The sequence below is a fragment of the Nannobrachium achirus genome (genome assembly GCF_963921795.1).
Source record: "Nannobrachium achirus genome assembly, chromosome: 22".
NCBI classification, from domain to species: Eukaryota; Metazoa; Chordata; class Actinopteri; order Myctophiformes; family Myctophidae; genus Nannobrachium; species Nannobrachium achirus.
In genome coordinates this window covers 55,129,696-55,201,784 of record NC_137829.1, presented here as the reverse complement: position 1 = coordinate 55,201,784, position 72,089 = coordinate 55,129,696, and the positions used below count along the sequence as shown (strand labels likewise).

The following is a 72,089-nucleotide window of genomic DNA, read 5'->3' as shown; positions in this document are numbered from 1 at the left end:
TGTGTGTGTGTGTGCGTTCGCGCGTGTGCGTGTTTTTTTTCATTAGCCTGGTTCAGGGGTGCCGGAGCCTGTTTAAAAAAAGTACAAAGTGTCCCCCCACTTTTGGGTGTCCCCCCACATGTGCAAACATGGGCCTATATCTGCAAAGTAACTAGTAACGTTTTCCAATAAATGCAGTGGAGTAAAACTTATATATTTGGATCCGACATGTAGTGGAGTAGAAGTAAAAAGTATAATTTGGAAAATTAGGGGGTGGGGGTGGGTTTAACAAATAACCAATCCGTGCCGTCAAAGTCCCTCCCCTCCAGAAATCTCTCAAACAGGGCACAATGTCAGACTCAAGCTTCAGCTGAGTCTGAAATCAGGCTAGTTTTCACGGCCATTCATTAATGACGATTCAGTCTGCCAAAAGAAAAAAAAAGGGAAAACAGCTTACAGCACCTGGTATTCCCAGGCGGTCTCCCATCCAAGTACTAACCATTGCCCGACCCTGCTTAGCTTCCGAGATCGGACGAGATCGGGCGTGTTCAGGGTGGTATGGCCGTAAGCGACAGTGAACCGCAGCCGCTAGGCCTTAATGGGCCAGCAGAGGCCCTTGCTATCGTGTGTGCTTCTGTCACGGCCACTCATAAACGACGGTTGCTCCTTCAGTCTGGCAAAATGAAAAAAGCTTACAGCACCTGGTATTCCCAGGCGGTCTCCCATCCAAGTACTAACCAGGCCCAACCGTGCTTAGCTTCCGAGATCGGACAAGATCGGGCGTGTTCAGGGTGGTATGGCCGTAAGCAACTGAGGCCGCAGCCGCTAGGCCTCATATGCCAGTGCCACGCTAACGCGGAGGGGACTGGCGGGTGTCAGACCGGATGAGAAAAGCATCAGCAGAGGCTGCGGTCGTTCAGGCAGTCAGTTAAGGGGTTATCGCTTCTCGGCCTTTTGGCTAAGATCAAGAGGTTGAGGGGTGGATGTACAGTATTGAGGTGCGGACTGGGTGGAGAATTTGAAAAGAAAGATGGCGTATGACGAAGTGAAGAACACGTTACGTTTCAGATGGAGGAAGAAGGATGTTCCACTAATGGAGAGGAAAATCTTCACAAAGAGTTTTTTGATGGAGATTCTGAAGATCAAGGTAGAGGAGATTTTTTGCCTGCAAGATAACCCTCGTGAGAGAGGGTACGATGTAACCTTCTTCACTGAGCAAACTACGCAAGATGTGTTTGTCCGCTGGTGGAAGGGGCAAGATAAGGAGGCTGTTAAGGACTTTGATGTGTTTTATATGAGTTCCAAGAATGACAAACAGGTCATCGTGCACATGTATGATCCACATGTGACCATGGAAGAAATTGTGGATTTCTTGCAGAGATACGCCAACACAGTTGGAACAACAAAGAGAAAGATAATGGATGACATGGGGATATGGACAGGAAAAATAGACTTTTTGCGAGTGACATTGAAAAGAGACCCGGAAGGTTTCGAAGGATTTGCACATCCCCCTGCCTTCTTCAACATCGGGAAGGTGAGAGGTCACCTGTTTTATCGCGGGCAGCCTCCCTTCTGCAAGAAGTGCAGGGGGAGCGGGCACAGTGCGGGGGAATGTAAGAACGGGCCTGCACCAAAAGCCTGTCATTCTTGTCGGTCCACGGACCACCTGTTGAAGAACTGTCCTGAGAGGGGTAGGGCAGGTGGTGGTGGGCCAGGGCGAGGAGCGGCAGGGGCTGGTGCTCCCGGGCCTGGAGGAGGTCAGAACGTCCCAGAGAAAAGTGGGGGAAAGGAGGCCAAACCGAAGGCCACGACAGTGAAGGATGGACTAAAGGGAGGAGCAAGGACGGGCTCTCAGGCTTTCAATGGGGCTGGAGTCTCATTACCGTCAGCTGGGAAAAAGGTCCGGACAAAGGAGAATACAGAGGAAGAAATGGACTCTCTGGCAAGTGGAGAGGAGAGGACTGTTGGAGGAGTGGAGGGGGGGAGGGTGGAGGTTTTGGGCTATGATACAGGCCAACCTGCTTGCCTTTTCTCCCCCCCATCGCCGGCTCCTAGTGGGGAGATGTCGCCTGCAAGGGTGGAGGAGGGAAGGAGGGGAAAACCCCCAGAAGAAGACTTATATGGATGAATGTGATTGTTTTTTTTAAATGGACTTTATGATGTATGAATTATGAATTTGAGTTTGGATTTGAAAATAGATGATGTTTTTGTTTGTTTATGAGGCATTTGTTTGTAATGATGTATGTCAGATTGTTTAATAATAAAAAAAAAAAAAAAAAAAATCTGTTCTTATCAGTTTAATATCTGATACGTCCCCTATACGGGGACTACATATTAAACGGATTTTTGGACTCGGGAGTTGAAACAGGGGCTTGCTCCGTTCACTCCACGCATCGACCCGGCATTGCAGTGCCGCTGGGAACGGTGCGCCTCCTTCTGCTTTGTGGAAAGAAACTGGGATACACAAGGGCACCTTTTCGTGCTGAACGGCGTGCCCGGTGGTTTACGCCCCGCCCCCTAGGCCGTGCCCCCCATTTGTGTTAGCCACGCCCCCAAAGCCAAAGTGGTTGGGGGCTGGGGCGATGGGAGGAGTAGATGAATTCCGGGGTACAAGTGAAAAATCTTCAAAGTGTGGCCTGCTGAAAAAAAACCTGCGTGTGCCGTTTTGCCCGGCTCTCCGCGGGGCCCCGGGGAGCCTTGTCACCCAGCCGGGGTGCCCGCCCACAACCCAGTCAAACTCACAACCCGGCTCTCCAGCCGAACCCAGGTACCCACTATTAAGCCACCCTCCCGGAACCTTTACCAATAGCTGCGGGCGCACTGAGGCCGGGGACCTGGTGGTACGAATTCAGCTTTTTGGCAAAGCACTGTGGCCGTTTTGGGGAGCTCCCCACGCCAAAACGGGGCAACCTAAGGGGACTCCAGTCCGCCAGTTGGAGCCAAAGTAAAGTCTAGGTCTGTGTCCTGCTGCCCAACGGGGCTTTCTGCGCTGTGGGCGCCCCCTGGTGCTTCTCTAAATTGTCCAATATTTCACTTTGACAACAGTCTGCCAAAAGGAAAAAAGAAGAATAATTAAAAAAAAAAGAAGCTTACAGAACCTGGTATTCCCAGGCGGCCTCCCATCCAAGTACTAACCAGGCCTGACCTTGCTTAGCTTCCGAGATCGGACGAGATCGGACGTGTTCAGGGTGGTATGGCTGTAAGCGACAAGGCACTGCAGCCGCTAGGCCTATAGGCCAAGAGAGGCCGTTACCATCGTGTGTGTGTGTGTGTGTGTGTGTGTGTGTGTGTGTGTGTGTGTGTGTGTGTGTGTGTGTGCGTTCGCGCGTGTGCGTGGTTTTTTTCATTAGCCTGGTTCAGGGGTGCCGGAGCCTGTTTAAAAAAAGTACAAAGTGTCCCCCCACTTTTGGGTGTCCCCCCACATGTGCAAATATGGGCCTATATCTGCAAAGTAACTAGTAACGTTTTCCAATAAATGCAGTGGAGTAAAACTTATATATTTGGATCCGACATGTAGTGGAGTAGAAGTAAAAAGTATAATTTGGAAAATTAGGGGGTGGGGGTGGGTTTAACAAATAACCAATCCGTGCCGTCAAAGTCCCTCCCCTCCAGAAATCTCTCAAACAGGGCACAATGTCAGACTCAAGCTTCAGCTGAGTCTGAAATCAGGCTAGTTTTCACGGCCATTCATTAATGACGATTCAGTCTGCCAAAAGAAAAAAAAAGGGAAAACAGCTTACAGCACCTGGTATTCCCAGGCGGTCTCCCATCCAAGTACTAACCATTGCCCGACCCTGCTTAGCTTCCGAGATCGGACAAGATCGGGCGTGTTCAGGGTGGTATGGCCGTAAGCGACAGTGAACCGCAGCCGCTAGGCCTTAATGGGCCAGCAGAGGCCCTTGCTATCGTGTGTGCTTCTGTCACGGCCACTCATAAACGACGGTTGCTCCTTCAGTCTGGCAAAATGAAAAAAGCTTACAGCACCTGGTATTCCCAGGCGGTCTCCCATCCAAGTACTAACCAGGCCCGACCGTGCTTAGCTTCCGAGATCGGACGAGATCAGGCGTGTTCAGGGTGGTATGGCCGTAAGCAACTGAGGCCGCAGCCGCTAGGCCTCATATGCCAGTGTCACGCTAACGCGGAGGGGACTGGCGGGTGTCAGACCGGATGAGAAAAGCATCAGCAGAGGCTGCGGTCGTTCAGGCAGTCAGTTAAGGGGTTATCGCTTCTCGGCCTTTTGGCTAAGATCAAGTGTAGTATCTGTTCTTATCAGTTTAATATCTGATACGTCCCCTATACGGGGACTACATATTAAACGGATTTTTGGACTCGGGAGTTGAAACAGGGGCTTGCTCCGTTCACTCCACGCATCGACCCGGCATTGCAGTGCCGCTGGGAACGGTGCGCCTCCTTCTGCTTTGTGGAAAGAAACTGGGATACACAAGGGCACCTTTTCGTGCTGAACGGCGTGCCCGGTGGTTTACGCCCCGCCCCCTAGGCCGTGCCCCCCATTTGTGTTAGCCACGCCCCCAAAGCCAAAGTGGTTGGGGGCTGGGGCGATGGGAGGAGTAGATGAATTCCGGGGTACAAGTGAAAAATCTTCAAAGTGTGGGCTGCTGAAAAAAAACCTGCGTGTGCCGTTTTGCCCGGCTCTCCGCGGGGCCCCGGGGAGCCTTGTCACCCAGCCGGGGTGCCCGCCCACAACCCAGTCAAACTCACAACCCGGCTCTCCAGCCGAACCCGGGTACCCACTATTAAGCCACCCTCCCGGAACCTTTACCAATAGCTGCGGGCGCACTGAGGCCGGGGACCTGGTGGTACGAATCCAGCTTTTTGGCAAAGCACTGTGGCCGTTTTGGGGAGCTCCCCACGCCAAAACGGGGCAACCTAAGGGGACTCCAGTCCGCCAGTTGGAGCCAAAGTAAAGTCTAGGTCTGTGTCCTGCTGCCCAACGGGGCTTTCTGCGCTGTGGGCGCCCCCTGGTGCTTCTCTAAATTGTCCAATATTTCACTTTGACAACAGTCTGCCAAAAGGAAAAAAGAATAATAATTAAAAAAAAAGAAGCTTACAGAACCTGGTATTCCCAGGCGGTCTCCCATCCAAGTACTAACCAGGCCTGACCTTGCTTAGCTTCCGAGATCGGACGAGATCGGGCATGTTCAGGGTGGTATGGCTGTAAGCGACAAGGCACTGCAGCCGCTACGCCTATAGGCCAAGAGAGGCTGTTGCCATCGTGTGTGTGTGTGTGTGTGTGTGTGTGTGTGTGTGTGTGTGTGTGTGTGTGTGTGTGTGTGTGTGTGTGTGTGTGTGTGTGTGTGTGCGTTCGCGCGTGTGCGTGTTTTTTTTCATTAGCCTGGTTCAGGGGTGCCGGAGCCTGTTTAAAAAAAGTACAAAGTGTCCCCACACTTTTGGGTGTCCCCCCACATGTGCAAATATGGGCCTATATCTGCAAAGTAACTAGTGACGTTTTCCAATAAATGCAGTGGAGTAAAACTTATATATTTGGATCCGACATGTAGTGGAGTAGAAGTAAAAAGTATAATTTGGAAAATTAGGGGGTGGGGGTGGGTTTAACAAATAACCAATCCGTGCCGTCAAAGTCCCTCCCCTCCAGAAATCTCTCAAACAGGGCACAATGTCAGACTCAAGCTTCAGCTGAGTCTGAAATCAGGCTAGTTTTCACGGCCATTCATTAATGACGATTCAGTCTGCCAAAAGAAAAAAAAAGGGAAAACAGCTTACAGCACCTGGTATTCCCAGGCGGTCTCCCATCCAAGTACTAACCATTGCCCAACCCTGCTTAGCTTCCGAGATCGGGCGTGTTCAGGGTGGTATGGCCGTAAGCGACAGTGAACCGCAGCCGCTAGGCCTTAATGGGCCAGCAGAGGCCCTTGCTATCGTGTGTGCTTCTGTCACGGCCACTCATAAACGACGGTTGCTCCTTCAGTCTGGCAAAATGAAAAAAGCTTACAGCACCTGGTATTCCCAGGCGGTCTCCCATCCAAGTACTAACCAGGCCCGACCGTGCTTAGCTTCCGAGATCGGACGAGATCGGGCGTGTTCAGGGTGGTATGGCCGTAAGCAACTGAGGCCGCAGCCGCTAGGCCTCATATGCCAGTGTCACGCTAACGCGGAGGGGACTGGCGGGTGTCAGACCGGATGAGAAAAGCATCAGCAGAGGCTGCGGTCGTTCAGGCAGTCAGTTAAGGGGTTATCGCTTCTCGGCCTTTTGGCTAAGATCAAGTGGTCGAGTGGTGGATGTGACCGAGCAGAGTTTTTTGGACCAAAGAAAAGAAGTTGCACAGAGAAGATGGCAGAAGGATATCTAATTGGACCAAAGGACACAATGCGTTTCCAGTGGGAGTTGGAGAAGTATCCAGTTATGGCAAGGGACAACTTTGCAAAAGACTATCTAATGGATTCTCTTGGTTTGAAGCATGAGGATGTGCTTTGCCTCCAGGATAATCCCAAAGCGAAAGGGTATGATGTGACTTTTTCTGATCAAAGAACATTTTTGAGAATGTGGGAGTTTTTGAGGAAGAACCGTCATAACGAGGCCATCTTTCTGCCGGGTGTGTTTGTCAGCCCGATGAACGGTATGGGTTTCAGGGTGGTGACTGTGCACATGTTTAACCCGCATGTTGCTGAGAAGGATATAAGGGCTCTGCTGCTTCAGTTTGGGCGTATGGACCCAGGAGTGAAGGTGATGGACAGAACGGGGTTCTGGACGGGGAAATGGACATTTAAAATGTTTTTGAATGCAGACCCAAATGGATGTGATGGATGGGCCCACCCCCCTGCCTTCTTTGCAATAGGAGCAGATAGGGGCTATATGTCGTACTATCGGCAGCCTCCTTTTTGCAAGAAGTGCAGGAAGAGCGGCCACAATGAGAAGAAATGTGCAGAGGGAGCAAAATGTAGATTTTGTTCTTCTGAAGAACATCTGACGAAAGACTGCAAGAGGCTCAAAGACTGTCATGCATGTGGGTCCACGGACCACCTGCTAAAAGACTGCCCTCGAAGGGGCGGGGCAGGTGGTGGTGGGCCTGGGAGAGGAGCAATGAGTGAGAAGACAAGTGAAGCTGGGCCTTCCGCTCCGGTGGGGGTGGGAGGTCAGAAGGGCCCACAGACAAGTGGGAGAAAGGAAGCCCCTTTGAAGCCTGCTGCAGCCCTTGGAGCAGCAAAAGAAGGGGCAAGGACAGGCTCCTGTGCCCTTGAAGGTGCTGGGGTTGCTGTTGAGACTGTTGGTGGAAAGAAGCTGAGGCTGGAAGGGCAGACAGAGGAGGAGATGGATTCTATGGAGAATGAGGAGGGAATGACTGGTGGGGGTATGGATGGGGGGGCAGTGATGCTTCTGGGGTTTGACTCTGGACAGCCTGCCTGCCTATTTGGCCCTGCATCACCGCAAGGAGACCCCCCAGAGGAGGGGCAAAGATTTGTGTGACAATTTGGTCTGTAATGGACGAATAAGTTTTGTTTTTGAGAGTTTTTGATGATTGAAATGGACTTATTTTCATGTTGAAAATGTATCATAATGACTTTGTTTGATTTTGGTTTTGAGGCATTTGTTGAAGATGTTTTTTGGATTGATGGTGATTATTATTGTATGTTCGAAGTTTATAATAAAAAAAAAAAAAAAAAAAAATCTGTTCTTATCAGTTTAATATCTGATACGTCCCCTATACGGGGACTACATATTAAACAGATTTTTGGACTCGGGAGTTGAAACAGGGGCTTGCTCCGTTCACTCCACGCATCGACCCGGCATTGCAGTGCCGCTGGGAACGGTGCGCCTCCTTCTGCTTTGTGGAAAGAAACTGGGATACACAAGGGCACCTTTTCGTGCTGAACGGCGTGCCCGGTGGTTTACGCCCCGCCCCCTAGGCCGTGCCCCCCATTTGTGTTAGCCACGCCCCCAAAGCCAAAGTGGTTGGGGGCTGGGGCGATGGGAGGAGTAGATGAATTCCGGGGTACAAGTGAAAAATCTTCAAAGTGTGGGCTGCTGAAAAAAAACCTGCGTGTGCCGTTTTGCCCGGCTCTCCGCGGAGCCCCGGGGAGCCTTGTCACCCAGCCGGGGTGCCCGCCCACAACCCAGTCAAACTCACAACCCGGCTCTCCAGCCGAACCCGGGTACCCACTATTAAGCCACCCTCCCGGAACCTTTACCAATAGCTGCGGGCGCACTGAGGCCGGGGACCTGGTGGTACGAATCCAGCTTTTTGGCAAAGCACTGTGGCCGTTTTGGGGAGCTCCCCACGCCAAAACGGGGCAACCTAAGGGGACTCCAGTCCGCCAGTTGGAGCCAAAGTAAAGTCTAGGTCTGTGTCCTGCTGCCCAACGGGGCTTTCTGCGCTGTGGGCGCCCCCTGGTGCTTCTCTAAATTGTCCAATATTTCACTTTGACAACAGTCTGCCAAAAGGAAAAAAGAAGAATAATAAAAAAAAAGAAGCTTACAGAACCTGGTATTCCCAGGCAGTCTCCCATCCAAGTACTAACCAGGCCTGACCTTGCTTAGCTTCCGAGATCGGACGAGATCGGGCGTGTTCAGGGTGGTATGGCTGTAAGCGACAAGGCACTGCAGCCGCTACGCCTATAGGCCAAGAGAGGCTGTTGCCATCGTGTGTGTGTGTGTGTGTGTGTGTGTGTGTGTGTGTGTGTGTGTGTCTGTGTGTGTGTGTGTGTGTGTGTGTGTGTGTGTGTGTGTGTGTGTGTGTGTGTGTGTGTGTGTGTGTGTGCGTTCGCGCGTGTGCGTGTTTTTTTTCATTAGCCTGGTTCAGGGGTGCCGGAGCCTGTTTAAAAAAAGTACAAAGTGTCCCCCCACTTTTGGGTGTCCCCCCACATGTGCAAATATGGGCCTATATCTGCAAAGTAACTAGTAACGTTTTCCAATAAATGCAGTGGAGTAAAACTTATATATTTGGATCCGACATGTAGTGGAGTAGAAGTAAAAAGTATAATTTGGAAAATTAGGGGGTGGGGGTGGGTTTAACAAATAACCAATCCGTGCCGTCAAAGTCCCTCCCCTCCAGAAATCTCTCAAACAGGGCACAATGTCAGACTCAAGCTTCAGCTGAGTCTGAAATCAGGCTAGTTTTCACGGCCATTCATTAATGACGATTCAGTCTGCCAAAAGAAAAAAAAAGGGAAAACAGCTTACAGCACCTGGTATTCCCAGGCGGTCTCCCATCCAAGTACTAACCATTGCCCAACCCTGCTTAGCTTCCGAGATCGGACGAGATCGGGCGTGTTCAGGGTGGTATGGCCGTAAGCGACAGTGAACCGCAGCCGCTAGGCCTTAATGGGCCAGCAGAGGCCCTTGCTATCGTGTGTGCTTCTGTCACGGCCACTCATAAACGACGGTTGCTCCTTCAGTCTGGCAAAATGAAAAAAGCTTACAGCACCTGGTATTCCCAGGCGGTCTCCCATCCAAGTACTAACCAGGCCCGACCGTGCTTAGCTTCCGAGATCGGACGAGATCGGGCGTGTTCAGGGTGGTATGGCCGTAAGCAACTGAGGCCGCAGCCGCTAGGCCTCATATGCCAGTGTCACGCTAACGCGGAGGGGACTGGCGGGTGTCAGACCGGATGAGAAAAGCATCAGCAGAGGCTGCGGTCGTTCAGGCAGTCAGTTAAGGGGTTATCGCTTCTCGGCCTTTTGGCTAAGATCAAGTGTAGTATCTGTTCTTATCAGTTTAATATCTGATACGTCCCCTATACGGGGACTACATATTAAACGGATTTTTGGACTCGGGAGTTGAAACAGGGGCTTGCTCCGTTCACTCCACGCATCGACCCGGCATTGCAGTGCCGCTGGGAACGGTGCGCCTCCTTCTGCTTTGTGGAAAGAAACTGGGATACACAAGGGCACCTTTTCGTGCTGAACGGCGTGCCCGGTGGTTTACGCCCCGCCCCCTAGGCCGTGCCCCCCATTTGTGTTAGCCACGCCCCCAAAGCCAAAGTGGTTGGGGGCTGGGGCGATGGGAGGAGTAGATGAATTCCGGGGTACAAGTGAAAAATCTTCAAAGTGTGGGCTGCTGAAAAAAAACCTGCGTGTGCCGTTTTGCCCGGCTCTCCGCGGGGCCCCGGGGAGCCTTGTCACCCAGCCGGGGTGCCCGCCCACAACCCAGTCAAACTCACAACCCGGCTCTCCAGCCGAACCCGGGCACCCACTATTAAGCCACCCTCCCGGAACCTTTACCAATAGCTGCGGGCGCACTGAGGCCGGGGACCTGGTGGTACGAATCCAGCTTTTTGGCAAAGCACTGTGGCCGTTTTGGGGAGCTCCCCACGCCAAAACGGGGCAACCTAAGGGGACTCCAGTCCGCCAGTTGGAGCCAAAGTAAAGTCTAGGTCTGTGTCCTGCTGCCCAACGGGGCTTTCTGCGCTGTGGGCACCCCCTGGTGCTTCTCTAAATTGTCCAATATTTCACTTTGACAACAGTCTGCCAAAAGGAAAAAAGAATAATAATAAAAAAAAAAGAAGCTTACAGAACCTGGTATTCCCAGGCGGTCTCCCATCCAAGTACTAACCAGGCCTGACCTTGCTTAGCTTCCGAGATCGGACGAGATCGGGCGTGTTCAGGGTGGTATGGCTGTAAGCGACAAGGCACTGTAGCCGCTACGCCTATAGGCCAAGAGAGGCTGTTGCCATCGTGTGTGTGTGTGTGTGTGTGTGTGCGCGTGTGTGTGTGTGTGTGTGTGTGTGTGTGTGTGTGTGTGTGTGTGTGCACACTGTAGGAAGAGTCCTTCAAGGCGTGTTAAAGAGGACTACGCAAATCACTGCCTTGTTTCCATACCTGGCCGATCCCTAGGGCAGTTTGGGCTATGTAAGTACATAATACAAGTCTAACTTCTTTACTCCTCACTCCTGGAATTGCTCGAAAAGACAAGAGTGAGATTACAACTAAATTTTAAAAAAAAATCTATATGCTGACCCTTTCTCCTAACCCCAACAAGTTGATCCCCACAGATGTCAGACCTGTTGACCTTGATTTTAGCAATTCTCCAGACAAGGGCATGTGTTTAGTTTTTTAAGGAGAAAAAAATAAAACACATTCTTGTTTTTTAGGAGCATCCAGTACTGTAGATGGGAGTGGGTTTCTTGCATGGAGAGTGAAAACACTTCAAAACGAAGTCTCAGAGGGACAAAAGAAGAGAAGAAACACTCAGCCACTGACAGGTATGTGATTTTGATTATAGTTAGAATTTCACATGTTAAATTATTTTTTAATGTGCATAGGCCTATAGTGCATTTTTGCTACTGTGGTGGGCATCGCAAGGGGGTCCAGTAAAAAGACAAGTGGCCCTCTGGTGTAAGGGGTAAAAACTGTCTCAACGTTTTTGAGAAACTAAACCCAACATCACATTGTAGCAAATCGCGTGGGTGCCCACTAGGCCACTTGTTCCCAAGCAGTGGGTCGGGATCCATATGTGGGTCGCATGACACATTTTTTAACGTCCCTTATATTTGTATAAAAAAGTAGTTAGTGAAAATGGCCTAAACTAGTGATAACAGCAGATCTACAAGCTCACAATGCGTCGCACCGCATTGTGAGCTTGTAGATCTGCTGTTTTCACTAGCTTGGGTCCTGGGCAAATGTCTACTTTCTCTTGAGCTAATAGTTTGGGAACCACTGCTCTAAACCATGGCCCATTGGTCAGAACTAGTCCCAAGTCCCAAGTACCTTTCTCCTAACCCCTACAAGTATACCTTTCTCCTAACCCCAACAAGTTGATCGCCACAGATATCAGACCTGTTGACCTTGATTTTAGCAATTCTCCAGACAAGGGCATGTGTTTAGTTTTTTAAGGAGAAAAAATAAAACACGTTCTTGTTTTTTAGGAGCAGTATTACAATCCAGTAGATGGGAGTGGGTTTCTTCAGCTAACGACAGAAACCCAGTGTCTTGAGGGCATCGCACTGATGATGGTCAAGGAGAAGATGAAACAGACCTTCACCCATCGCCAAACAATGGTTCATGACCCAGTGAAGTCCTCTGAAATATTCACCACCTTAACAAGATTTCTTGACATTGGAGGAATGGTATGATGAACTGTCTTGCCTTAAAGTCAAACAGAAATGAAAAATGACTTTAAACAGATCACATCCCTGGTCATAGGGTGAACCCATTAAAATGTATGCCATGTCGTCTGTATTCCATCCTGTCTGCAGATACAGGATTTCAGTCTGATGTTTGGTGATGACATCGCTGCAGAAGTGGCCTACTTACTCACTACATGCAGTAAGTCCTTGAACAAAGCTGTGGACTCACCCAGACAGGCGACCATGTAGATCTGCTTCATAACGCTGAATCCACAACAGAAGAACTGGAAAATGGTACGCTGGAATTAAAGGAATAATACTAATGGAAGAGGGGATGGTTTTGAAACCAAAATGTAAACAGATTTTAGTAAAAATGTCTTTGTTTCCCCCCACCCTTGTATTTTCAGGATGGGACAGTGAGATGTCCTCCATCTTGCCTTATCCACCATATGCCACCCTCACCTCAAGGCCGCAACAAGAGACCAGGAAAGCTCTCAGCCCGACAAGCCATTGACCACCTTTTGAAGTTTATCTAGGTAAGGTTACAGTTCAATTAAAGTTCAAGATGGCTCACTGTACTGTCCCTAATATTCACCCTTAAAACTATACTTTTGTGAAATTATGCGATGACCATGTTCATCTGTAATCAGTGACTGCCCTGTGATATGTGTCTGCTTCTAAATCTAAATACTGAATGAAGAAATTCAAAAACTGTCCTGGGTGTTCCCAAAAACCTGATTAGATGCTTAAATGACAAAAAGTAATTTGAAATTGGAATATCTCTTTAAGTTACTCTAGACCCCCGGTGAAATATCCCCTACCCTGGCTGGGTCACCCACCATTCACAAAACATGAAGCATAGTGTTGCAGTTGTCAATTATGTCAGCTCATTTCTTTGTCTCACTTGAAACGTTACATTTTCTGTTTACTGGAGAGATGGGGAGAGAAGGTTGACGTTGAACATGACAATCCCTGCTACTGAGAAAATAAATATTCCATAGCAATGGCATAGCAATGACTGTTATCAGAATATAGCGCTATTTAACACTTATTTGTTGTTACTCAACCTTTGAATATGTTGGGATTGTCATAATATTTGTTCCTCTTCATTCCAGGCATTGAACACCTGCAAGCTCTACAGGGACTTGTTGAGATGGTTGGGGACATGGAGATGGCAGATCCAATGTGAAAAGTTTAGGTGTTGGCCATTGAGGTGCAAGAGCTATATCCAGGTATGTATAAATGTATTATGGATTTTACATTTTTGATGGTACGATTATAGTACAGGTAAAAATTTGGGAGGTAGACGAACATGTTCAATATACATTTCACACTACAGTGAGAAGATTAACTATCTTAACTATATCCCATACTACGCTTTGTGATCTGTTAGAGCTAGAACGTGAAGTTTCCTTTAGGCCTGCTTTACACTGGCAGTCAAATCCAGCCTAAATCAGATCTGAGTCACATTCAGATTGGAATCCGATTGGCTTAAATGGTCACATGGAACCAATCAGATTCCAACCCGGATGTGACACAGATCTGATTCAGGCTGGGTTTGGCTGCCAGTGTAAACCAGGCCTAATTAGATCTCACAATGGTCTGTTTCCATGGTCCACTTGAAGAGCAGAAACTTTGTGAAATGTGTTAATCATGGAATCTCTGTTCACTGGCTGTGGACTCTGTGTTCTCGTTGGAACAGGCAGCCATTCACCACAGTGCTAAGAAGGACTGCAGTCACCTGTTTCACCAGCTGTTTGACAAATTCTTCACAACTGAAGAACTGGAAGGATGCAGTTGTCACAGGGAGGCATGGTGTTGTTCCAGAGCTCGAGGGCAAACATGCTGGACCCCACCAAAGTGGAAAAGATTCAAAGTAAGTTTATCTTACACTTGTGGGTTTTGTGAAGTATATTCAGATATACAGTATGATGACACCATTGCATTGGTTATGTGGGAAATATGTGTCTGATACATTGTGCAGTAGTTAGTAAAGAAATGCAGCCCAGCTTCAATATGATGTTGCAGTGGTGAGAGTCTCTCCCAGTCTAGTCAAATACTTTTTAATGTAATATTGTAACATCCCCCACTGACTGAGCAAAGGACCGAACTTGGGGAAAACATATAGAACCTCACCCTCCGCTGCATACCGTTGTGCTCCTCGAGATGAGGTCCTACCCTGGGCTGCAGTAGAATGCCTCCACGCCGAGGTAGAGGTTCTATCCAAAAAGTAAAGGTAGTTCCGGAGTATGATTTTCCATCCCGCGGTGCATAACAGTATGCAGCAGAGGTTCTATATGGGCTAGGGGAAAACATGTTTAATGTGCTATTATAGCTAATTTCATCTTCTCTGTCTCCAATCTTACGGTATAGCGCCGAAGCTGGATGGAAGGCAGTATCGGTGGAAACATCAAGACTGGTTGGACAACGCTGAGGTGATTCACCGCAAGGGGAAGAGCAGGCTGTTCTTCCTGAGAAGACTGGGATCGTTTATTCACCAAACTGTTATGGCAGTTTTTTTTTTTATTAATGTGGAATAACGTGCTGGGGAGGAACTGAGCGAGTGACACCTTCAACTCAACAGACTGGTGAGGAAGGCGGGCTGCGTTGTTGGGTTCTCCTTGTAGGGGGTGGAGGATTGGCCAGGGTGCAGATGGCTAGGAAGCTCCCACCCCCTCCACCTTCCTTGGATAGACAGAGGATCCGATAGATTCATCTACCCAGGACGGAGATGTGAGAGACTGGGAAAGTCCTTTGTGAATGTTATACAATGAGAGACACAGCGGTCGTTTGGACAACTGTAACTTAACTGGAATAATTGTTACTGACTGTTCCTGTGCTGCTTTGCTGGGAGTCCAGCCCATGTCACTTCTGCTTTTTTGCACTGACCAATAGATATTTTGCATTCTCTGTAAGTATGTGCCTGTATGTTAATTACTGCCCACACAAAAGGCTACACACACACACACACACACACACACACACACACACACACACACACACACACACACACACACACACACACACACACACAATGTGTGGCCATTAATGTGCCAGGCTACAGCAGTCGATATGTCGTCAGTTCAGTTTTCAAATGGAACATACAGTATGCAGTGTCAGTTGAGTTCTCTTGTATGTGAATAAATGCTAATAATTACTTCAAGATTGTGTGTTTTATTTTGTATTCCTGTAGGTATATAGAGAGTGTGGTATGTGTATCATTTAACACATATATGTACATATATGTTGTGCATATATGTGCATATATTCTACATATATATGTGTACATACCAGTCAAAGGTTTGGACACAGCTTCTCAAACACACATTGAATAGAAGCTGTTTCCAAACCTTTGACTGGTAGGCTATGTGCATATAGCTTGCGACCATATATAAACATGTGTGCATATATACATATATGTACATATATGTTTATATGCACACATATATGACATATATGACATATAGGCGGCCATTTTTTATATGTGGAATATATGTCAAACATATATGCATGCATATATAAAAAACATATATGTTCATATATGTTTCTTCCGTGTGGGACATTTCTGGGGGCGTTATTTTGTCTTTCTCTGGTGTTATTGGTGTTACCTCCATGATGTTTTCAAATGTTTTCTTAAACCATACACCCATAACAATAATAGGCCGCTCGAATGACTTTGTCTGAGCTATTGTGTTTCTGTTATGTTTCCAATGGGACTACAGTTCAGTGCAGCAGTGGCTACTTCCGATACTCGCCGTTCGGGAGCTGCCGTTCCAGACTCTATATAGCATTCAGAGATTGTGGAATAGTTGTCTGGCTACGCGAGACTATACAGTATGTGATACAAACAGAGGATGATGACATAGGCCTACAGTATATGTGTTGTACAGTACGTGATACAAACAGAGGATGATGTCATAGGCCTAACAGTATATGTGCTGTACAGTATGTGATACAAACAGAGGATGATAACATAGGCCTACAGTATATGTGTTGTACAGTATGTGATACAGAGGATGATGGCATAGGCCTACAGTATATGTGTTGTACAGTATGTGATACAGAGGATGATAACATAGGCCTACAGTATATGTGTTGTACAGTATGTGATACAGAGGATGATGACATAGGCCTACAGTATATGTGTTGTACAGTATGTGATACAAACAGAGGATGATAACATAGGCCTACAGTATATGTGTTGTACAGTATGTGATACAGAGGATGATAACATAGGCCTACAGTATATGTGTTGTACAGTATGTGATACAGAGGATGATAACATAGGCCTACAGTATATGTGTTGTACAGTATGTGATACAGAGGATGATGACATAGGCCTACAGTATATGTGTTGTACAGTATGTGATACAGAGGATGATAACATAGGCCTACAGTATATGTGTAGTAGTAGTAAATCTTTATTTCGGTCCATTAAAACAATACAATTATTTAGGTAAATCCACTAGTACATAGTGGCACCGAAAAGGAAATGGGCTGAAGCCAAAGGCTTATAACGCCTACCCTTTGTGAAGAGTAAAATTAAAATATATAGAATCTAAAAACATAGGATTACAGTTTCCAAGATTGGTTTAACAAAACAGAAAAAAAAAAGAATCTTCTGACAAGTTGCAAAAGGTAAGTAAACAAACTTGTGGAAAAAAAGGTAATAACAATTATATTGATAATAACAACATAGTTAAGTCTGTTTTGCTTTAGTAAACACAATTTGGAAGTTTCAAAACAAAAAAATGACAACAGTTGATATAAAGAAGGTCAAAACAGGAGACTCTAATGTAAAGACATTTGAACAGATCAGTTATTTAGTGTGGCGATCTGCGCCTTTAAGACTGCCTCTGCTGTCCCGTGCACACGGCTATACAGGAACTTCCCCGGCGGCGCGCACTTCGAGCTGGCGCTGGTGTGAAACGGTGTGTTTGCGGTGCGTTGTGAGCTTGTGTCCCGGTCCCTATGTAAACGTTACGTTAGCAGCCTACCCCTGGCTTGTGAGACTAGTTCGTGTGTAGCCTACGGAGTGATGCACTCGGCGGATCCTTCCCACGAGACCACAACCAGCCCTATACTGGAGTTGTATGTTTTCCCTGTCTGACGGAGGAGCCTCGGGGCGGCCGCTGGAGCGGACGCTTGCCGATGCTGCGGTGGATGCGGCTTTGCGGAGACGTGCCTGCCCTGCAGTAGCCCGAGTATAAGGTGCCCTGACCGTGAGTGACTTGACGTTGACGTGTGACAGACTGGGGGGGTTGTTCTACGGAGACGTGAACGTTTAAAGGACCGGACTGTACATTTCGCTTTGCGATTGCTGCCTCGGACTGAACCTCGAACTGTGCGTGCTGTTTAGGGGTTTTGGAGTGACATGTGGGAAACGGGAACTTATTGTGAACACTGTGGGGCCTGAGGGGAAAAAAGGACATTCAATACACTGCTGAAAACTGTGCTCTGTGTGTGCGTGTATTCTCTTTATGATTTATACTGGTTTTGTGTGTGTTTACTGTTTGTATTAGGGGTTGACCTAACGTTAGTCAATCCTGTGTGCGGTTATTGTTGGGTTACATATTTACCCTATTTTTGTCAGACTGGGTCTCTGACTGGCACCCCGACGCTACACCCAACAAAACCGCTACATAAAAAGTGGCACCCCAGTGTTCCAACACTGGAAAAGGAACAAACGTAACGCATGCATACAAAAACCAAAGAACCCTCACCCTGGCTAGGTATTAAAGGAGAACGCACACTGGAGGAAAACACAGTTTATTCAACAAACAAACAAATAAAAACAAAAGCTCTGGGAAACAAACAAACAAACAATCAAACAAAAGCTCTGGGAAACAAACAAATAAACAACCAAACAAACAAAAACAAAAGTCCTGGGACACAAACAAAGAAAAAATCAATCAATCAAAAACGGGAGTTTTGGGAGACAAACAAACAAACAAACAAACAAAGGAGAACTCTGGGACACAAACTGCTCATTTTGATCGCAAAACAGAGCTCAGTTGGCACAATAGCACACAAGATGGAGAAGTTGGTGCAGCGATTGCTTGGTTCTCTGGATAACAGTGGACATGTAGCACAGGAGGACTCGGAGGAGCAAAGTGCATCCAGAGTGGAGTCAGATCCTGGACAGCAGCCGGCTCCTGTGGAAGCTGAGATAGAAGTACCGGAACCACTGGATATTTCAACCCGGGATATTGTTGTTCCGGGAGACAAGGCTTCAACCTTTGTTACAAACAGTTCACTGTTGGATATGGATCTGATTGAAGGGGAAAATGACACGGCTCAACCAATAACGCAATACGACCAGCTCCTACAATATTTCAGCAGGCTGGAAACAGGTCAAAATAAAATCAATGAAAACGTGTTGGCTATAAAAGAGGAGTTGATGGTGAGACAGGAACGAGGAGATCAGCAAATACTGAATCAAGTAAAACAGTATGCGGAGTATCTCAGGACACAGGTGGCAGAGACCATCAAGTGGAGGCTGCACCATCATCATGTGGAGATGCTTAAGGACATCAGCAGGGTCATGACTCCAATGGCGGACATTGTTGGTCACCTACAACAGGAGGTGATAACATGTCATGAGTTGTTGAACAGTATGGTGGAGGAAGTTAACACCATTAAGGAGCACACCCTTCATGGTCCACAACCTGTTTTACCATCACCAGCAGGGCAAAGCACTGCTATTCCATCTATACATCCATCTGCTTCCCTATCTGCAGCGGGCCCGGCGGAAGATGTCCGGCTGCGAATGCACTCCACCATGCATGCTGCTCATGGGTCTGAGTCAGTCCCAGCTCACATGGGCTCGCCTATTCAGGGGGCCCTGGGGTCAAGAGTGGGGAAAAGCCCAATCAAGTTACAATTCCCTTGTTTTGGTAGGTTGGGAGACGACGGTGATCCTCTCACCTACCTGGGACAGTGTCGGGATTATCTGGCCTTGAACGCATTGTCTGATGAGGAGCTGCTGGCCAGGCTGCGCAATGTCCTGTTCGGCACAGCCCGGGACTGGTGGGATGTGGTCAGGTTGGAGACCTCCACATGGAGGGAGTTTGAACACAAATTCCTGTCAGCATTTCTATCTGAGGATTATATGGACGAGCTGGAGGAACGGATCAGGACACGAGTACAGAAAGAAGGGGAAGGCATCCGAGACTTTGCGTATATGTACCGAGCACTCTGCCGTCGGTGGAGAGCGGATATCACGGAGGCAAAGGTGATACAGCTGATGCTGAAGAACATACACCCACATCTGGCAAGTCAGCTGAGGAGCAGTGGTGTCAATACGGTGGATGCTCTGGTGAGGTTGGGTCAGCAACTGGAGAAGGACCTGGAGAAGCAGTGGCAGCAAGAGGCGGCCAGGAAAGGGACCCATACCAGACCCCAAGGTACTGGGACAGCTACCACCACCATCCCACAGACATCTGGCACTATGGCATCTGAAAAATGTGCTCCGCCATATTGTTGGCGCTGTAAGGGGTCCCATTCACCCCACAACTGCCCCAATTTTGTGTCCATGAAAGGGAAAAATCAGAAGTCCACTTACCAACCTCAATCTTCTTCTGAATCATCCACCAGCAATAATTCCATAATGCATGCAGTATCACATCCTCCGCCGGAGAAGACTATTTTCCCCTTTAACTCCAGACCTCTCCCTCGCCAGCTGGCTGTCCCCATTACCATCAGCGCCGTAAGGGTTAGAGCTATGGTGGATTCTGGTTCCTCGTACACTCTCCTGAACGAGGAGTTGTGGTGGGCCGTTAAAGAGAAGGTAAAGGAATTACACCCCTGGGATGGGAAGCCCCTATATTTGGCTGATGGAGGAGAAAGATGGCCATTGGGATGGCAACATGTGGTATTGACCTTACACAATCATTCCTGCGCTCTCCCAGTCGTGGTGCTTCCATCGCAAAGCCTGGCCTTCCCTGCAGTTCTCGGTCTGGACTTTCTGAGCGTCAGTGGCCTGCAGATGGATGTAGGCCAGAACACGTACTGGTTCAGGAGTAAGGTGGAGGAAAAACATCATTTTGAAAGGGAAATGGAGAACCTCACGGAGGTGAAGGGGAAGAGTCTGCTGACCTTCTACTCGGCCATTAATCCCTGCAGGACCGTGGCGGTTACTCCTTCCTCCCGGGACGCAGTGCTGTGGGAGAAGGCAGTGGATAAAGCCAAATTGGATGGTAATGGGAAGAAGCGGCTACTGGAGCTATTGCAGAGCAATGGGGATGTATGCACCTCTACGTTGGGCCAAACGAATGTGCTCAAACACAAAATATTCCTTACCCAGGAAATGCCCATAAAGCAGAAATCTTACCGGGTCTCCCCGGCAAAAATGAGGGTGATGAAGGAGCTGGTTGAGGAAATGCTAGCTGCCGACGTCATTGAACCCTCCTCTTCAGCTTGGGCGTCTCCGGTGGTTCTCATCCCTAAAAAAGATGGGAAAATCAGATTTTGTGTAAACTACATCAAGCTGAATGCTGTGTCACACACTGATGCGTACCCTATCCCCACCATACAGGAGATCTTGGACTCACTGGCCGGCTCTGTAGTTTTCTCCACCATCGACCTGCAAAGTGGCTACTGGCAGTGCCTGATGGACGAAAACAGCAAGGATAAAACCGCCTTCACCTGTCCCTTTGGCCTGTACAATTTTAAAGTGATGCCCTTCGGTCTCAAAAACGCACCAGCGACCTTTCAGAGGCTGATGGAACTAACTTTGGGAGAGTTGAAAGGGGAAAAGTGCTTTGTCTATTTGGATGACATAATTGTCTATTCCTCGTCTTGGGAACAGCACTTCAGGGATCTCCAGTTGGTGTTCCAGAAGCTCAGGGAGGCTAAGTTGACCGTCAGCATGAAGAAATGCAATTTCTTCCAAGCTTCCCTTAAGTTCCTGGGTCACATGGTGTCGGCGGCAGGCATTCAGGTGGATCCAGAGAAAACAAGGGCTGTGGATGAGTTCCCTGTGCCAAAGAACGTCAAGGGAGTTCAGCGGTTCTTGGGGATGTCGGGCTGGTACCATCGCTATGTCCCAAACTTCTCTCAGCTGGCGGAACCTCTGAATGCGTTAAAGCGCAAAGGAGTGAAGTTCAAGTGGACACCTGAGTGCCAAGCGGCTTTTGACCTCCTGCGGAAGTGTCTGGTCTCCCCACCCATATTAGGGCATCCCGACTTTAAACTCCCTTTTGTTGTTTACACCGATGCCAGTGACGTCGGCCTTGGAGCGGTGCTGGTTCAGAGAAATGGGCTGGGCTCCGAAGAGGTCCTGGCATACGGCAGCAGGAGCCTTAACAGTGCGGAGCGCAACTACTCAGCAACGGAAAAGGAGTGCTTGGCGGTGGTGTGGGCTCTGGAAAGGTGGCGTTACTACCTGGATGGAAGGTCCTTCACGGTGGTCACCGATCATGCGTCGCTGCTGTGGGTGTTGAAGAGCCAAAGGCCCAATGCACGTCTTAGCCGGTGGGCCCTCCGGTTGCAGGAGTTCATTTTCACTGTGGAGTACAGGAAAGGAAAGTACAACATCGTACCGGATGCCTTATCCAGAGCCCCATACGACTTCACCACCGCCACATGCTTGCCACCAGCCTGCGCCACCCTGCTGTCAGTGAAAGCGGAGGGGGGAAAGGATCTGCCCATCTCAGATGAACAAATATGGAGAGCTCAACAAGAAGATGCAGACTGCCAGCGGCTGTATCAGGCGGTGATGGACGAAGGAGAAGTCCCGTTATCAGAGAACGCAAAGTACACCATCTTGGAGGACAAAGTGTACAGAGTGCTACAACTGCCTCATAAAGTCACCTATCAGGTACTCATACCGGACAGTCTGCGGCCACAGCTGTTGCAGTTGATCCACGAAGACCCACTGGCGGGACACCTGGGCAGGTACAAAACCTACAAGAGGTTGCATGCTCTTGTCTATTGGCCACGAATGAGCGTGGATGTCAAGAGCTACATTCAAAACTGTCAAGTGTGTCAACGTTACAAACCAGAGAGCCGCCAGATCGCTGGGAAGCTGCAGCAGACGATCGTGAACCACCCTTGGGAGATGCTGGGTGTGGACTTGATGGGGCCCTTCCCACGGAGTTCCAAGGGTAATGTCTACCTGTTGGTATTCGTGGACTATTACACCCGCTGGGTGGAGTTATTTCCCCTTCGCAAAGCCACTGCAGAGAGCGTATCCCGAATACTCACCCAGGAAATCCTCACCAGATGGGGTGTCCCCAATTTCATATTGTCCGACCAGGGTTGCCAGTTCGTCTCCTCACTGTTCAACACCACCTGTGACAAATGGAGCCTGAAACACAAACGAACTTCGGCCTACCATCCACAAACCAATATGACAGAGAGGGTGAACCGGACCTTGAAAACTATGATCGCCTCCTATGTAGGAGAGAATCATAAGCTCTGGGACAAATACCTCCCTGAATTCCGGTTTGCTCTCAACTCAGCGGTACATGAATCGACAGGAGTCACCCCGGCAGAGCTCAACCTGGGACGAGCCCTCCGAGGACCAGCCGAGGCCCTACTCCAACCTAGGGAGGCCACACCTGACTCCTCCACCTACAAAACAATAACCAAGCTTCAGGATCTCAATTCTTTTGCCCAGGAAAACTTGGTAAAAAGCAGAGTCCGACAAAAACGCAACTATGATAAAACTCACCGTGATCAGCAGTTCCAGGAAGGGGACAGGGTATGGCTTCGATCCCACCCGCTCTCCAAGGCCGAGAAGTCCTTTGCGGCAAAGCTGGCTCCCAAGTGGCTAGGACCCTACCGTGTTGTGGCCCAGGTGGGCCCTGTCAACTTTGATGTCGTCTTGGAAGATAGCGGGGAAAACAGGAAAGTGGTGCATGTAGCACGCTTGAAACCCTGTTACCCCACTGCCCAGGAACTGGATAAGTTGGAGAGGGAACGAGTCCTGGCCATCTTTGAGGAAGAGAGTGATGACGAGGAGTTTCACGGCTTTCCGGCCAGCACCCCTACCTCTCCCAAACCACAGGTCTCTGCTCCACCATCTACTGTCCAAGAACGTGCCAAATTGGAGAGGGATCGGGTCTTGGCCATATTTGAAGAGGAAACGGATGAGGAAGAGTTCCTTGGCTTCCCCACAAGCTCACCTGCTTCGGGGCAAGTGCTGTCCCCTCGTGAAAGTTCTGACAGCGCGGATGAAGAATGCAGAGGAGGAAATCAGCGTCAGATGGTTTGCCGCTTTTCTCCAAGGGGGGGGAAGTGTGGCGATCTGCGCCTTTAAGACTGCCTCTGCTGTCCCGTGCACACGGCTATACAGGAACTTCCCCGGCGGCGCGCACTTCGAGCTGGCGCTGGTGTGAAACGGTGTGTTTGCGGTGCGTTGTGAGCTTGTGTCCCGGTCCCTATGTAAACGTTACGTTAGCAGCCTACCCCTGGCTTGTGAGACTAGTTCGTGTGTAGCCTACGGAGTGATGCACTCGGCGGATCCTTCCCACGAGACCACAACCAGCCCTATACTGGAGTTGTATGTTTTCCCTGTCTGACGGAGGAGCCTCGGGGCGGCCGCTGGAGCGGACGCTTGCCGATGCTGCGGTGGATGCGGCTTTGCGGAGACGTGCCTGCCCTGCAGTAGCCCGAGTATAAGGTGCCCTGACCGTGAGTGACTTGACGTTGACGTGTGACAGACTGGGGGGGTTGTTCTACGGAGACGTGAATGTTTAAAGGACCGGACTGTACATTTCGCTTTGCGATTGCTGCCTCGGACTGAACCTCGAACTGTGCGTGCTGTTTAGGGGTTTTGGAGTGACATGTGGGAAACGGGAACTTATTGTGAACACTGTGGGGCCTGAGGGGAAAAAAGGACATTCAATACACTGCTGAAAACTGTGCTCTGTGTGTGCGTGTATTCTCTTTATGATTTATACTGGTTTTGTGTGTGTTTACTGTTTGTATTAGGGGTTGACCTAACGTTAGTCAATCCTGTGTGCGGTTATTGTTGGGTTACATATTTACCCTATTTTTGTCAGACTGGGTCTCTGACTGGCACCCCGACGCTACACCCAACAAAACCGCTACATTAGTACCTCCTATTATGTGGCTAATCAACCACAGCTTCCCCTAGTTCTGAGGCTGATTTGCCGCAGAACATGGTTTTAGCTCTTATATCTAAATACAAATCATGTATTTTTTACATACCTACTTGGTTACAATATTGTTCTATATTTATTTAGCACCTTATTTTTGAACATTTTTTTAAATTTGATGTTTGTACACATTTTTAATTCATCGTCAAGGTTATTCCAGAGGTTAACACCCATCACAGAGATACACTTGCCTTTCATATTGGTGTTGGCACTGCCTTTCTTAAATATGTGTGTCCCCCTAAGTGGATATTGGGATTTCCTTTTTTCAAACAGCTCCTGCATGCAGGGTGGCAGACTACTGTTATGAGCTTTAAACATAATTATAGCTGTATGTAGTTCTACTAGATCTTCTAGTTTTAGGGTTTTTGTTCTAATGAATAATGGATTGGTGGCTGACAAGTACTCACTTTGGTTCACAATTCTTATTGCTTTTTTCTGTAACAAATATATTGGTTTAATAATTTGTGTTGTACAGTATGTGATACAGAGGATGATGACATAGGCCTACAGTATATGTGTTGTACAGTATGTCATACAAACAGAGGATGATAACATAGGCCTACAGTATATGTGTTGTACAGTATGTGAGAATGATGTCATAGGCCTACAGTATATGTGTTGTACAGTATGTGATACAGAGGATGATGTCATAGGCCTACAGTATATGTGTTGTACAGTATGTGATACAGAGGATGATAACATAGGCCTACAGTATATGTGTTGTACAGTATGTGATACAGAGGATGATAACATAGGCCTACAGTATGTGTGTTGTAGTATGTGATACAGAGGATGATAACATAGGCCTACAGTATGTGTGTTGTAGTATGTGATACAGAGGATGATAACATAGGCCTACAGTATATGTGTTGTAGTATGTGATACAGAGGATGATAACATAGGCCTACAGTATATGTGTTGTAGTATGTGATACAGAGGATGATGTCATAGGCCTACAGTATATGTGTTGTACAGTATGTGATACAAACAGAGGATGATGTCATAGGCCTACAGTATGTGTTGTACAGTCAGTGCCGGCCTTTGGTACAGGTGAGATAGTCTCGCCTAGGGTGCCAGGTCGGATAGGGGCACCGCTATGTAGCCCTAAAAATTAAATAAAATCGCTTTCGGGCACCCAGGCGCCCAGGTGCCCAGGCACCCAGGCGCCCAGGCGCCCAGGCACCCAGGCGCCCAGGCGCCCAGGCACCCAGGTGCTCAGGCACCCAGGCACCCAGGCACCCAGGCGCCCCTCCCAATTGAACAAATAAATAAGAATAAATACACTTTTCAGCCCTCTTCTGTTCCTCATCTGCTACACTTGAACAACATGCTGCGTCTGGCTGGTGCCTAAAACGGGGGATGTACGCACGCAGCACTTAACAGGCAACCCAAAAAGTGGTTGCCTGCTGATACGAACAACTGGGTGAGGATTGTTGGTAAATAAACATTACACACTCTGTGACAGTGGTGTAAAGTAACTAAGTACATTTACTCAAGTATTGCACTTAAGTACACCTTTGAGGTATTTGTACTTTACTTGAGTGTTTCCGATTTCCAATACTTTTACTTCTACTCCACTACATCTCAGATCCAAATATTGTACTTTTACTCCACTACATTTATTTGAAAACTTTAGTTACTAGTTACTTTGCCAATTTAAATTACTAGAAGCTCGGCCGCCCTTCGGGCGGCTGAGCGTCTAGTCGGCGCCCTGGCCAACTCGGGAACAATGTAAATAGGGAATGAATGCCCCGCCCTTTAATGCAAACCCCATTATACCTGTTGTCATATGATCTGTTTTAACCATCTGTTTGCGTGTGTCCATTTATGCCCATATATGGAGATATCTGTCTGTCCATGTCCATTTTATGCCCATATATGGAGATCTCTGTATCTGTTTGTCTGTGTCCCTTTATGCCCATTATGGAGATCTCTGTATCTGTCTGTGCCTCCGACTGTGTTGCAGACACAGTGCTGGTTCCCCCTTTAATGCAAACCCCATTATACCTGTTGTCATAGGACACGTTTTGACCATCTGTTTGCCTGTGTCCATTTATGCCCATTGACTCATGTGGTGTACATAGGGGTGTAACAATATAGTAACTGTATCGAAATATCGTTTTTAACTTAAAAAATCGAAGTAGATCGAAATGAAAACAGCTAAAATCGAATCGAATCGTTTTATTTTGAATCGTATCGAATCGGCAGTGCAAAGAATCGATTGTATCGATACTACCTACATGTGCATTGTATTGAGCATTTTTAAGAAGAAAAAAATAAAAGGAGGGGTTTAATTACTTTTCCTTTCCATATAGCTACACTGGTCTATCGATAAATGTGAGTAATCTCTGGGTTCATGTCAAGGTGCAGGTTTGTCAATATACAATGACCATGTATTTGGCAGATAATCACTGTGTTTACTTATTTATATCCATAATAATACACGTTTCCCTTAAAAACCTGCACTATCCACACCTTTCACACAGATTTAATTTCTTTGCTAAATAGTTACTGATAAGATAAGAATTATGATACATAATTCATGGTTTGTGTATGAGGCTCATATGACCATATAATATATATAATATGAACTGAACTTACAGTATAGAGACCACATTTTGGTCGGATACTGTGGGTTCAGGCTAAATAGATTACAGGTCATAGTAACTTTGGTTGCCCTGACTACGTAATCATGATATACTGTATAAGTCACTAGTGGAAAATTACAAGCACTACGTGGCATTACTTCCTTGTTATGATCTGGGAACCAATCAATAAGTCCCACGATCTTATACTGTCATAACTGTACTCTTTATATACATGTTAAACTTCCATTTTGGGAGAGAGAGAATTAGAAAGCTGCCGCTATGGTACGCTCACTGTTTGTCTCCTCTGTCTGACTCCTCTCAAAATACAACAATCTATGGACTGTCCTTTGGCTCGTGTCTCTTATTTTGGTTATGGATTTTATCCATAATCCATTTTTATTTAACATTAATAACTTACATTTCAATGGTCCATCGAGCGAGGATACTGTTTGTAACATTGGCCGACTGAGAGACGGAGTGTTCAGGCTGTTTAGCCATGGTTCACTCTCTCCCCCGGTGGAACAATGTTGCAACACGTATGAAAAAGTACCAGGAAAATCTCTACATTGCTGTATTTTCAGACAAGGTTTTTATTGGACAACAGTGTTATCTGAGTTTTGGATTAATGTGGACCCGCGTGGACATCCATCAGCACCGGACCGTGTGACGAAGGGTTGGATATCTCCACCGATGTTCTCCGTGTGCGGTGCTATGGGATCTCCACGCCTGGCAAATTCCTAAGATGATTAAGATAAGTACATATTTACTTAGTCCCCGTAACGTGTCGTGTCTTTGAATTTTGAATTAACGATGTTAATGTAATGATAATTGATATGATTTGTGAAATATGTTCTCCCTCCGTCGGAGGAATGTTTTGGTTTGACACGCGTCGTAAATTAATCCTTATCTACTAGATATAGAATGGTCGTAAAACTCTTTGTTTCATCTTTGTTTCAGGGTGTATGTACAACACCTTTAATCTATTTTTAACTATCTCTGGTTCGTGCTCTCGCTCTCTCATTGTGATGAGGAAGTAGAGACAAATATTTTCATACTTTAACTTTTTCGGTACAGTCGTCGTCTTCCACAAGTTTTGTCATTATTTGTTTTGTCTGGATGAATGGTCATTATTTGTTTGCTTTAGCCTAGGGCGAGGCTTATAACCTAGGGCGAGTACTTCTAGTCGGCCTGAATTTAACATGTACTTCTAGTCAGTTGTGGTTATAGCTTGTTTGTACTTCTAGTCAGCCTGAATTAACGTGTACTTCTAGTCAGTTGTGGTTATAGCTTGTTATTGTTTGTCAGTATTTGTACTGTTATGTCTGGACCCTATGAATGGTCAGTATTTGTCAGTTTAGTACTGTTATGTTCACTGTACCGATAATACTGTGTTTACTCAACGCCTCTCACTCCCTTGCTTGCCCTCGCGAAGCAGAGTGGGGGAGTCAGAAGCAATATGTTTATCTTTAAGACCGTTTTTATGGACCAGTTCTGTTTTCTGTAATATTAAGTACTTTTAAGACGTTTTAAAATGTCTCTGAGAAATTAAAGTTAAGATTTAAGATTAAGAATAACTAACTCAAATTATTGATGTCTAAATTAATTTAAACTATTGTAACGTTAAGTTTTAAAACCTCCTGGAGGCTTCTGGGTGTATCTGAGAATGGATTCTGTGAGAATGAATTTACTCTACTGTATGTGTGAGGGCGTGCACGAGTTTTGGGGAAGTGCGTGTGCGTGGTGTTCTGAGAGAGTGTGAGGGTGTGCATGCCAGCGCCGCCCCCCCCCAAACTCTGTGTCTCTGACCCGGTATATGAGCGTGTGCGTGCGTGCGTGCGTGCACTTGTGTATGTGTGCACTTCTTCTGAGTGCAGCGTGTGTTTGACTGTCTGCTAGAATAACACCTGCCTGCCAAGGTCAGATTGTTTTTGTGTGTCTGCTATCTGTTATGGGAACATGAACTCCTTTCTCCTATTTTTCGTAAACATTCTGATTGTTTACTGTCTTAAGTATTTTGTTGATGTTCTGTCTGTCTTGTTATGAATACATTTTAGAAAAGACTTCATTACCCATAAATCTCTGTTGGGAACGTCATGTTCCCTGGTTACCATAACAACCAAATTAGACCCCATTGTTGAGAAGAACACAAGGTCGCTTCTCGCCCCTGAGGCGTATTACTTATCACTGACAGTTTCAACTGTCCCTCTCCCCTGTGCCCACTGCTACTGTACTGTACTGTAGTGTATGATTTAAAGCTCTTTTCATTGATTTAAATAATTTAAATTATTTTATTTAACTTTTACAACTATGGTTGTAAAAAAGGGGGGAGTAAGGAGTAATATATTTTAATTTTGATTTGTTTTCATTCATTTAATTTGGTTTTTCATTGATTTAAGATTTATTTGAAACTTAATTGGAAATATTTCTGTTTCATGGGCTGGACGGAGAGATGGAGAGAGGAATGCAGAGTGTGGGGAAGGAATCGGGTCACCGGAAACCACCACGACTGAGGCGGGGTGCAGACGAACCACCACCTGGACAGGCCAGGACAGTGCATGCCATTCCACCGCAGAGGCACGAGTGATCGTGCCTGGTCGGTGAGTTTCTGTTGCACTGTTGCCATGTAGTACAAACGCTACCTGAAGTTCTGAATTAAGTTGTCTTGAACAAATAAACTGGCCAAAGGTTCTCTGCTCCGTAGGAAACACCTGAAAGAAGAGACCCAGAAGAACCCACAGCATCTGCATGTCCTCACCGCCGTCTCTCCATGCCCCACCATCATCATCATCGTCACCACCGTCATCATCATCATCATCATCATCATCATCATCATCATCATCGTCACCACCGTCATCATCGCCATCGTCATCCGATCACTGGACTTATGGACTTTTTTTAATTCATCTTTTATTACAGGTTTTCATTTTTCATTCTTTATTTTTATCTGTTTATTCAATTTTAATTCTGTCTCCATCTGTAAAAAACGATGAAATATTTTTATTTGGTGTCACATTTCTTTAACTTTAAGGATTTATTACAGTCCTTTTTGAAAATTTGAATTTCTAAATATTATTAAAGTCTTCATATTATTATTATTATTATTACCCTGATAAAATGTTTAATGTGGAGGTCATATGAACCTCATACAAAAATTAAAAGGGTAGATTGATAAGATAAGAATTATGATACATAATTCATGGTTTGTGTATGAGGCTCATATGACCATATAATATATATAATATGAACTGAACTTACAGTATAGAGACCACATTTTGGTCGGATACTGTGGGTTCAGGCTAAATAGATTACAGGTCATAGTAACTTTGGTTGCCCTGACTACGTAATCATGATATACACTACGTGGCATTACTTCCTTGTTATGATCTGGGAACCAATCAATAAGTCCCACGATCTTATACTGTCATAACTGTACTCTTTATATACATGTTAAACTTCCATTTTGGGAGAGAGAGATTTAGAAAGCTGCCACCCGGATGGTAGCTCACTGTCTGTCTTCCTTGTCTGCTCTCTCAAAATACAGCAATCTATGGACTGTCCTTTGGCTCGTGTCTCTTATTTTGGTTATGGATTTTATCCATAATCCATATTTATTTAATAATTAATAATTAATAATTAAATCGAATCGTATCGTATCGCCATTAATGAACCAATATCGTCCATGTATCGCATCGTCAACCATGTATCGTGATATGTATCGAATCGCTCTTAAAATGTATCGTTACACCCCTAGGTGTACATGATGTCAGAGCCTTTTATGAAGTGTTTGCCTGTGTCCATGTATGCCCATATATGGAGTTATCTGTCTGTCTGTGTCCATTTTATGCCCATATATTGAGATCTCTTTATGCCCATTGACTCATGTGGCGTACGTGATGTCAGAGCCTTTTATGAAGTGATGTCAGAATGAGTCAGCGCTTGCGCCGATTTCCTCCGGAACAGCCTGATGTCAACAATCAGCTCCGCATAAAGAGATTCCGAACGTTTTGCGACGGTTTCGGAAAACCGCACGTCGGGTCGGGTCGAGGCCCGGCACTGCACTCCGCGCCGCGGCGGGGAACGCGCGTGCCGAATCTGAAGCCGGTGGGACGAACGGTTCTCGAGATACGCGGGGCACATACTCACAGAGATTTGTCGCATTTATAGATAGATAATATTATAAAAAATACATAAACCAATTTAGCCCTATTTTATACCTTGGCTGTTTGAAAATAGCCGATCTACAAGCTCATAAATCTGCTATTTTCAAACCTTTTGTACTTTTACTTTTGGTACTTTAAGTACATTTGGATTGGCAAACTTTCATAATTTTACTCATGTACATTTTGAATTCCAGACTTTTGCTTCTAACGTATTTCTATTTTGCAGTATTGATACATTTACTTGAGTAAAGAATCTGAGTACTTTTTCCACCACTGTCTGTGACGATATGGACAGTGTCCGTTTTATTATTGTTTTGCAACAATTGTTTGAAACTTAAAGTCTAAATGTCTAAAAATACACAATTAACATCCAACAGATAGTGGTGGTCCCTGATTCATATCTCTCAGCTAAGGGGTCCCTGCTTCATCTCTCTCTCAGCTAAGGGGTCCCTGCTTCATCTCTCTCTCAGCTAAGGGGTCCCTGCTTCATATCTCTCAGCTAAGGGGTCCCTGCTTCATCTCTCTCAGCTAAGGGGTCCCTGCTTCATCTCTCTCTCAGCTAAGGGGTCCCTGCTTCATCTCTCTCTCAGCTAAGGGGTCCCTGCTTCATATCTCTCAGCTAAGGGGTCCCTGCTTCATCTCTCTCAGCTAAGGGGTCCCTGCTTCATCTCTCTCTCAGCTAAGGGGTCCCTGCTTCATATCTCTCAGCTAAGGGGTCCCTGCTTCATCTCTCTCTCAGCTAAGGGGTCCCTGCTTCATATTTCTCAGCTAAGGGGTCCCTGCTTCATCTCTCTCTCAGCTAAGGGGTCCCTGCTTCATCTCTCTCTCAGCTAAGGGGTCCCTGCTTCATATCTCTCAGCTAAGGGGTCCCTGCTTCATCCCTCTCTGCTAAGGGGTCCCTGATTCATCTCTCTCTCAGCTAAGGGGTCCCTGCTTCATCTCTCTCTCAGCTAAGGGGTCCCTGCTTCATCTCTCTCTCAGCTAAGGGGTCCCTGCTTCATATCTCTCAGCTAAGGGGTCCCTGCTTCATCTCTCTCAGCTAAGGGGTCCCTGCTTCATCTCTCTCTCAGCTAAGGGGTCCCTGCTTCATATCTCTCAGCTAAGGGGTCCCTGCTTCATCTCTCTCTCAGCTAAGGGGTCCCTGCTTCATATCTCTCAGCTAAGGGGTCCCTACTTCATCTCTCTCTCAGCTAAGGGGTCCCTGCTTTATCTCTCTCTCAGCTGAGGGGTCCCTGTTTCATCTCTCTCAGCTAAGGGGTCCCTGCATCATCTCTCTCAGCTAAGGGGTCCCTGCATCATATCTCTCAGCTAAGGGGTCCCTGCTTCATATCTCTCAGCTAAGGGGTCCCTGCTTCATCTCTCTCTCAGCTAAGGGGTCCCTGCTTCATCTCTCTCTCAGCTAAGGGGTCCCTGCTTCATATTTCTCAGCTAAGGGGTCCCTGCTTCATCTCTCTCTCAGCTAAGGGGTCCCTGCTTCATCTCTCTCTCAGCTAAGGGGTCCCTGCTTCATATCTCTCAGCTAAGGGGTCCCTGCTTCATCCCTCTCTGCTAAGGGGTCCCTGATTCATCTCTCTCTCAGCTAAGGGGTCCCTGCTTCATCTCTCTCTCAGCTAAGGGGTCCCTGCTTCATCTCTCTCAGCTAAGGGGTCCCTGCATCATCTCTCTCAGCTAAGGGGTCCCTGCTTCATAGGCAAAACAAATGAATTAAATGTAAAATCATAATATAATATTTACAGTCAATTCAATGGAGCTTTATTGCCATGAGAAAACATACGTTTACATTGCCAAAGCAAGTGTCAAAAATAAAATAAAAACAGTTGAAAATGGGGAACATATACAGGTGGAGGGGGTACAGGGGGTACTGTATGTGCAGCAGGTCATTGGCATGTTATGTATGATGTATGAGTCATGAGCTCATCTCTCACGATCTCTCTGCGTGCGTGCGTGCGTGCGTGCGTGCGTGTGTGTGTGCGTGTGTGTGTGTGTGTTACATGCCTTGTCATTTAAGTAGGCCTTCAATGGTATAATGATGCAGTTGATGCAATTATGAATCAATCATTTAGTTGCAACTGAATATAAGACACGTCCAATGTGAACAACTAATATAACTTGATGCAAGTCATTGACTGTTCGTGTCTGCCAGAGCATTGAGTTAGTAAAGTAGCAAGAACAAAAAAAGATGATCTACAAGCTCATAACGTGCAACGTTACAACATGTTGTGAGCTTGTGGATCTGCAGTTGTTTTCAACAGAGTGATTTAAGGTTTTAAAAGAAGACTGCCAACCCAGAGGAAGAAAAGGGAAGTGGTCAGAGCAGCTTCCTGTCATCACAGAACAGGAAGTGCAGTGTGAACCGCGTGTATCAAAACAACATCCCGCTTCCAGCAGTAGAAGCTTGTGATTGGCTGAACCGGAGGTAGGGAGCGCTCCGTTGTGTTGGCCTGGTCCGTTGTGTTAACCCTAACCCTATAATATAACGCCGGCGTGCCTCCGTCATCTCCACCCAAAACAAGCGCTCCCCCCTTGTTCCATTGTTGGAACCGGGATGTTGTTTTGATACACGCCTGTGAACCATAACAGGAAGTAAGCTCAGTTTCAACAAAGATTATAGAATCTCTTTGGTTTCAACACACTGAACTGACATGTTGCTATAGCAACAGCTAGGACGGGAGGCGTTTACAGTAGCCAATGGGATGAGGTTATCTACCAGCCTGCTCCCCATGACAGGTCTGTCTGTTGCTGTGTGTGTGTGTGTGTGTGTGTGTGTGTGTGTGTGTGTGTGTGTGTGTGCGTGCGTGCGTGCGTGCGTGCGTGCGTGCGTGCGTGCGTGCGTGCGTGCGTGCGTGCGTGCGTGGTATTAGTCTCACCACACACTTTTATCAGACTCTTAATCCAGAGTGATTTACAGTAAACAAGGACAACACAAGGTCATCACATGTGTATCAATATTAATCTATGATCATAGATAAACCATGAACTATCATCAGTCTAACTCTATCAATATTAATCTATGATCATAGATAAACCATGAACTATCATCAGTCTATCCATCCATCCATCCATCCATCTTCAACCGCTTATCCGGAATCGGGTCACGGGGGTAACAGCTCCAACTGAGACCTCCAGATTTCCTTATCCTGCGCAACTTCCTCCACTCCCTCTGGGAGTATACCGAGAAGTTCCCAGGCCAGTCTGGAGATATAATCTCTCCATCTGGTCTTTGGTCTGCCACGGGGTCTCCTCCCAGTGGGACGTGCATCGAGGACCTTCCTAGGAAGGCGCTCGGGGGGCATCCGTACTAGATGCCCGAACCACCTAAGCTGACTCCTTTCCAAGTGAAGGAGCAGCGGTTCTACTCCAAGTCTCTCTCGGGTGATTGAACTTCTCACCCTATCTCTAAGGGAGATACCAGCCACCCTTCTGAGAAAACTCATTTCGGCCGCTTGTACCCGAGACCTTATACTTTCGGTCATGACCCACACTTCATGACTATATTAATCTATGATCATAGATAAACCACAACCTATCATCAGTCTAACTGTATCAATATTAATCTATGATCATAGATAAACCATGAACTATCATCAGTCTAACTGTATCAATATTAATCTATGATCATAGATAAACCATGAACTATCATCAGTCTAACTGTATCAATATTAATATTAATGACAACAGACTCTCAATTCACCTAAGTAAAACTGAATGTATCCTCTTTGGATCTAGTCAGAAACTTAGCCTAGTTGAGAACTTCACAATTAAAGTAGGTGACACTGTGATAACAAGAAAAAAACACATCTGCTACCTGGGTTGCATCCTGGAGGCTAACCTATCCAGTGAAAAAATGACTACCAAGGTAATCAATAAAGTCAACCAACAAATTTGTTTCTTGCAAAGGGTTGCCCCGGTGATCAATATTAAATACCGAAAGACACTAGGAGGTGCTCTTATTGGGCCCCTCATTGATTACGGAGTCCTTGTCTGGTATCGCGACGCCCCAGCTGCCTTAAAGTTAAAGCTCCAAACAGCCCAGAACAAACTAATTAGGGTTGTGCTTGGATTAGGCTAACACACACACACACACACGGCGCCGCGAAAAATCGGATATTTGCGGTTCTAAAGACGGCCCTGCGGTCCGCGGGGCACCCAACAAGCCAACACACAACACAACACAACCACACTGACCACAAGTGCACAACCATGACCACAGATCTGCAACCAGCAGCTACCAATATTTACAAGCAAGCAAGCATCTCATCACACGCACGCACGCACTCACTCACACACACACACACACACACACACACACACACACACACACACACACACACACACACACACACACACACACACACACACACGGAGGAGGAGAGAAGAGGCTCCACAGTGAACAGTTAGTTAAATAAAGCCATGTCTTACCTTGAGAAAATGACAAGAAAATATCCAATTTTATATTGAGGTGCCCAGAAGAAAGTTCCTTGGAGGCACACAACACAACGTGCCATGTCATCCAGCGTCAAAAAGTTTAGTTCACGTATGGTAAATGTAAAAGCTATCCACATGTCCTATGGATGTCTGTAGTTAACCCCAGGTAGCATATTCCACTGTGAAACAACTGTTTCATTCTGTTATTTAGATAAAGCCATGCATGCCATGTTTGTTGTTGTGCAGCGCTCTGTCAGCCGAGGTTCAGACAGTCACTGATTGGTTGAGAAACCAGTTGTTACCTTTTCCACTGTTTGTAGCAATAACTTGGCTCGTGTCATGTGGTAACTTATTCAAACAGTCCATACAACTTCTGTGTAGATAACGATGATTTATTTCTTCCAGGGCCAGGCAGGAACATACAGCATAAACGTCATGTTTTCACTATTAATCCACTTGTATTAACTTAACTTCTCACTAATATATTCTCCCCAGCATCACACCGCACATTCACTTCCGCGCCGGTCTCAAAACACAGCGTCAACGTCATCCCGTACTGCTCCTAAGCCCGCCCCCTTAAAGGCACAGGCTTGGCATATAACACAGTAGACCTATACCTCCCGCCCCCCATTCGCTGTGATTGGTTTAGAACTTAGAAGCCATGCTATGGGTGCTTCAAAGGGTCAAACAAGGCGAATTTCTGACGTTCTTCTTTTTGTGATTATATGATCGTGAATAAATAAAAGCAGGGAGGGGGAGCCGGGCTCCCCCGACTGGCAAATAGGGGGAGCCATTGCTCCACTTGGCTCTATTGAATAGGCGCCAGTGACACACACACACACACCCTTGTTTATCTACAGTAAGTCTCTATCAGTCTATGAAATGGTTTTCTGATGACACCTGCTGGTTTTATTGAGCAACTGCAGCCTTCAAGGAAAGCAGCTTTCTGTCTTTCAATGTCAGCTCAGACTGTTTCAAAGGTGTTGTTTATGTAAAATGATGTCAATAAACGTACTTGTATGAAACTCACAACACATCGCATTGTGAGCTTACAAATCGTCAAATTCCAAATATATGACCTTCAATTCAGCAAAACGTGTATATATTTCATGATCACTTACAAGCGAAAGCAACACCAAACTGGTAAAAAGACAAAGCCTATCCAGAGACCTGAGACCTGATGCATTAAACTGAGGATCCTTAAATACAAATAACAGAGTATGTCTATATTTTCAAACTGTGACTTAAATACAATTTCTTCCTACTGCAGAGCTCTGGTGGCAAATGATAAATTAAAATGTGAGTGTTTACTGGCTTGGTCTCCTCATGCATAGAAGGAAGCATGAGGTCAGTCCGTTGTCTCCCCAAGCTGGCAGAGATAGCACCCAGGATTACATTAGATAATTGACACATTATTTAAAAATAATCCTACATCCTACATTATGAATGAATGAATGAATGAATGAATGAATGAATGAATGGATTACTTTATTTTCGTGTCTTATCAAAAAGAACCAGACATCAAACAAACAGGAATAAACAATTTCACATTCAATTATTGGAGACTGCACAGTGCATCACTTGACCATATCAAATCTAGGTTTTTACACATATTAAACCAACACATTATCATACCGGGGACGTCACGGAGCTACTATTAGTCAGAAGCCGGTGCAGGCAGTGGTTGCCTTCTCTGGCCGCCAGCGACAGCAATAACTGCCTTCCAGGGTCCACTCATAGACATTCATTGAGATCTAAGACGGCAGACCGCGCCGTCTCTGCCCGCCCACGCATGCGCACTCAGCGAATTTATCAGCAACTTCTTGGTGCTGACGTCAGCTTTGGAGGGTAGAAATCCAAAACGTGCGCTAAACAGCTTGTTTAAAATGCACCAAACCACACGCCAGCACACACAAAAACCTGTAAATATTTGTGAGCATTTCCATCCTAGTTTTGTATTTAATAGTTTTGTATTCTCTGAGAACGAGACCTTTATTTAACGTTTCCAACCCGTGACGTCACGTCACATTACTTCCGCATGATTGACAGAGACGGACCAGTACGGCAGGGGCGTCAATTGGGTATGGCAGGGGTATGCAGCTGCCATACCCTGGGTCCAAGCAGGGGGGACAATAAAAGTTACCTTTAAATATAAATCCATGAATGTCTCTTTGTCTATCTGTATTAGGGTGTTGTTAAATTACAGTAAAATAACTACTACATTTTACAAAAACTTTAACAAGGCACATTTAGGCTACTAACATGCCAAGTTTAGCTGCACTTGAAAAACCGTTCCAGGCTGCCATATCCAGCCCAAGAAACCGTAGAAACAGGGAAAAAATCAGTCATGTTGCCATACCTTAGCTTTTTCTGAACTGACGCTACTGCAGTACGGGTCTGAGACGGACATTTGGTAGGCCAATCAGAGGCAGGTAAGGGCGGGTCTTTCCCGAAAGTTTTCGTTGTGATTGGCTAATAGTCACTTGGCAGCAAGTTTTTCACACTACAAAAGGCTAAGCGTTAGGTTGTGGTCATTGTTGATGTTGTTCACTTCACAGACGCGAGGAATTACCATGAATTACCTACTTCTCATAACTCTATGTGAATGACTGAGGTATGTAGCCTTTCTATCTATGAGTGTCTGCATGTATTAAAGTAAACACATTTAGTTGTGAAATCTTCACCACAATAGAACAAGGTCAATGGCGTTATTGTTAACATGTTATGATTGCTACAATTTCATACTGGCACAAGGTCAACTAAAAGGAGTTCCTAGTAAGCGTTTTGGCTTATTTGCACAGGAACCACTTTATGTATCTCATATAACATTGAAAGACAGGCAGATAGAAGTGGTGCAGTGGTGATTCAATGTTTGGGGGGTCGCGAATGTCGCTATACAGGTCTATTGATATGCAAATAGTTAGTTTATTTGTTAAACAGTTGTCGAGGTGTGAACTGGGGGGGGGGTGCGAGACCTTCTAGTAGAACACAGTACTTTGCATAGGGCATTATTAAAGGGGCTATCATAATTATCTACCCTGTGCTGTTTGCTACAGGGCTTCTGAATATCAATTCAATTCAAAGGAGCTTTATTGGCATGAGAAAACATACGTTTTTTACACTGCCAAAGCAAGTCAAATAAAAACAGTTGAAAATGGGGAACATCAGACAGTTCTTATATTGTTTAGTTATAGAACTGTAATGGTCCATTGGTGGCCACTGGAACATTTGCTCATGATAATATTTCATTGATGTATTCTCATCAATTAAGAAAATGGATAGAAACCTGAAAGCTACATCACTTTGCATTCTATTATGCCAAGTACTGTGTTCTGTCTGTCTTTCAATGTTATGTGAGCTACATGAAGTGGTTCCTGTGTAATTAAACCAAAAAGCTTACTAAGGTCTCCTTTTAGTTGGCCTTGTACCAATGATTTGTAGTGTCATGAAACTATTTTCCCCTTGTACCCATATATTAGTCTAGTAATTCTAGGAAAAAAATCCACTCAGGTTGGAAAAAAATGTGTTATTTAGTTTCTCAACTGATTCTGACAGGAAATTAGGTCTACTAGCCAGGATAAAAAATCTACCATAATCTGCCCACTGCAAATACCCACAGTGGCCAAATCAAGTTGGGCTCCCATCGACTTTCTATACAGGAGGAAAATACCCAGAAAAAAATCTGCTTTAAGTAGGATGTGAGGGGTCTAACTAGGGGTTTGTCATGATGCTGAATCCATTGCAAGCATTTGTTTTGCACAAAAAACATTCCTTGGGCTAAAAATGGCCCCAGAAAATGATGGTTTAGTGATTGCAATGGATTCAGCATCATGACAAACCCCTAGTTAGACCCCTCACATCCTACTTAAAGCAGATTTTTTTTCAGGGTATTTTCCTCCTGTATAGAAAGTCGATGGGAGCCCAACTTGATTTGGCCACTGTGGGTATTTCCAGTGAGCAGATTATGGTAGATTTTTTATCCTGGCTAGTAGACCTAATTTCCTGTCAGAATCAGTTGAAAAACTAAATAACACAATTTTTTCCAACCTCAGCTTTATTTTTACTGGACTATATGGAGATCCATGTACTGTATATGGAGATATGCTGTGAGAGCCCAGACATGCTTACTCAGTTATTCGTCCTTTGATGTCTATGACATTTGACCATGCATGTATGGTCTTATGACCATACATGGAGATCCCTGTCTGTAGAACCAGCCACACAGATATGGGCTGTCTTGGACAGCTGTCTTGGCCATATATGGATTCTGTTAGTGTGGTATGTGGCATCCATATATGGCATTCCCATATGAAGTCCTGTTAGATATGAGCTTAATATTGATGACATCAGGGAACTCCATATATGGGCATAAAGGGATTCTGTTAGTGTGACATCACAGTGAAGCCAGAGCATGATGTCAGAGTGGCAGAGCCTGCATAAACAAGAGTTTCACCTCACTGTTACCTGTAATTGTGTTGTGACAATAAAGTTCATATATTGATTGATTGATTGATTGATTGATTGATTGATTGATTGATTGATTGACTGACTGATTATCTGAGTAAGCGAGAGGGGTTGTAAGGTTGGATCACGCTTTGAAGGTATGGGGTGCCATAACTTTGGTTGCTTGGTAGGCCAGCATCAGTGTTTTGTACTCTGTGCGGGCAGACCTGAACATTTTGGCTGGTTGAAGATCAATCATGCTGCGACATTCTAGATATTTTCAGAGGCTTAAGTGCACATGCCGGAAGGCCAGTGAGGAGAGCGTAAATGTTGATGAGTGTTTTCTTTTCTTCTTTTTTTCCCCCATCCAGTTGGTTGCAGTGAGACACCTGTTCCTCCCAACGATGTTCCTGACACTACCTTCGTAGGTCTTCTTCACTCCAGATTTTATGCCCATACATGGAGATACCTGTCTGTAGAACCAGCCACACAGATATGGGCTGTCTTGGCCATCTGTCTTGGCCGTATGTGGCCGATGTGGCCTAGTCCTGTTAGATATGGGCTTAATATTGATGACACTCCATAGATGGGCATAAAGGGGATTCTGTTAGTGTGACATCACAGTGAAGCGAGAGCCCTGATGTCAGAGTGGCAAACCCATTCTGTCTGTGACAGAGACACTAATACATACATACTGACAAGCTGTGACCGTTCACATACTAATCTGCGACCTACGTTCGCCATGTCCACAGCTAGGCATTTATCCTGTGCTTGTGCTTGTCCTGTACTTACAACATTACCCAACATTGTCATTGTAAGACATTATGATGTCACATTGATTGATTGATTGATTGATTGATTGAAGGCTTTATTAGAAGTTTGCATAGGAAAATGTACAGATTCATGACGGTACAGTTCACTGGTACAAGGTCTACTAAAAGGAGATCCATGAAAAGACTAAGCTTATTTCAACAGGAAACCATTAAAGTATCTCATATAACATTGAATGACAGACAAATAGAACACAGTACTATGCAGTAGATATGTAAAGAAAAAAAGAAAACAGTAGGTCTATACAATCAGTAAGTACAGTATATACAATATATACAAGGAAGGGGCAGGTAACAGTAAGTCTAAACAATCAGTATGTACAGTATATACAAGGAAGGGGCAGGGAGGGTAGGGTTGGGCTAGGTTTTTACCAGTTGTGAACGGCTGCTGCCTGTAAGTGGTTTTTTAGGGCAATTTTAAAGGATGCTAGTGATCCACACTCCTTTATGGCCTTCGGTAAGGCATTCCACATTTTTGTGGTGTAGCAGAAGAACGAGTTCGACCCTTTCTTTGAGTTGACTCTGGGTTGAACGTGATCTGTGGCACTGCCTCTGGTGTTGTAATTATGGACATCCTTAACGTTTTTAAAGTATTTTGACAGGTACTTGGGTATCATAGTGGTGTAGTGTATCTTGTACACCAGGCCCATTGCAAGTTGCTGTACTCTGTCATCTACTCTGAGCCACCCCACTCTTAACTGGTGAGTAGCGGTGAGGTGAGTCTGATTGGGAAGGTTAAGCAGGACCCTAATTAGTTTATTTTGGGTTGTTTGGAGTTTAGTTTTTAGGGCTTGTGGGGCGTCACGATACCATACGTGGACTCCATAGTCAAAGAGGGGCTGGATTATTGCACCAGCTATGGTCTTCAGTGAACACTGAAGACCATTGGTCAAACATGAAGTTTGACCAATCATGGAAAACCACTCTTTGCCCCTCTCTGATGAAGCTTTGGGAATAAAAGCCCCCCTGATTGGCTACTGGCATAAACACAGACAGAGATTTGGATAATTTATAGATTTTATAGAATTGTGCAGATATTACAAAGCATCATGGCTTAATGATCTTTCATTTCATCTTTTAAGGTGTCAAGAAAGGTTCCCAGGTCTTCTCTTGTAAGGAAAGGACAAATCAGGTAAAAGAAATATAGGACCCTCTCTGTCTGTGTCTGTCTGTCTCTCTCTCTCTCTCTCTCTCTCTGTCTCTCGCTCTCGCTCTCTCTGTGTGTGTGTGTGTGTGTGTGTGTGTGTGTGTGTGTGTGTGTGTGTGTGTGTGTGTGTGTGTGTGTGTGTGTGTGTGTGTGTGTGTGTGTGTGTGTGTGTGTGTGTGTGTGTGTGTGCGCGTGCGCGTGTATGCGTGCGTGCGTGTGTGTATGTTAGAGCTGGGATACCCGACCGAAAACCCGCGGGGCCCGACAAGCCCGACGACAAAGTCCCATGCTGAGGTAAACACGTTTTTGAAGTTTGATTGGAAATGGCGTGCCGCTGAATGGAGCTCCTAGCTTGTGTTCCCACTCCTGTCCCTTGCATTGGATGTTTATTTTTCTGCGCTGTTGTGTGCAGTCGCAGTGCACTGTGCCAGCCTTGTCCGTTCAACACACATCACATCACTCAAGTAAATCCTGGCTTTTATACTTCATCGCGGTGTGTTCCGTGACAAAACTGTCTGATCTACAAGCTCACAACGCCTCGCATCCGCAACACGTTGTGAGCTTGTAGATCTGCTATTTTCCAGGCGCAGAAACCTGCAGCAGTCACTGTGTCAGACGTCCTGTTTAGCGCACGTTATTATTTGTATTATTTAATTATCAACGTAGCCTACTATTTAAACACTTTCAAAAGCCACATTGTCGATTAATATTCATATTAAGGGTAAAATGCAGGCACGCTGAATGTGCTGCACATTAGAATTGCTAGTGAGTGTAAATCAGTGGCTTCCTCAAAGAAAAAGAAATGAGGCGAAAAAGCGCTGGAAACATAAGGTTCGGGCCTCGGCACGGGTCGGACGCATTTTAATGATTAATGCTCAGACGTCGATTCGGGTCGATCGGGCCGATCCCAGCTCTCTCTGTGTGTGTGTGTGTGTGTGTGTGTGTGTGTGTGTGTATACAGTATATATTACACATACACATATACTGTGTATAATGTGCGTTTTTGTAATACTTGTGTACTTACAGGAACGCTTGCCCTGCAACATCATTGACATGGACGTGTGGGATGAAGTGACTTCGACTCACCTGGACAACTGACTGCTGCTTGAGGTTCTCGTGCTTTGTGTCCGGGTGGATTTCAGGCCCCTGGGATCAGTAATGCTATGGAGAGCACTTCTACACTGGACGGCAATGCGAGATTGGACTGAGAGTGGATATGCCCACGGAATGGTTGTTGGGGGGGGTTACAATTTATGATGGAAAGACATGATTGGCAGCTGCCATGTTAGCCCCATATAGAACCTCACCCGTCGCTGCATACTGTTGTGCTCCGAGATGAGGTCCTATAAAGGTACCCCAGCACTGGCCCGGACTGCCACCACGTTGAGTTGGAAAACACTCGTAACAAAATTGTATCCAAAAAGTAAAGGTAGTTCCCAGCTCCCAGACTGTGGTTTTCCATCCCACGGTACATAAAACATGCACCACGCTTATTTAGTGTCATTAAATTCAGATAAGCCCCTGGCGTGGTCTCGCTTGGCCAGACTGTTGCCTAACGCGATTTGCAAATGCTCCCTGGCTACGCGAGACTACAGTACAGTAGTTCCGGTTGAATGGGAAAACATTACAAAACTAACGATTTAATCGGTTGTTTTATGCCGTGGTTCATGTTTTATGTACCCTGGGATAGGAAACCACAGTCTGGGAGCTCTGAACTACCTTTACTTTTTGGATAAAATTTAGTTTTGAGTGTTTTCCAACTCGATGTGGAGGCGGTCCGGGCCATCGCTGCGGCACCTTTATAGGACCTCATCTCGGAGCACAACAGTATGCAGCGACGGGTGAGGTTCTATGTGGATACTGCCATGTATGCTCCTAATGGCCATGGACTGCTGGGTGAAATGACATGCTTGGACTATCATGACTACCATATCTGTATACCTTCATTCATATTTATTTGTGCAAGAGAGCACACAAGTACTGTGATGTGTGTCCTCTGGGGGGGTCACCAGCCCATTCGCCTAAAACGTATTTGCCTCAACACATTTGGTCCTTTTGCCTGGCACTTTCGCCGCGGAGGAGAGTCTTTTCACCGCCGTTGAAGAGCCATTTCGCCTAAATGTTCAAGGGTCCATTTTTTTATCCATTTTGCCTGGCTTAAAATGTTAAAGTTAAGTTGTGTGTCTTTTATGACACGCTATGCAGCGCACTGGCCGGGCTGCCACGCTGTGGGCAGACAGACAGACAGACAGGTACAGACAGACAGACAGGTGCAGACAGTCAGAATTTGGCACAGAGCAGAGGAGAGCGCACTGACCAAAACCAGACACGGAAAGTTTATGCTTGCGGGAGGATCTGCACGCCTCTCACCAGAACAATTTTGCTGCATATCCTTTTTACAAACCTTCTTCACCATAAAGCATACTAGCAGTAGGCCTATGATAGTCTTCCAAATCAAATGCTATGATGTATATCGGGACGTCATGACTCATGACCTATTTGCGCAGTGCACATATCAATTAATTAATTTTTTGGATGCACCTGATTCCATAGCTCTAATCAATTCTGCTGTCAGACTGTACATGTTTGCATATTATCCCTTTGTCATTTAAATATTATAGTGACTGTCACAGGTGTTCCTGTCAAACGGTGACCATTACTCAAGGCTATGTGCTCTATATAGTAATCACATCAATACAGATTAGAGCTATTGGAATCAGGTGCGTCCAAATAATTAATTGATACGTAGCCTACCTATGGGAATTATATGCTTTTCATACGGAAGAATGTGAAGCATTTGCATGGCTCTTATCTCAGTTATGCCCTATGCAGGTGCAGTGCATATTTACGGTAACTGGGGACCCCCCACCCTGACAAGCACTAAAAGTTGAGGCATTACATTTTGTATAACACGGTTCTATTGTGAAAATAGCAGATCTACATGCTCACAACACCTTGCAATGTGAGCATGTAGATCGAGATGACATGCACTTGTTAAATGTATTCTTGCAGCTGTGTGCGTAAATGCGTGAATCGTCTAGAAAGGGTGGGTGAAAACTCTCTCATCCACGGCGAAAGTGCCAGGCGAAAGGACCAAATGCGTTTAGGCGAATACGTTTTAGGCGAATGTGCCTGACACCCTCTTGGGTATGCATGACGGTGTCCTCTCTTGTTTGAATCAGGGACCAGCATCTCTGGCAAAGGTCATCATTAACAGGCAATGAGAGAACAGTGTTCCTGGTGATGTCATTGGCATCGCCAGTGGTGATGCCAGTCATGACGTCTCTACTTCAATCCCAAAGAGGATTTAAACTAGCAGTTGTACCAGGAAAGTTGTACCAGGAAAGGAAGGCTGATAGAGGACTCAATACTAGAGCAATCACTAGAGGGGATTGCGAAGTACCGTACCGGGTAACCGCTTTTGGAAAAAACACCCTTTCAGTGCAGGGATGTTCAATCTGGAATGACCTACCTCTAACAATAAGAGACTGTTTGTCATTTCCATCCTTCAAGTTCAATCTAAAAAAATGGTTAGTTGACAATCAAACCTGTGACCATGTATAGTTCTAAGAGTACAGCTCATGCCATGTACGTATATTTTTAACTATCCTTTTTTAATGTAGGGTACTGTTAGTAATATGTGTTGTTTTGTTGTTTTTTTCTTGGTTCAGGAAAAATAGTATTTGTATGTATGTTCTTAGGCGCCCTCTCCTAATGTAGGGTTACTGTTTGTTGGTATGTATTGTTTTGTCTTCATGTGGGGACTACGGATGAAATTTAGCATTCTTGCTAATTCCGGCTTATTTACATTGCATTCATGTAGTGTTCATTAATATGCATTGTCCCGTCTAAATAAACAAATAAAGTAAAGTAAAGTAAAGGTAGTTTCAGCATTTAGAACAGCAGTTGTACTCGACATTAGTGATGATGTATATGTTTTGTTTTTTCGTTTTGTTTTTTCACCAAGGAAATGTTCAGATTGGGATAGAGCAGTGTTTTTCAACCAGTGGTCCGTGAGGGAGTTCCAGGTGGTCCCAGCTAAATGATGGAGAGTTGGTAACCAAATGGACCCTTATAGAGCTTCTTTAACTCTTGAGAGTGTGAAATGAAACCAAATGGACCCTTATGGACATCAATTACAAGAAGTCTACCTTTACCTGTTATCACCTATGTCAGTGGTTCTCAACCTTTTCAGGCCGTGACCCCCAAAACAATCTAATTTTAACTGCCAGTTAATCACATTTTAACCGCATGACGAGCACTAAGAGTTGAGGCATTACATTTTGTATAGCGCAGTTTCTATTGTTAAAATAGACGATCTACATGCTCACATTGCCTCGCGTTGCGAGGCGTTGTGAGCATGTAGATCTGCTTTTGGGTCTGAGAGGCAAAATCCCATCTAATGCTAATCAACATGCGTGTGTGTGTGTGTGTGTGTGTGTGTGTGTGTGTGTGTGTGTGTGTGTGTGTGTGTGTGTGTGTGTGTGTGTGTGTGTGTGTGTGTGTGTGTGTGTGTGTGTGTGTGTGTGTGTGTGTGTGCGTGTGCATCCTCCACACGCGCACCGCACATGCAGATCTCGTGTGTGTGTGCGTGTACTGTACATCCCCCTCCACCCCCCTGTGTCTTGCGATAACTTGTTATGATTTGACACTTTAATAAAATTGAATTGAATTGAATGCAAATGGTTTCCTTTCATGTCTGTTTCTATAGCTGTTTTTGATCTACTCAATGCACTATTTCTCATATAGCCTAGTTTTTATATAGTTAACTACTGTATAGGGGCAAAGATCCATTTTCAGACACCATCTGTCTTCTTTCTATATGCATTGCATTGTACATGTGACAGTGTGGCCATACATTATCTGTTCACTTCAAATTGGAAATTGTGTGTATTTAACAGTTGACTCACTTTAGACTTTTATGTTGTTGAAATTATCAGTTGAGAATTGTCACTTCTGAACACAAAGCATAGTCCATGATTTGTGTAATGGGGAACGATTACATGGGCAAATATAGAACAGTCTGGTACTTTATTTATTATAATGCCTTTAAAACCCAAGAAAATGTGCCATTTCTGAATCTGCATAATTATTACCACACCAAAGATATAAGCTCATATGCATCATAGGCAGTCTTACACAACCATGTCCAACATCCAAGTTCATATCCAATCTCATATCACCACATTACACATACTTTCCATATACTGTATATCCGAGCCATGCAGTTGTCCGAGTATGCAAGTGCACGAACAGGCCTAAAGCATAAACACCACTAGCCCATTGCTGGTGGGCACAGGGTAACCAGACTGTTATTGTACGATTAATTGTTTCTAGGGTAACTTCTGACGTTGTGTGGGTCTATTGGGGTTTCAATTATTATGTCATCATGATGAAACCAAAATGAACTAATGGGTCATGGGGATTTCCGTCAATCCTGTCATGACGTGTCTGTCCGCTGTCTGACCGTCCGTCTGCATGCTGACCACTGATACTAAACAGTGTCACCAATTTGGAGATGACATCACAGCCTGGCCTGGACACAGAACACATATGGGTATACAACGGGTATTGCACAACTGGACATAGATTGTAACTATTCTGCCCAACAGGCAGCGGTCTGGGTTCTCCAACATTACTTCTGAGACTCCTACATTCAGTCCCTCATCACACCCCCGGGCACAGGACTAGTAACATATAAAACCAGCATCTTCACTTCTACAAACACTGGTTAAATGTATTACAAGTAGGAACCAACCTTCAATTTCCCAGAATTGCATCTTTGTAGTTATTACAGTATAATAAACATTGTCAGCAGAACTTATGTGAAATGGGGCCAACGTGGGGTAACATGTCATTAGGTCGACTCCCTTTGGTCCGACCACCTAAACCTCACCTTAACCCTAACCCTAACCTCAATAAAACTAGCAGATGTGACTTATACTTTATTACAGTGCAGCAGTAACAGCCTATCTGACTTTTTATCCTTTTTGAGCAGTGCTACCGCCCCTAAGTCTGGCTTTCTGTGTATGTTTAGCCCCTTTTCCACAGACCCCACTCCACACCACACTGCCCACTTGTGCCAGGTTTTCCACTACAAGGACCTGGGTAGAGTGGTGTGAAAGTGGTACTAAACATGGTACTAAAAAGTATCCAGTCTAGAGTAGGTCTGAGCTAGGCCAAACAGGGCCAAACACTTCATAATGACTGATCACTCACTGACTTTTCATTTAGACCACCAGGATATAGTTGTAACACATGATAATAGATTCTATTGTGTTATAACCACTATTATAATCTATTACAGTGTATTATAATTATCATAGTAATACATTAATACTTTATTGTGTATTATAATCACAGTTATAACACATTATAGTGTATTATAATTTAGGATAGTTGTAATACAAATGTATATTGTATAATAATCACAGTTAAAAGGGTCAATTTGTTTCTTACCGATAGGGGTACTTTTGTGTAATGGAAAATGTAGATATTTTTATGTGGTGCGGTGTGGTGTGGTGTAGTGTGGTGTGGTGTGGAGCTAAAGCTGCAGTCGAAAATGGGCTTTAGTGTCGGTATGAGCACATTACTCGATGTATGGCGATAGCTGACATCACAGACAGATATGCAGGTGTCGTGTTTGATACCACCGCTCACTTCGTACCGGGAACTGCCCATAAGTCTGAAAGGTCATTAGTCCTACATTTGTTAGGGTTAGTGTTAGGTTAGGTTAGGTTTAGGGTTATGTTTAGGGTTAGGGTTAGGGTTAGGTTTAGGGCTAGGGTTAGGGTTATGTTTAGGGTTAGGGTTAGGGTTAGAATTCACACCGTTGCGATTTTATCATTTATATACCAATTAAGCTTCATTCATTACACACTGTCATTTAACAAAGTATGACAAATCAGGATTAATGGAGTAAATATGCAAACAGCCTACGCTCTATAGTAGCCTGCCATGTCTACCTGTCCTTGACCAAGGAATGTTCCTTTTGTGGGTGTTAGCATCGCATGCAGAATATCCAGGTTCATATTCATTACTTTCATCTGTAGAGTTACAAAACCCTATCATTAATTATCATGAACTGTGCAAAGATAGTGAGTAGGATTAGGCAGGTGATCTTTTGCAATGTGTGTAAATCATTCTGCAGAGTTTTGCCAAGGAACATTGTGAAAGAGTACATTGTGGAGCCGACTGTGCAAGCATATTTCATATTTCCAGCATATGTTGTGGTGTTCCACTATATAGCATACTGTGATTCTTATTGCTTGACTAGTGGTTGTAAAGCAACTCAAGTTGTGTAATATGAAACGGTTGCCTGAACAGAGCAAGTATTGCCCCATTGTCATTTAATGAATATTTTCATCTGTTCAGTCTCCTATAGGTTACAGTAACAAACACAATATTTTAATAAGCTGCCCTGTACTCTTTTTTTTAAACAATATTTTTATTTGTACATTTTTTGTTACATGTATATTATAGACAATGTACAACAACACGTACACATTTACACACATATCTCCTCTGTATGAATATTACAGGAAATGTACATGCAGAGCCCAGTGTCTTATCCAAACTGCAAGAGATAACCTAGGAACTTTTGGAGCTGCCTTAGAAATCCCACCCTAAAAGGTCTTATCTTCCTGGTTTACCATGCCACCACAACCCTCCAACCCGGCCTTCCTATTTCATTCTGTTTATTAGCAGAAATGCAAGTATGCAAGGCTATGGCTGAGTCGCAATACTGTGGCTCCAACACCAGGCACATGAAAATCCAGCAATGTAGTATGCATTAAGTGTTGCATGTTTCTGATTACAGACCATAATATAATGCATAAGGACTCGTTGAGTGAAAAGTAAAGAAAACATGTTTTTATGCAAGAACACCATGTCATGCTTCTGTTTACGCCTTCTGTCTACATGCTTTTCTAGTGTAATTGTTATAAACCGATTATAAAGATTACCCAATAAGCCAATGCAGAATCATATTTTAATGTTTTCAACACTAATTAAACACAAATTATAGAAATGCATTTTCTATTGTAACTTAATGGTCATTGTAACAGAAATATAACTTCAGATCAGAAGCAACTGTCATTACAATTTTAAACCAGTTATAGTTTAATACATTTTTAGTCAGACGCATGCATAAATTCAATGTCCAGAGGTTTGTATTTGAGTTGGATATACCAATCCATTTATTACATATATCCATAACATACAGTACAACTCACTCTTCAATCATTGCTGTATTGTCAGCAATACCATCTACAAGTAAAAGGCAAGTGAAATTCATTGTGCGCTAAAAACTCTAACAGCAGCTACTGTATGTACAGTGTTAATAATACCACATTCAAATCTGTGTTAAAATAAATAAATAAATAAGCTGCTTAAATATTCTATATCAGTGGTTCTCAAAGTGGTTATCAGGGACTCTCTAGTCCAGGGGTTTTCAAAGTGGGTGACGGGGCACCCTGGGGTGTTGCAACGGCAGTCGCGGGGTGCCGCAAGCTACAGTAATTTGATAATATTTGGAATTTATTTGGACACTTGAATTTTTTTTTAATCATTTTAAACACAAGTGGCTATTATCTCAACGTTTTCCTCGCAAGTCGCAACATAATCACAAAAATATCATTACTGTCAGGCAGAAACCTCTGTTGCACAAAACTAGTGAAAACAGCCGATCTACAAGCACACAACGCCTCGCATTGTGTGCTTGTAGATCTTAAGTGCTTGTGTGATTGTAGATCTGCTGTTTTCACTAGTTTAGGACATTTTATAGATGATAAATACAAAAGGAACAGTTTTGGACATACAAGGTTTCCACCTTATAATGTAGGGGTGCCTTGGATTAAAAAATATATTTATAGGGTGCCCGGAGACAAAAAGGTTTGGGAACTCCTGCTCTAGCCTAGGTTCTCTAGCCTATGGGGGTCTAAATTGACCGTGACGAGTCTGTAACTTTGACAGCGTACAAATGGAACCAAATGGACCCGTGGGGAATTTCAAAATTTGAGAATCACTGGTCTATATTAAGATCTTAACTACCTGAACAGTGCAAAGCTCAAGTTCAAACTGGAACATTTTGCAAAATGCAAATTTGTGCAAAATGCCAAACATAAGCCAAAGACAAATTCCCACACAGTCTGGGCCTGGCCATATCCACAACTTTCCAACGTCCCATCGTGCATTGCGCAGAAGGCGAGCGGCATTTCCGGCGTCGCAGCCGAGTGTGATCAAGCTCACAACGGTTGCATCTGCGACGTGACGTGAGCTTGTATGTCTGCTGTTAAACGGAAGTGTCCCGCAGATAATGCTACAGTAAAGTCTTGCGGAAACAGGTGGATAGGGTTCAATGTTTGTTCATTTGTCTGATGGCAGCCAAGAAGAACTCCAGAGTCTGTTAGAGCGGCTGTTACTGCTTGCCTCTCAGCGACTGTGATCCGTTCAGCCATTGCCATGGCCTCTTGTATATTCCCTGGAGGGAGGGAAGCTCACCTCCACTGCAGTCACCTTCTGTAGTGCCTTCTGCTGAAGAGCAGTAGATCTTGTGCCGCCTCGCCGTACGGGTGGCAGGACTGGGGTCTATTTAGATATGGTGGAGAAGACCAGAGCTTGCATGGAGATTCAGAGCACAGTGGCAGATGCATCCCAGCTAGCACAGGCGAGACGTCGGATTAGTGAGATCTTTGACGATACTTCGGCTGCCACTTCTGGTTGGTGACACTTGAATGCAGAACAAAAGATAAAGGCTGTATTAGTAACATGTCGATCAACATGAGCATGTATCAACTATTTTCACACTTTCTGCCTAAACATTAGAAATGTGCAGATATACCCTCTATACCAGGGTCTTCAATGTTTTCAGGCCAAGGACCCCTTAGTTAAGAGAGAGATGAAGCAGGGACCCCCACTACCTTATCATAGATTCCATATAGCTTCATTGTTTGACAGCACAATCGTCAGTGTATTTTTGTCAATTTGTGTTTTCAGATATTTAACCACTTGAACCGTCAATACTTAATAAACTTGACCTTTCACTCTGTACTTAGTCTGCTCCTTTTCCCCTCTACACCAAAGATCTTTGCCGAAAATAGCCGATCTACAAGCTCACAACGCCTCGCAGCATGAGGCGTTGTGAGCTTGTAGATCAGCTATTTGTGGCTAAAGTTCTTAGAATAAGGACGCTACGATACAAGTTGATATAAAAAAAGAAGAAAGATTTGGAGGACCCCCTGTAGTAACTCTGAGGACCTCCTGTTGAAGACCCCTGCTCTATACACCTAACGTTTATGTTGGTTTGTTTACTGGGGACTCCACAAAATAATTTGGGGATCCCCCTGGGGGTTCCGACCCCCAGGTTGAGAACCACTGACTTACAGTACCAGCAACAAAGCAGCATGCTAATATGCAATGTGGAAAATCACAATTTAGGTGCCCACTCGTCTAGGTGCCCACGTTCCTAGTGCCCTGCTTGAAGGCAGCAGGGATTAGAGTTCTCAAATTCTGCCCGAACCCGACCATACCCGAACCCGACCGACATTTAGGGTAGGGTTAGGGTAGGGCCTAAAATGTATGCTAATTAGTAGGGCCAGGTAGGGCCTCGGGCTCAATGAAAAAATAAAATATATTTTTTATTTTATTTTATTACTATTACTCTGTTATAGACCTGACCATACCCAACCCGACGTTTTCGGGCCGGGTAGGGCCTAAAATGTATGCTAACTAGTAGGGTAGGGCCTTGGGCCAGCCCAGTTAGGGCCCAGTTAGGGCCGGGCCTTAATTTTCAGGCCCGTTGAGAACTCTAGCAGGGACCCCCTTATCTGATGCTTCATCTCTCTCCCTCAGCTAAGGGACCCCAAGCAGGGACAGCGTGGCTGAGAGAGATGAAGCAGGGACTGCTAAGGGGTCCCTGTTTCATCTCTCTCTCTCAGCTAAGGGGTCCCTGCTTCATGTCGCTCCGCTAAGGGATCCCTGCTTCATCTCTCTCTCAGCTAAGGGGTCCCTGCTTCGTGTCGCTCCGCTAAGGGGTCCCGGCTTCATCTCTCTCTCAGCTAAGGGGTCCCTGCTTCATGTCGCTCCGCTAAGGGGTCCCTGCTTCATCTCTCTCTCAGCTAAGGGGTCAGCACAGGGTGTTTGACAGCAAAATCAGTGTATTGTCATGTAAATTTGTGTTTTCAGATATTTAACCACTTGAACTGTCAATACTTAATAAACTTCACCTTTGACTCTGTACTTGGTCTGCTCTTTTCCCCCTCTACACCAAGGCTCTTTGCCAAAAACAGCCGATTTAGGCGTTGTGAGCTTGTAGATCTGCTATTTTGGGCTAGAATTCTCAGAATATGGAGGCTAGGGTTCAAGTGGTTAATATAAAAAAGGAGTAAAAAAAGTTTCTATCACTCAAAGATTTGGAGGACCCCCAGTAGTAACTCTGGGGACCCCCTCCAGGGTTACTACTGGGGGAATTGGGGGGAATTATTGGGGGAATTACAACAATTCATGTCTCTCAGCTAAGGGGTCCCTGGCTGGGGGAGGTGTTGTTGTATTTAGCTTAGCTTTAAATTATCTTAATATGTTGTTGCAGGATAGATACAGATTACAGGCCTAACATGCTAACAATAAACCCCCATTGAGTCATTCTATATGATGGCTTTATTGTTGTATCTTACCTGAATGGCATTCATAAATCCATGACAGTGCTACGCTTCTTGCTCACTTCAACAACAATCCATTCAGGAAACAGCAGGTCGTCTTCTTCTTCTTCTTCTTCTTGACTTCCGGCAGTGTGGACGCCGCCAGGTGTATTACTGCCCTCCACTGGTCTACTGGTTATCTACCTATATCTTCCCATATAGTCCACAGCAGGTCGTCAGTCTGAGTGTATCAAAAAAGCAACTGAGTTAAGGCAGCCGAAGTTTGTGATTGGCTGTCTCCACCTTAGCCAATGTTGCTATGGCAACAGTCTCAGAGATCTGCCGCATGCCCGTCTGAAAGAGGTGGGCGGGGTCGGCCCACTGTCTTATAGCGTCTGCAATGGACGAGCTGAGCATGCCTTATGGCGTCTGGAATGAACGCGGAAGGCTACTTGACATCGTCAAGGGTCTGACGCAGGGAGGGTGAGAATCTGTCGTCATCAGACATTCAAAGTCACTGTCATCATCATCATCATCATCCATAAAGGTGATATTCTCTGCTCCACACAGATAGAGCTCTCGTGACTGCATCTGGAGTGAAGAAGACCTCCGAGGGTGGTGTCAGGAACATCGTTGGGAGGAACAGGTGTCTCACTGCAACCACCTGCAACCAAAAAAAAGAAGAAAAGAAAACACACATCAACATTTACTCTCTCCTCACTGGCCTTCCGGCATGTGCACTTAAGCCTCTGCAAATTATCTAGAATGTCGCAGCATGATTGATCTTCAACCAGCCAAAATGTTCAGGTCTACCCCTCCCTCCACTTGCTCGCAGCTGCTGCCCACACTGAGTACAAAACACTGATGCGGGCCTACCAAGCAACCAAAGTTATGGCACCCCATACCTTCAAAGCGTGATCCAACCTTACAACCCCTCCCACTTACTCAGATAATCAGTCAATCAATCAATCAATCAATCAACTTTATTGTCACAACACAATTACAGGTAACAGTGAGGTGAAACTCTTGTTTATGCAGGCTTCCATTTAAAGCTCAAAGCAATAAGAAAGCTAAGATGAGCTAACACAGGGAAGCTGACAGAACCTTTGCTAAAACACCCTGGACAACGATCCCCTTGTCCCAGTCTTTTCTCCATCTCCCAAACTGTAGAATGGACTCCCAATTGCAATTAGAACTGCAGCCTTAATCACTAGCTTCTGCCGTAATCTAAACATTTATAATAATAACTATAGCTACATAACTATCAGGGGTTGACACTAAGGTCTAAGAGGCACTTGCCCGTCGGGCAAGTACAGGTCATGTTCTACTTGCCCAAAGGTCATGTACACTTGCCCAAAAAGTAAATCATCCATTATAAAATGATAGGTAAGATTTTAATTACTACTCAATTTAACTCAATAACAATTTGTAATCATACCTCAATACCTCCAAATCCAAATACCTAGGTAGTTATGATTGCTATGGTTTCATACTTTGTCATTTTATATCTTTTTTTATGGCCACGTTCAGGTGTTTAGACAGATATCTTGTGTTGTTTATAGACGGTCGTGTCCCCTCTCAAATGAGAAATTGCCCAGTCGGGCAACCTGAATGCAAACTTCACCTGCCCCAAAGTTTCATTTACCTGCCGGGGGCAGGTGGGCAAGCCTTAGTGTCAATGCCTGACTATACTATCCTATTCACTGTAAGGCTAGTGTCTGCCTGGTTATTATTACCCTGAGAGGACTATTAGCCTACAGACTTTTAGTATTAGTATGTGAACGGTCACAGCTTGTTCGTATGTATGTATCTCTGTCACGCCTGACTGACACTGTGGTTCTATGGGTTTGTCGCTCTCTGACATCATGCTCTGATGTCACTGTCAGGGGAACCACTCTTAACATTATGGGTTTGCCGCTCTGACATCACGCTCTGGCTTCACTGTGATGTCACACTAACAGAATCCCTTTATACCCATATATGGAGTTCCCTGATGTCATCAATATTAAGCCCATATCTAACAGGACTTCATATGGGAATGCCCATATATGGAGGCCACATACCACACTAACAGAATCCATATATGGCCAAGACAGCTGTCCAAGACAGCCCATATCTGTGTGGCTGGTTCTACAGACAGGGATCTCCATGTATGGTCATAAGACCATACATGCATGGTCAGATGTCATAAGGACGAATAACTGAGTAAGCATGTTTGGGCTCTCACAGCATATCTCCATATACAGTACATGGATCTCCATATATGGGTACAAGGGGAAAATAGTTTCATGACACTACAAATCATTGGTACAAGGTCAACTAAAAGGAGACCTTAGTACGCTTTTTGGTTTAATTACACAGAAACCACTTTATGTAGCTCACATAACATTGAAAGACAGACAGAACACAGTACTTGGCATAATAGAATGCAAAGTGATGTAGCTTTCAGGTTTCTATCCATTTTTTCTTAATTGATGAGAATACATCAATGAAATATTGTCATGAGCAAATGTTCCAGTGGCCACCAATGGACCATTACAGTTCTATAACTAAACCATATAAGCACTGTCTGATGTTCCCCATTTTCAACTGTTTTTATTTGACTTGCTTTGGCAGTGTAAACGTATGTTTTCTCATGCCAATAAAGCTCCTTTGAATTGAATTGATATTCAGAATCTCTTTGTTTAAAAAGCCCTGGAGGAAAACAGCACAGGGTAGATAATTATGATAGCCCCTTTAATAATGCCCTATGCAAAGTACTGTGTTCTACTAAAGGTCTCGCACCCTCCCCCCCCCCCCAGTTCACACCTCGACAACTGTTTAACAAAGAAACTAACTATTTGCATATCAATAGACCTGTATAGCGACATTCGCGACCCCCCAAACATTGAATCACCACTGCACCACTTCTATCTGCCTGTCTTTCAATGTTATATGAGATACATAAAGTGGTTCCTGTGCAAATAAGCCAAAACGCTTACTAGGAACTCCTTTTAGTTGACCTTGTGCCAGTATGAAATTGTAGCAATCATAACATGTTAACAATAACGCCATTGACCTTGTTCTATTGTGGTGAAGATTTCACAACTAAACGTGTTTACTTTAATACATGCAGACACTCATAGATAGAAAGGCTACATACCTCAGTCATTCACATAGAGTTATGAGAAGTAGGTAATTCATGGTAATTCCTCGCGTCTGTGAAGTGAACAACATCAACAATGACCACAACCTAACGCTTAGCCTTCTGTAGTGTGAAAAACTTGCTGCCAAGTGACTATTAGCCAATCACAACGAAAACTTTCGGGAAAGACCCGCCCTTACCTGCCTCTGATTGGCCTACCAAACGTCCGTCTCAGACCCCGTCTAAGAGGAAGTGTGCTTCTATAGTTAACAACACAGCCTTCAGAATCAAAATGATTGTTTACGTCCTAAATGTAACAAAAAAACATGACATCGTTTCGAGAAAAAATAAATACTGTTATTTGTTCCAAAGCCACTGCAACATATAGCTGCTTTTTGTTTAAAAAGCATTTACAAACGTAAAGGTTGCTATAACAACATTTTCGGTCAGAGCGGATACGGAAACGTTATGTTATGTGGACGTGGTGTGAATCCGGATGCAGTAGGCGGGATCTAATCAGTGCGAGGAACCAGGAAATTAGAAATACTATTTATTGCTGGACATTTTCATAAATTAGGCATTTGCGTGCCAGCATAATTGATTTATGGACAGGCGCATCTATTATATAGATCTATTATATTTTAAACAAACGTTTACCAGATATTTACTGCTGTCAATCATGTCGAGCATGCGGAAGTAATCACGTCGGAGACGGAGCGGTCTGCCGTCTTTAGAATGAATGAATGTCTATGAGTGGACCCTGGAAGGCAGTTATTGCTGTCGCTGGCGGCCAGAGAAGGCACGCACTGCCTGCACCGGCTTCTGACTAATAGTAGCTCCGTGACGTCCCCGGTATGATAATGTGTTGATTAAACAGTCTTTGACGTAGCTCATGATACAAAGGGCAGTAGAACATAAGTGGAACTCATTCTCAATATCATTTATGTCACAATAAATACAAACCCTCTCTTCCTCCAACATACTTTTCACAAGCATAACTGCTTTTTATCATAACAAACGTTCTCAATTTTGGCTTGTGCAAGTTGTGCAATATATCCAGGGACCAATTGTTCTGATATATACTATTGTATATAACCCTAACCCTAACCCTAAGTGTTTCTTTAACCATAGAGGTGTTTACAATACTGTTATTTTGAAAACTGTCAAGTAACCCGGTTCTTAAAAGTGTATCCTCCACAGTGCCCATGCACCTCTTATTGATACATCCCAAATAAATCTTTTCTTGGCAACTCTATTGCCTTTTTTTGGACCATTTGCCCTTTAATATTTGTGTTTGAGACCCATATACCTGCCATATAGTCCATGACAGGGCAACATGTGAAATATGTCTACGGTATATTCTGAACCTGTGATACACATTTTCTACCTATTGTGGAGCTCTGGTGGTAAATGATGAATTAAAATGTGATTGTTTGTGTTTGTGGTTGTGAGTGAGTGTTTACTGGCTTGGACTCCTCATGCATAGAAGGAAGCATGAGGTCAGTCCGTTGTCTCCCCAGGTTGGCAGAGATAGCACCCATGATTACCTACATTATATAATTGACACCGGGTGAGAAAATTAGACAAAAATGGAGAACAGTACAAGTATAGTCAATAGAATTGAAATGTAGTACAGTACAAGTACAGTTAAACACCCTGCCTAAAAGGAACATCCCAAATAAGACCTTTTACAGTCTTTTTTACGTTGGAAACCCTCTGTCTTTAATTCATGGACATGATAAATAGCAAGCAAAGAAAACATTCAATAATATCACAGTTATAAAACACTATGTACAGGATAGGGGAAACAAGGGGGTGGGGAGTGCTCACTTCTGGCCTGTCTATGGGAGAAGTGATAACTACCTCCTTCTCTGGCCTCCTGAAAGGTGAGTTCTCACCTGTCTATGGGAGAAGTGATAACTACCTCCTTCTCTGGCCTCCTGAAAGGTGAGTTTTCATCTGTCTATGGGAGAAGTGATAACTACCTCCTTCTCTGGCCTCCTGAAAGGTGAGTTTTCACCTGTCTATGGGAGAAGTGATAACTACCTCCTTCTCTGGCCTCCTGAAAGGTGAGTTTTCACCTGTCTATGGGAGAAGTGATAACTACCTCCTTCTCTGGCCTCCTGAAAGGTGAGTTCTCACCTGTCTATGGGAGAAGTGATAACTACCTCCTTCTCTGGCTAATGTTATTAACATTGTTAAACTAAAATAGACTAGCCCTTACCCGTTAAAAGATATGAGCTCCGAAATGATGTGCAGTGTGTGGGTTATGGGATGTGCACTGTGCACACAGTATATGAGGATGGAAAGTAACTTTAACTGGTGCTTGCATGATAATATGTAGGAGCATCAATGTAAGAAATACCCGTTTTGTTTAATGGCTATAGAGATACTGTGTACCGATCTGCATGATTTTTGGACAACATCTGTAACAGGGCCAGACAACCCCCCCGCCCGCCCACCCGCCTGCACACACACACACACACACACACACACACACACACACACACACACACACACACACACACACACACACACACACACACACACACACACACACACACAGAGCTGGTTAAACATGTTGCCTCATGCTAGATGCAGAATAGATATGCCTCATGCTAGATGCAGAATAGATATAGATACACCATCAAAATGCTAATATACAGCATATGATTTGTGAAAGTGACAAACGGGCTTCACAGTTATGTCAGGTGTGTTCATATGTTAATGGTGATGCGATTTCAGATCAATTGCTCCAGCCACTGAGGAGAAACGCTGTGACAGACAGACACTCACTCAGACAGACACTCACTCACTCACTCAGACAGACAGACATTCGGAAAATTATATGTTAGATGATTTGAACAGATTGTTCATGATTATGATTTGGATCATACTGGTTGTTAATGAATATGATTTTATCATACATGTTGTTAATGAATAAGATTTGTTCACACAGGTTGATCTTCTAGTCCACCTCATTGATACAACACAGAATGGACGACCAGACCCCTTCAGCTTCAGCTCCACACAGCCAGGTAGGCTTCATACCTTATATTGTTCACTTTGTAAATCACTGCCTTAAAGGACAACTTTAGTTTCTGATTGATTTAATATTTTATTTGACAAAAAGGTAGGACAGTACAATTGCAGTTAAAAAAAATAAAAAATAAAACATTCAAATATCATCGCAGTTATAAAACACTATACAGTGCGTGAACAATTATTAGGCGAATGAGTATTTTGACCTTTTCATTATTTCTTTGCCCATTTTCCAACACCAAATTATATAAATTTGAATGCTTATTGAATTTACTAATTCTCAGATGGGAGGGAGGGTGTGGCCTAAAGTGATTAAAACCTATATCAGGTGTGCATAGATATTAAGCAGCTTCAAAACCTCACGTCAAATGGGACAAAAACGAGATTTAACTGACACTGAAAAGTCAAAAAATTGTAAAATGCCTTTCAGATGGATGCAACAGTCTCCAAATAGTGTTTTGATCTGTTCATGATCAGATGCTGTTCAAAGAGGTGTATTGTCTTCCCTGACTGCAAATCTCATGTTTGAGAAGGGCACAGAAACTCTCAATAGGATTTAAGTCAGGTGAGGAAGGGGCCCAGGCCCAGCTCAGTCATTGGTCATCTTTCAGGCCTTTGCTAGCTAGCCAAGCAGTAGAGTACGTTGATGCATGTGCTGGAGCATTGTCCTGCATAAAGATCATGGTCTTCTTAAATGCTGCAGACTTCTTCCTATACCACTGCTTAAAGAAAGTATCTTCCAGAAACTGGCAGTAGGATTGGGAGTTGATTTTCAGTCCATCTTCAACCCGAAAATGTTTGACTAGCTCCTCCTTAATAATAGCAGCCCATACCAGTAGGCCTACTCCACCTTGTTGGTGCTTAACTCTTTGAGCGCCAGCGCCCTCTAGGGGCCAAAGAATGCCAGCGCATCTCTCATAGGCGAGCGCTTTAGCTTCCAGGACTTCAGCTTCCAGGACCTGACGTGCTCACGTTCATGCACGGCATGGAAATGTCCCGGATGAAGATGCTAACAGAATGGCTATTCCCATTTTGTCATCTAAAAGATCATTTTTGGGCGATTTCGCCGTAAATAAACCTCGCGCCGCTTTCCTAAAACACAAAAAAGAGATATAAGCCTTTAAAGATGCGGTCTTTCATTGGCGGAGATTGGCGATTGCGTTCGCAAATTACGGCCGGCCGGGACGTTGTTAGCTTTCGGCTAGTAGCTACAAAAATCAAGCCAGGCTTCAGAAGGCCTCTTATCATTTTATTCATTTAATTAAATAAAGCCGAACTACTTCGGGATCGGCACACTCGTGTACTCATCGGAAGCGGCGCCGAACATCGGGTGAACATTGGGGAGCTCAAAAATGTATTTTAAACCATTTTTAATGGAATATATCGTCGGACAGAGTAGAACGGCTAGCTGGCTAGCGGCTAGCGAGCCAGGACCACCCACGACTCTACAAGCAGCTCGGGGTAAGTGAATTAATAAAAAAAAGATTGTATTGGATTGAAATAAAGCCGAACTAGTTCGGGATCGGCACCAGATGAGTTAAAGGACAACTTTGTTTTTTTACAACAAGGGTTCATATTTTAGATTGTAATTTGAGAAAAGAAAAAGTGAGTGATAAAATGTTTTCATTGCCTTCGTTCTATTGTTTTATCACGTTTACTGTGCTAAAATGTGGGGCATGCGTACGCATGGGGGCATGCGTACAAGTGGCTAAATATGTCTTTTTTTAGACACAATAAGCCAGCAGTTTCTTTATTGCTATTTACAGTAACACTTCTAGCCCCCATAAGTAACATCCAACCATGAAAGTTTGCGTTGTATCTTGGGAATGGGCTTATTCTGTGTAAAATGACATATTTAGCCACGTGTACGCATGCCCCCAACCACTGAAATAAGAATCTCTAAAACAATAGAAAGAAGTAAATGAAATAATTTTAACACTCATCTTTTATATTCTTTAATTACAATCTAAAATATGAACCCTTGTAAAAAACTAAAGTTGTCCTTTAACAAGAGGTGGTGCCCTGTGTCCATTAGTGATCCAACCACAGGCCCATCCATCTGGTCCATCAAGAGTCACTCTCATTTCATCTGTCCATTCAGTGGTGTTCGTGGTCTTATTCATTGGTGGTCGTGTTTCAGCCTTCTTTACCTTAGCCATGTCTCAGAGCACTTGACACCTTGTACTTCTGGAGACTCCAGGTAGTTTGCAGTTCTGGAATGTGGTTCCTGGTAGCTTCAGGTTTAATTCTTCGCAAGGCTTTTGCTGTTAATTTGCGCCTTTTCTTCTCTGTGCGTTTTTTGCGACCCTGTTGACTAAAAGTTAAAGCCTTTGCGTCATTACTACATTTAAATGGTTATTAATATGTATATATTTATTTACTCTCCAACAATTAATTAAAAAACTCTACTAGTTACATACATTGTAGATTTTGACACGTGAGCTTGTAGATCTGCCATTAAAAAAAGATTGTATACATGTGTACGATGAAAATGAAAAATATATCTATGAAAATGTGTACTAATTACTTCTAGTACCTTGATTTGATGATGCCAAGACTCAAGTGAACTTTTAATTATTTTAATACATTTGAGTACTTCTCCCACCATTTAGCTAGCTTAATATCACATACAGTAGTGTATCATAGGCTCACTATTGATAAGAAATGTGTAGTTATTTCTACTATATCAAATATAACAGTGGCCACAAAAGGTGATGTGTTTCTGGTTTAAAGCACTACTGTAGCTACTGTTGTGTTGTTTAATAGATAGGTTTTTGGTTGAAAGCACTACTGTAACTGCTTTTGTGTTGTTTAATAGCCCTCGTCATGATATGAATTATATAACATGAATTTGTACAACAGGATGCTGAAAACTAGAGATGCACCGATGTATCGGCCGCACATCGGCATCGGCGGATATTTGCCTCATTGACTGCCATCGGTGCATCGGTCAATAACGTGACGTTCACCGATGGTACTGGCCGATGTTCGTCTGTCTGTCTGACTGGCCGGCTTGCAATATTGGTGTGTTTTCTGCTGCCTAACAATCTGGCTGCAGTTCCAAATGATTATCCCTAGGTGGTGCACACACACCAAGAAGGCAGCCCTGCCACAGGTGCACATGCGCAGAACGTATCTAGCTTACACATGCGGTACATGTTTACATACGGAGAGACACAATGTCGGCTGTGTGGGAATTCTTCACTATCTCGGAAAAGGATCGCAGTTTTGCAATTTGCAATACATGTTCCAGCGAAATTTCAAGAGGGGGTAAAACCACCAAGGATTTCAACACCACAAATTTGAGGGGTCATTTGAAAAGCAGACACGTTGTCGAATACAATGACTTCCTGAAAGCTGACAAGAAAAGACAGGATGAATTGGCTGCCAAGAAACAATCCACCAGTACAGCCTCAACTCAACTCCTTCAAACAGCGTTTGAGAAAGGGAAGCCATACCCCGCGGATCATCCCAGAGCCATTGGCCTCACTAAAAAAGTTATGGAGATGATTGCATTAGACGACCAGCCCTTCTCTATTGTGGAGAATGTGGGGTTTCGAGCCTTGATGGCTTATGCGGAGCCCCGCTACACCCTGCCCAGTCGCCGTCAGTTTTCTGATGTCTGTCTCCCCGAATTATACAACATTGTAGCTGGTCACATCCATACTCTACTAGCTCGTGATGTCCCTGCCAGTGCCATCAGTTTCACCTCTGATATATATAGTGCAGACGTCTGCCCTGTGAGTATGATCAGCCTCACGGCACAGTGGATAGACACAGAGTTTAACTTGGTCAAAGTGGTGTTACATTCCCAGGAGTTCCCTGGCTCCCATACCGCAAATGCTATCGCTGCTACTTTTGAGAAAATGTTCGAAACGTGGGAAATTCCCAAGAGCAGAGTCCATGCTGTCGTGAGGGATAACGCCAGAAATATGGCGAAAGCTATGAAGGACATGGAGCTGACTAGCTTTGGTTGCATGGCACACTCTCTGCAATTAGTCGTGGGCGATGGCGTTCTAACCCAGCCTAGCGTCATGAATGTGTTGGCAATATGTCGAAAAATCGTCGGCCACTTCAAACATTCATCCCTTGCCTACGATCGCCTGGATGCTATACAGGTCAAAGCGGGGCTGAAAATGAAAAGATTCCAGCAAGATGTACCCACTCGCTGGAATAGTACATATATGATGATGAAGAGCCTCCTGGAACAAAAGCACGCACTTGCTGCTTATGCCGTTGACTTCGACCTCCCTGCAAACCTGAGTGGTCAACAATGGGGATTAATTGAAAACTTAACCACACTACTCTCCCCATTTGAACTACTGACAAAAGATATCAGCGCATCCGAGTCATCAGCTGCTGACGTGATCCCCTCGGTGACAGCTCTGCGACGCCTTTTAAGCAAGACTGCTGATACAGTTTCAGACCATGGCGTTAAAACAACAAAGGCTGCCTTATTAGATTCAGTGAACAAACGTTTCAGAGAGGAGTATGATCCCAATTTCTTAATTGCAACATTACTGGATCCCCGCTACAAGGACCGCTTCTTTGGGGAGGATGTTAAACAACGAGCTCGAGCAGCACTTGAAGCACTACTGGAGGGCACCCTGCCTGCGCTTGGCAATGAGACGCAGAGATACCCCTCTGATGATGACAACAACGGCCCATCAACAAGTGACGACCCACTTCCAAAGAGAGCACGAACAGACGAGGAACTACGGGCAGGGGCCAGTCTGCACGACATGTTTGAGGAGATTCTGCAGGAAAAGGGACCAGAATTGCCAAGGTAGGTCTATATTTTTTTTTTTATTTAATCTTAAAATGAATCGTTCTTGTTATTATGCTGCTGTTATATTGCAGACCACATTTTCATTTAATTGCTTCAGCCTACTGTAAGGATAGTGTGTGACAAAAGCCTCTGTATTCATAGGGCGGATGCGGTACAGCAGCTGGATGGTTACCTATCCGAGGCCCCCATTCAAAGAAAGAAGAAAAAAGAAGATGCTAGTGCTACCCAAGACAAAGAGCCTCCACTGACTGCACTCACATATTGGCAGAAAAACAAACAGCGTTTTCCAGCACTGGCGCAAATGGCCCGCAAATATCTGTGTGCACCATGCACAAGCGTGGACAGTGAGAGGCTTTTCAGCTCCGTGGGTAACATTTTGGATGAGAAGAGAAATAGATTGAGCTCAGACAAGGCAGAGATGCTTGTCTTTGTAAAGAAAAACATGCATCTTACGCTTCCCAATGTGAAGAAGTAGTAGAGTAGTAGCCCTAGGGATGGGATTCTTTTCTTTTTACCATTTTGTTTTGTTAAAGATTGAGGCCCATGTTAAACTCCGCCAGCCTAATATAATGGAAATACAAGGTGTAGCATAGGCTATACACAAGAAGAAACTGTGAAAGCTCTATTTTACTTTATTTATATTTAATTTATATTTCATACTTAGGCCTATTTTTATGGCTTATCTTTTCTTTTAACTTTTGTTCTTTAATTTAATTTATTTAAAAAAAATATTGGGCTGTTATAGTTATTTAATTTGTTTCAATTCTGTTTTTTCTCCCAATGTTACTGTAAGTTCACAGGTAGTTATAAGGCAGGCAGTTTTCATAGAAAGATATTTGTTGTCAGAGCCTCCTATATTGTGTTGCACAGCAGACCTAGTTCTGCGTCTTGAAACTTGAATGTATATGCCTGGTCTGACTTACTGACTAATGACCATGATACGGACATGATGCTGACATGATGCTGACTGACCAATGATCACAACTGACATGATGCTGACATGATACTGACTGACCAATGACCACAATACTGACATGATGCTGACATGATGCTGACTGACCAATGACCACAATACTGACATGATGCTGACATGATGCTGACTGACCAATGACCACAACTGACATGATGCTGACATGATACTGACTGACCAATGACCACAATACTGACATGATGCTGACATGATGCTGACTGACCAATGACCACAATACTGACATGATGCTGACTGACCAATGACCACAATACTGACACGATGTATTGATGTGTTTGTATAACCATGAATGAATATTCCTATAATCTTATTTGTGTATAATGAATACTGTGAAAGGTTTACACGTTATACATGTGAATATTAGAAGTTTATTTCTCAAAATTGATCGCTTGAGAGCTTGGGTGGCTTATAACAAACCTAGTGTAATTACAATGTCTGAGACTTGGTTGTCTAATATTATTGCTGACAACGATGTTCAGTTAGATAATTATATGCTATATAGATCAGATAGAGGCTCGAGGGCAGGAGGAGTGGCCATTTATGTCTCATCAAATTTGTCCTCTGAGCTTGTTACACCTAATGTGAAGCCTATGCACTTTGAATCCATATTTATCAAAATACGTTTCCATGATAACAAACATCTGACTATAGGAAGTGTCTACAGGCCTCCCGATGCTCCCGCTGAATCTATAAACTGTATTTTGTCCACTATTAATTCTTTAGAACACTCAAACGAAGCCCTGATTTTGGGGGACTTCAACCGGAACTACCTTGATCGATCATGCTCCAGAGAACGTAACCTTATCAACAGCGCAAATCTTACCCAACTTATAAGCGAGACAACCAGAACAGATCCTGTTCACCTGACAAAGTCTTTATTAGATTGGATACTTGTCACCCATCCTGATAGGATTGTATCATCGGGGGTTCTGTCTGACTGTTTCAGTGATCATTCTATTATCTATTGTGTTTGGAAAATTAAAATACCTCGACTACCACCAAGATATATCAAAGTAAGAAAATTAAAAAATATGAACACTGAACTTTATATTCGTGATTTGATTGAAATCAACTGGAACAGGTTTCAACTAATACCATCTGTTGAAGATGCCTGGACATTTTTCTACACTGAATTGATCAATGTTATTGACAGACATGCCCCATGGATAACAATCAAGGTCAAAGGCAGACACCTGCCTTGGATTAGTGGTGAGCTCATAAGTCTTTTTAAACAGAGAGATAGGGCTTGGACAAAATATCGCACTACAAATGATCCTGTTGATTGGGATATTTATAAACAATTAAGGAATACATGCACAACCAAAATAAGAAATGCTAAATCAAATTATTTTAAAGATTGCTTAAACAATAACTACAATAATCCCAAACAATTCTGGAACAAAATGAATAGCATATTAAATAAAGGCAATAAAAGTCCTAATCATATCAGAGTAAATAATGATTTAACTGATGATCCCTCTACAATTTGTAATGCGTTTAGCCAGCACTTCTCTTCTGTCTGCAGCTCACTACTATCAGACCCACCTTATTCTCATGCTCCTCCTAACATCCCCAGACGTGACAACTCTTTCTCCTTTAGAACAATCTATCCACGTGATGTTGAACGGGCTATTCGTGACTTGAAGTCAGGAAGTGGTGTTGGGCCAGATGGCTTGGATATGAGGTTCATTAAAATGGCACCTCATATTTTGGCATATCCTCTATCCGATTTATTTAACTTATCCTTGTCCACAGGAGAAGTCCCATCATCCTGGAAATGTGCCAGAGTCACCCCATTACATAAAGGCAGTGATCCTCACGATCTGAATAACTACAGACCCATTTCGATTATCAATAGCATAGTAAAAATATTTGAAAAATTGATCTTTAACCAATTATCCAATTACCTCAATGACTTCAATATCTTATCTCCATCCCAGTCCGGTTTCAGACCCAATTTCTCCACAATCACTACTCTTCTGAAATTTACGAACGATGTATTTTCATCATTTGGTGATAGCATGTCAACGGGTGCAATATTTATAGACCTTTCTAAGGCCTTTGATATGGTCGATCACTATCTCCTCTTGGATAAGTTATACGCTATTGGTCTTTCAAGACAAGCTTTATTATGGTTCAACTCTTATCTCCATCATAGACGTCAGTGTGTCTCATATCAGGGCTCTCAGTCAGACTTTGTCATCATGGATAAAGGCGTACCCCAAGGTTCATCATTAGGGCCACTGCTCTTCTCCATTTTTATTAATGACTTGCCTACAATTTGCTCTAACAGTCACATTCAATTATATGCTGATGACACAGTCATCTACTGCTCAAACCCAAATATCGCACAAATTCAGCAGACACTACAGGCAGACTTCAATTCTGTTCAGGAATGGTTCTATTTCAACAGACTGCTGCTGAACAGAAAAAAGTCAGTCAGTATGCTTTTCTCCCTAAGACCTGACTCCCTTTCCCTATCTTTCAAATTCTCAGATGGGACACCACTTGAGATGGTTGAGGAATTCAAATACCTGGGCCTCTGGCTTGATCCTCAGCTCTCCTTTAAGAATCATATTAATTCGACTATTCAGAAAATAAATTACAGCCTGAAAATATTATACCGCTCTATTCACTGCTTCACCCTTCAGACTAGAACAAGAATTATATCACAGCTGATTTTACCTATATTAGACTACGGAGATATAGTATATCAAAATACCACAGATACAATCCTTTACCCTCTTAATGTAACATATCACAATCTATGTAGATTTATCCTGAGATGCCCTTACAGAACGCATCATTGCTCAATGTACGAGTCCCTTAACTGGTTAAGTCCTAAATCTCGTAGACATTTTCACTGGATGCAGTTCATCTTTAAATGTATTTTCTCTAACTATCCTCCTTATTTGAAACAATATTTAGACCCATACACAGCCCCATACAACTTAAGGCATACAGTCCACCCATACTTTAAGGTACCCAGCAACACCACCCTGGTATGTGGCCGACGCGCATTTAAATTCAAAGCCCCGGCTGATTGGAATGACCTACCAAGCTATCTAAGATCAATTTCCTCCCTTAACCTGTTCAAAGAATCTCTTTTCACTCACCTTCAAACACCATGCTCATGTTTCTAATTTTGTTTTGTTTTCTGTTTTTGCCATAGTTTTCTTTTGCTGATGTGGAATACATATTAATTTCACTATTTACGGGTTGAATTGGTGGGGTGGGAGCGGCTAACCTCTGGGAGAGACCCTGTCTCGTGTGTATGCATGGATGTATTGTGTAACTGTGTTACTGTATGTAATGTAATGTCATGTAATGTATTGTTCTGTGTTTGCTCAATATGGACCCTCTCTAAAATGAGATGCTACATCTCAAGGGGTTTATCCTTCAATAAAGGTCATAATAACGATGCTGACATGATGCTGACTGACCAATGACCACAATACTGACATGATCCTGACATGATACTGACTGACCAATGACCACAATACTGACATGATGCTGACATGATGCTGACTGACCAATGACCACAATACTGACATGATGCTGACATGATGCTGACTGACCAATGACCACAATACTGACATGATAACTTACTGACCAATGACCATGATATATTACACTAGTACTGACTGACATGATGATACTTAGTTACTTACTGACCAGTGACCATGATACTGACATGATTCTGAGTGACTACTGACAGTGACAAGATACTGAGTACAGGCCATGTTATTGTTGTTTACAGTTTACTTTACACACTTCTATTTGCAACAGAGAGACAGTTAAAAAGGTTATTTAGCTGGGTGTCATAGATACCAGCAATTTGTCTGTTCTGTAACAGAAAGTTAAATAAAAATTTGTTGTTTCATGAATCTGAATTTGTGCTCATTATGGTAAGCAATAAGCATCAAAGAGTGATAAAGGGCTGAAATAATTTAAAAATTGTGCTCTTAAATATGTATTTAATGTATTTCCTGGCATAAAAGGGTGAATGAATAACATCGGCATCGGCATCGGCCATCGGCTAAAGTGTTATTTCAAACATCGACATCGGCATCGGCCAATAATTTCCATATCGGTGCATCCCTACTGAAAACGGCTCGACTTTGGGAAAAGGTGATGCAGAACAAGGTGATTTGTTTTCCTTGCTATGAATGAAACTGTTGTTACATTACTATTTATGTGGGGAAGTATAGATGAGAGCTTATGTTATCATACAAGTACATTATTTTCTGAAATATTTAAGAACAAACCTAATTTTTTGTAAGTTGGGACATGAGGTGTGAATAATTTTCATACAGGTAGTTGGGACATAATAATTTTCATTATTGTGGGGCTTCAACTTTGACATTGTTTAAGTGCCACTTACAAGTATCTCCCCATTCCATTCCATTTCTTCTTTGATGACTGCATAATTCATTGAACGTATAACATGTTTTGATGTTATGTCTCTGTTATGACATTTTGCATGAACACCCTTAAGTCTATATGGTGATCTGCTCAAAAGTTAACCCATAACCCTAACCCATGACCTTGTAGATTGTCTATTTTCACTTCCTGTTTGGTTCTGAAACAAGGCAGTTGGACCTTTGCCACGGTCACATAGTTTTATTAAAACTCACACTTTTTATAACGTTTCATCGTTAAGGTCTGATGTAGGTGTAATATACAGTATGCAGGTGTAATATAAAGTATGTAGGTATAATATACAGTATGCAGGTGTAATATAAAGTATGTAGGTATAATATACAGTATGCAGGTGTAATATATAGTATGTAGGTATAATATACAGTATGCAGGTGTAATATATAGTATGTAGGTATAATATACAGTATGCAGGTGTAATATAAAGTATGTAATAATAATATAATAAATCTTTATTTATATAGCACCTTTCAAAACCAGGGTTACAAAGTGCTTTACAGGGGGACACAAAACAGCAGAGGACAAAGAACAGGACATACACACAAGGTTATAAGATTAAAAACAGTGCAGAAAAACAATGCAAAGAAATAAATAACTAACTTAGAAAATTCAAATACATAAGAGTTACATTAATTAAGGATTAAAAGCTAGTCTGTAAAAATGTGTTTTAAGAAGTGATTTAAAACGGGGGACAGACTCAGCAAGGCGGATCTCAAGGGGCAGGGCATTCCACAGGGTAGGGGCTCTAAAAGCAAAGGCCATACGTCCTTTGGTGTTAAGTTGACATGTTGGAATGTCCAGGAGAGCTTTATTAGCAGATCTCAGTGAGCGAGATGGGACGTAGTTTGACACTAGGTCTGAGATGTAGGCAGGAGCAAGGCCCATCCTGGCCTTACATGTAATTAAAAGGATTTTAAAATTTATTCTAAAGTCAACTGGGAGCCAATGGAGAGATGCTAAAATAGGTGTGATGTGGTCATATTTTCTTGTGCCAGTTAACAGACGGGCTGCGGCATTCTGAACCATTTGTAGACTATGGATGGATTTTTTTGAGAGGCATGTGTACAATGAATTACAATAATCGAGACGTGAGAATATGAATGCATGAACTACTTTTGACAGATCGGAAGGGGTTAGGAATGATTTAATTTTTGAGATATTTCTTATGTGGTAAAATGAGGATTGAATGACCTTTTTGATGTGTTGTTGTAGGCTAAGGTCTGGGTCAAAGGTTACGCCGAGGTTTCTAACTGTGGTTTTGAGGTTTGGAAGTAATGAGCCGAGGTTTGATTCTATTTGGGCTCTGGCGAGGGGGGGGCCAAACACCAAAACCTCTGATTTATTTTCGTTTAATTGAAGGAAGTTATTGTGCATCCAGTTTTTTATATCGGTTATGCAGTTATGTAGGGTGGCTAGTCTGTCTTTATTGTCTGGGGTTATTGGTAAATAAAGCTGAGTGTCATCTGCGTAACAATGAAATTGAATGTTGTATCTACGGATTATGTCCCCTAGTGGGAGCATATACAGCGAAAATAGGATTGGGCCGAGGATCGAGCCCTGGGGTACACCACAATGTAGGGGGGCTACGGATGATGCTGCATCACCTATATTGACGGAGAAACATCTCTCACTTAAGTAAGAGCTGAACCAACGGAGGGCTACACCAGAGATGCCTACAACCTTCTCTAGCCGACTGATGAGGACTTTGTGGTCGATGGTATCAAAAGCGGCCGTTAAATCGAGCAGGACCAGGATGGAACAACTGCCAGAACCAGTGGATAACAGCAAGTCATTAGACACCTTTAGGAGAGCTGTTTCCGTACTATGTAAGGAGCGAAAACCTGACTGAAACTTTTCAAAAATTGAGTTTGTACTCAGGTGGGTTATTAACTGATTGAAAACAATTTTTTCAAGAACCTTAGATAAAAAGGGAAGTTTAGAAATAGGCCTATAGTTCTTTGTATCAGATGGATCTAGATTTTGTTTCTTAAGCAGTGGTGTGACTATGGCTGTTTTAAAAAAGGTAGGAACAATACCGGAAACCAGGGAGGTGTTGATAAGTGAAAGGATATGGAGACCAACAGAGGGCAGTATCTCCTTTAGGAGTTGAGTGGGGACAATGTCTAATTTGCAGGAGGTGGTCTTCATGTGAGAGATGGTTTTAACAAGTGTTTCTATAGATATTGTTATAAATGAGGAGAAGGAGCTGATGGGGGGATCATGAGAGTTGGGGGTAGCTGCAGGAGTAAGTGCCGGGGGTTGGATGTTGGCCATCTGTGATCTGATGGAATAAATCTTGTCAGTAAAAAATGTTAAAAATGTCTCACAGTGC

The 72,089-nt window shown here is 44.1% G+C and overlaps 1 protein-coding gene and 1 long non-coding RNA gene across 2 annotated transcripts; both read left to right on the top strand.

Moving 5' to 3' along the window:
- Positions 1-37,831: 37,831 nt before the first annotated feature.
- Positions 37,832-44,246, top strand: LOC308307699. Its single transcript, XR_013963230.1, has 4 exons — positions 37,832-37,932; positions 40,133-40,185; positions 41,674-41,723; positions 42,765-44,246. It is a non-coding gene; the product is annotated as an uncharacterized lncRNA (long non-coding RNA).
- Positions 44,247-62,719: 18,473 nt separating this feature from the next.
- Positions 62,720-64,804, top strand: LOC308307690 (zinc finger BED domain-containing protein 4; the record flags this gene model as incomplete). The annotated part of the gene is made up of 2 exons (XM_080752956.1): positions 62,720-64,326; positions 64,471-64,804. The coding sequence occupies 2 exons, from the start codon at positions 62,720-62,722 to the stop codon at positions 64,802-64,804; spliced, it is 1,941 nt and encodes a 646-aa protein (XP_080609082.1).
- Positions 64,805-72,089: the final 7,285 nt, after the last annotated feature.